Source organism: Protopterus annectens, chromosome 4.part0 (assembly GCF_019279795.1).
Source record: "Protopterus annectens isolate FY-2018-M chromosome 4.part0, PAN1.0, whole genome shotgun sequence".
In the NCBI taxonomy this organism is placed as follows: Eukaryota; Metazoa; Chordata; order Ceratodontiformes; family Protopteridae; genus Protopterus; species Protopterus annectens.
Genome location: NC_056733.1, coordinates 1,829,525,262 through 1,829,597,350, shown reverse-complemented (window position 1 = coordinate 1,829,597,350; position 72,089 = coordinate 1,829,525,262).

Below are 72,089 nucleotides of genomic sequence, written 5' to 3'. Positions count from 1 at the left end.
TTGCAAAACAAGATTCATAAAATTTTGCAATTAACTTGTGCCTAAGTTCTCTCTTACATGATTAAACACAAGGCGTGCACACACACACACACACACACACACACACACACACACACACACACACGCACGCACGCACGCACGCACGCATGCATGCATGTACACACACCATGTAACATCTTCTAGCAACGATTTTGTTGCTGCAAATGAAGAAGCTATGATTATCCTGGCAAAAGTTCTTAATAAAGTTATTTCACTATATATATATATATATATATATATATATATATATATATATATATATATATATATATACATGTTTTGCTAACTGACTTTATTACTGGGTTGAGAATTAATTCAGTGAACAGTCAGGAAGCAAAGCTCTAAAAATAATGTTACTTACAATGAGAGAACAGTGACAAAATGACTGACAGTAATATACAAATTTTAGCCACAAGACAGTAGAATGGCAGCAACTGCAGAGAAAAAATGTTGGAACATAGGTAAATGAAAGGTATGCACTTACCCTAATGGTAGATTAAGAGCACACTCCATCTATTGCAATCAACAATATTGATGTCGTAGGCATTAGGCTGCTTGGCAGAGCTAACCTTCCCCAGTCTCTCAGGAACCCTACCTTTTCCCATCATGCACCCTACATCCTACTTTTCTCAGTTAATCCTGTTACAATATTTAGCTAATGAAATAAGAAAATAGAAAAAGTACAAAGAAAAGAGACTTCAGACTATACATCAAAGCTTGACCATAAAGAATGGTATGGTAATAGAAGGACCTTCTTCTTATAGATTTACCATTGCAGTAAGTAAATAATGTTCATATATGATAAAAAAGAGGTCCCTCTTCCTTAACCGACAGGACAGAGTATCAGCTAATCCTATCTGGCTAACTGTATATTAATACAACACAGACAACAGTGACATGAAAAGTAGATAAGGGCTTGAAAATAATTACCAGCTTGTAGTGCCTAACAAAGTGCTGTGAAAAGACCAAACTACAACTGTATAAATGTTATCAATAGTGTAATATGGAAAAAGGCAATAGAAGTAGCCATAGCAACAATAGCAGAGTGGGCCCTTGGAGTTATGTTTAATAAGGCAACATTCAATGCAGCTGACTAATCACTTGGAATGGGTGAGCATGAATCATTGTTTTATTTACAGCTACTGCCCTATAAGTACCACAGTGCTATACCTTTACTATTTGACTGATTGCTAAACTGTTACTGTACATGAAACTATTCATTTACATTATCTGTAGCTATTACAGTTACAGCATCCTGATCCATTAAGTTAAACTACCCATTGTTCATTGTTTTTACTGGCTAGGTAGAAACCACATTACACTACTGGATGAAACTATTTAGCTGAATTAGCCACTCTTACTGATTACTTACCCTACACAGTCTGTCACTTTAACAATTCTTTTTTGCACATTGCGACTAAAACATCAGTCACAGCTCATTATTTTATTCTTTAGTCATATCCTAGTTTATTACCTTTTTCTAGACCAATCGGTTATCCTCTTCTTAACCTATCCTATACCCCTTCATCTGTACTGGACAGTATGGAATCTCAGTCAGCTATTTCCCCTTCCATAACCAGCCTGATAGGATTAGGTGTTTTGAAGCAGTGTAGTAACTGCCTCATGCTTACTGAAAATTCTTTACTGTTACTACATGTGATAAACCTAGATGCTGCCAGCCCAACTAACTGGAATTTTGTAAATAATTATATGTCACTTGAAAATGTTAATATGATTTATATAGAAATGTGACACTGCCAGATCAGTTAGATAGAATCTTTTAAATAATTATGTGTCATTTGTGAATAGTAATATGATTTGTATGCTTGCCTTGAAAATGTAAGAAAACCATATGTTCTGCACTGAGCTTCAAGACTGTAACCACAGTGCACCCTGCTGGAAAAGAGCAGAAATGTGTATAAATTATATGCCAATTCAAATGTATGGTTTCATAGTAAAAGTTGGAATATACAGAGTTAACTTCCTAACTCTGAGAAAATAAATACAAAATATTACTCATGTGTTTACCAGAACTAGAAGACAGAATGTCTGCAGCTCGGAATTCTTTCTACTGTTTGAGGTAATTACAGGTTTCCAAGGTAATTGTTTTACGACCTCCGGTGTCTTGCAAGCTTCTTACAGAGAATTGTCAGCTTCTAAGAGATAAGTACTTTTTATAGAGACATGTTAAATTCTGTTGGTATCTGTTTAGCCTGGGAACTAGATGCAAGTGTCAAATAGTGATGTCATCTAGCTAAACCAGCAGTAATGTGTATTATTAACTTAAGAAATATCTCAGAGAGAAAGAGTGCATTTTGTATCTTGTTCTGGACCTGTAAACAGCCTCTCACCAGCACTTGCTTTGCTCTGTAAATAAGATTTATATCTTAGTAGCTCGCTTAGAGATAGATAGGAAAATAGTCAGATCATTCTAGATGTTTTCTGTATTTATGTGAGACTGTCCTACAATGTTGTTTTAAATTTCCTGTGATTGGGAACTCTATTTTTACTGTGCTTAGTTAAAGAGTATTGTCTTGTGCTTTTATTATTTATTATTAAATATATTTAAACATATTAATGGTGTCCGATTTTGTGTACAGATATTTAAGCTCTTAGAGTACTTGCATGTATTTAGTGACACTGTATAGGCCACTCTAGCATAGCCTTAAAAGTTTGGTCACACTTACCATTTGGATAACAGTAACATTACACAGTGGACTTGGTCACCCTTTGGGAAGGGCCTTATAGTAGCTGATAAGTAGGGATTCTGGTGGCAGTACTAACTACCTTATGGTCTGGGTAGAAGGGGACATAGCTAGTAAACTTGTGCCAGACTTCCCCAGGTATGTATTTGTCTATAAATCAAATCTCAAAGTGTGTGTGTGTGTGTGTGTGTGTGTGTGTGTGTGTGTGTGTGTGTGTGTGTGTGTGTGTGTGTGTGTGTGTGTGTCAGCTACTTGGGCAAGGACATGAAGCACTGGTTGGATGGAGAGAGTGCCGGGAGGACTTGGTTTGGAACCCTGGCTAAGGACTCCACTCTACAGCTGTGCCAGTAGGGTGTCTTATTGGGGATCTGGAGAGAAACGGAGAAACTAGCCCCAGACTGACTGTGATCTCTGTGTACTCTTAAGGGAAATTGTACTTTACTGTCTGTGTACTGCTCATCCTCCCAATATGCACATCCCTCACTGCTGCTAGTGGTGAGGATTGAGGCTCCTTGATTACTGGGCCAGTGCACGGGTGTCACACTACACAATGGTTCAGTATGAGAAAGGTATAAGCATTTACTAACTTGGAGGTTACCTTCTCACCAATAACCAGGAGTGCATTTGAGGTTACCTTCTTACCTCAGAACACATTCGATAAGCACAACACATATACACATAAGGTCTGGTTAAGAAAGCATAAGGAAAGAAAAAGTGTACTGTTTCCCATGCTTGCATAGGAAATGACTGGGTTAAAACCATAGGCTTCATCCAGTAACACGTTTATTGCAAAGCAATCAAATGGAAAAGAATATTAAATATTACAAGGCTTTTTTTCTGGTAAACATGGTATCCTTAGCAGGTTTGTGTCTGGTTTGCATGTCACTAGAAGACAATCTGATCAAAGAGAATGGTTTGGAGAAAGTGCTTACTGAAGGCATTTAAGTGTTTTCTTAGCTGGGAGAGCTATTAAGATATGACAAATCCAGACAGCACTTACAAAAAGCATAGGCTGTACCATGCATCTTAGCATGACTAACCTTTATTTTTGGTTAACACTATCCTGTCTGTGTGGCTATTAGTTTAGAACTTTTAATCTTATTAGGAAGCAAAAAGTTAGTATTTGAAGATGTAAATAGTTTTGTGTGTTATTATTAAATTAATAGCTTTTAGGGGGATATTAGGGGAGTTTTCTATTTTTTTTTTATTTTTTTGAGGGCTTTCAATAAAACAAAACATTCTGTAAGTTGTGACATAGGCTCAAATGGACATGACAAGAAACATTGGTATAAAAGTTCAACCTGCCAAACAGTATATGCATGTAACATAAAAGCTGGAAGTAGATGTCTAACAAAAAGCAGTTATACATAAAAGGTGGTAATAATAACTATATAAGAAAATTATACTTTCTGTAATGTCTTTCAATCTGAATGGTCTTACAGATAAGTACAAAAAAGAACAAGTAGTGAATTATATTAAAAATGTACAGTGCAAATAGTTATGCTACAGAAGACACACCTGGAAAGAAATGAACATGTGAATTTGATAAAGAAAATTTTTCAGGGTGGTTATTCAGCGGAATATCTGGGACAAAGGAAAAGAAGAGTATTTATATTAATTGCAAGAGGAGCTCCAATAAAGGTAGAAGAGGAAAAACAGACAATAATCGAAGATATATAGTACTAAGAGGCTAATGGCAAGGGAGGAGGATTACATTGGCATGCATCTGTATTCCACTTAAACTGCTATAAATAGAAGTTATGTCCTTACCATAACGTTCCATGTGGAGTGTTCATCTCGCCTTTGTTCTTACACATGGGTTCGGAGCCGATCCTCGGCTCCGTGCCGGCCGCTTGCAAGCTCTGCATCGGGAAGAAGCTCGAGACAATCTAATACCCACAATCCCCCTCTGCCTTTACCTCAGATCTAGTTTGCAAGCAAACCAGTCTCTAGAGAGAGCACATTCATGCTTACATCACATATGCACAGAACTAAGAGTCTATATATAACTATATATAAAAAGACACATAGACATATATATATATATATATGCCAACTATGTACACAACATCTGCAAAGCAGAAGCAGAATGCTCCCGGCCAGGCATCAAAAGAACGTTCTTCTTAAGGGCAGGAGGGTGGGAATGTAAGAACAAAGGTGAGATGAACACTCCACATGGAACGTTATGGTAAGGACATAACTTCTATATGTGATAGTGTTCAATCTCGCCGTTTGTTCTTACACATGGGTAGCGTCCCTAGCTCCTTGTTCCTGAGGAACTCACGGAAGGACGTTCTTGAGCACAGTGGAACCAAAGGTTGCCCTGTCCCTAGAAGCCTTGTCTACCTTATAATGAGAAATGAATGTATGTGGCTTAGACCAAGTAGCAGCCGCACAAATAGCGTCTAGTGGTAGGCGGGCTGCATGAGCCAGAGATGTAGACACTGACCTTGTGGAATGTCCTTTGGGTTTGTGTAAGAGAGTTAGATTTGAGGAATCATAGACATAGATTATACAATCCGTTAGCCACTTAGAAAGAGTTCTTTTGGTAACCGCTAGTCCTTTCCTGCTATCAGCAAAGTCCACAAAAAGTTGATCAGTTTTTCTGTGATCTTTTGTTCTATCCAAGTAAAATCTTAGTTGTCTGTGAACATCTAATTTGTGCAACATATACTCCATTTTGTTGGAGTGATTTTTGAAGAAGGTGGGTAATTCAATGGACTGATTAATATTGTTAATAGAACACACTTTAGGGAGGAAGGATGAATTAGTTCGAAGAGAAACTCTATCAGAGTGAAAGATCAAATAAGGGTGCTTGATTGAGAGAGCCTGAAGTTCAGATACTCGCCTAGCGGAAGTAATGGCTACCAAAAGAGAGTCTTCCAGGACAAAAATTTTAATGGGCAAGAGGAGGCTGGTTCAAAGGGGGGGCAACATTAATTTAGATAACAACAAATTTAGACTCCAAGGTGACGTAGGAGATCTGACTGGTGGTCTAATATGAAAACCCTTTTAAAAGGCTTTGCAAAGTCTGTGGGCCATAACAGGAGCCCCACATTCTTCCACATGGAAATTTGAAATGGCAGCCAATTGAACTCTTAGTGTAGCAGGAGAAGCACCCGATGGAATAAGTCCGTTAAAACTCTAATATTTTATTCAAAGGAGCTATAAAAGGATCCACTTGCTGTGTATTCGCCCAGCATACAAATCGCTTCCATTTACTAGAATATGTTTTAGTAGTGGAAGCTTTATGAGAAGCCACCAATATATTCCGAACTGCTGGCGAAAGAAGATCAGACCTGGCTAAGTTGGGAATTGGAGCAACCAAGCTGCTAGATGGAGGGACAGGAGCGTGGGATGGGGAGCCCCTGACGAGTGAGTCAATAGATCTGGCTCTGGGTCCAGAATCCAGGGTCCCTGAATGCAGTGTGTCTTCAGGAAGGGAAACCAAATTTGATGAGGCCAGAATGGGGCAATGAGGATTATTGTCCTGTGCAGGTTTCTGGCTTTCTGGAGAAACTTTGATATCAGGGGAATGGAGGAAATGTGTACAGGAGTCCCGGGGCCAATCGTGAATCAGTGCGTCCCTGGGGACTTCCCTGGAGGGGTAATAGGGCAAAGTAGCTCCTGCATTTGGCGTTCATTGGAGACGCAAACAGATCGCAGGAAGGCTGGCCCCACGCGAAAAATCCTTTTCGCCACTGACTGTTTTAGGGACCACTCGTGCGGTAACAGAATTGCTCTGCTCAGCCTGTCGGCTATGACGTTGGATGACCCGGGATGTGCGTTGCTATTAGAAAGCGACCCGTGGACTCCGCCCACTGCCAGATTCTCATGGCCTCTCTGCATAGCTGATAGGACTTGGTTCCCCCTTGCTTGTTTATGTACCAGACTACTGACATGTTGTCCGTCTGAACTGCAATAGTTCCCAGAGGAAGAAGGGGAGCAAAGTGTTGCAACGCTAGAAACACTGCCCTCAACTCTAGAACATTGATGTGCAGATTGTACTCCAAACTGGTCCATTCGCCTTGGACTGTCTGTCCCTGAAAGATGCCCCCCCACCCTATCAGGGAAGCATCCGTGGTCACCGTAACTGTAGGCGTGGGTAGCACAAATGGTCTCCCTTGGAAAGGTTGCACGTTTGAAGCCACCAGTTTAGATGTGTTTTGCATGTTTTCGTTATAAGAATCTCGTGTGTTAGAGGTAGTTGTTGAAACGACCATTGTGCAAACAGTAGACATTGTAGGACTCTCATGTGCAGCCTTCCCAAGGGTATTGCAATAAGAGAGGCTGACATGAGTCCCAAAACCTTCAGTACCAGTTTTGCTGGAGATTTCCTTGACAAAAGTAGAAGACGATGTGAGTCTGAAGTGATAGTATCCTTTCTGGGGGAAGTCTTAGAATTAACTGACGTGTGTTTAATTCTGCTCCTATGAACAAGATACTTTGTGATGGCTGAAGCAAGGATTTTCCGAAGTTTACGGAAATTCCTAGGTGAACACACAGTTGAAGAGTAAAGTCTCTGGCCTGTAATAGTTGACGCTGGGTGGTGGCAGAAAGGAGCCAGTCGTCCAGATACGGAAACACCTGGAATCCTTGGCGTCTCAAGTGAGACGCTACCACTGCCATGCATTTGGTGAAGACCCTGGGGCTGAGGTCAGACCAAAGGGCAGGGCTCGAAATTGAAAGTGACTGGCCCCAGCCGAAGCGCAAATGATCTCTGGATGCCCTGGCCATTTTGATGTGGTAGTATGCATCTTCTAGATCTATTGAGCACATCCAGTCGTCCTTCTGTAAGAATGGAAGGATCGATTGAAGCGTGACCATTCGGAACTTTTCTTTCCTGACGAAGGTATTGAGGTAGCTTAGGTCCAGGATGGGCCTCCAGTCCCCTGTTTTCTTTGGAACTAAAAAGAACCTTGAGTAAGTCCCGAATCCTTGCTGGTCCGCTGGGACTGGTTGGATGACTCTTTTTTCTAGCAGCTTTGAAATTTCTATAGCTGCTGGCTCTCGCAGGTACATCTGGGAGTCTTTTCTTTGGGATGGGATGGGATAGAAAGGGTATGTTGTAACCTCTGGTAACCATGCTTTTTACCCACTTGTCTGTAGTTATATTTTGCCAGGCCTGAGGGTATAAAGCTAAGCGACCCCCGACTGCCTCCAGAGCAGGACAGTCGGGCCTCCTCTCAGGAGTGCTGGAAAGGTTTACCAGGGAGTGTATCCCTGTCACCTTGATGTTGCGGACCCCCTCTGCCGCCAGGGCGGCGTCTTCCACCTCTGCCCCCTCCTCTGCCTCTAGAGGGCATCTCCCTGTGTGCCTGGGAAAGATCCTTGGGGTTTTGAAACCACATTTTTCCACCACGTTGCCCTTTGGGGTACGGTCTGGTTGGGGTGGAAAAACGGACTCCGACAGCAGACAGAGTCTTTCCCTCCTGTTCGCACCGGGTAAGGGTCTCCTTTACTTTGGGGCCAAAGAGAGTGGCACCGTCAAATGGGGCGTTAGTAAAGGAAGACTTGAAGGCTTCCAAAGGAACATAAGCGCATCCAGGATTGTCTGCGAAGAGCAATCGCTGAAGCTGCTGCCCTACTCGAACCTTCGGCTGCGTAGGAAATCAGCCTCATGGACGAGTTCACAATGGATGTAAGGGTATTAAGTTGCGCTGTCACTTTCTCTGAGACAGCCGCATCTGTAGTACCCTGGAGGGTATCTCCCAACTCTTTGACTAGATCCCTCTGTAGACGTGTAAAATGGGTCAAATAGTTCAGGGATCTCATGGAAAAAGCCGCTGAACTAAAAATGCGCTTCCCGTACCTATCCATCGTCCTAGAATCTTTATTAGGGGGATGGACAGATGAGGAAGACTCCGACATCTCCTTTTTCGTGGCCGCTGCCACCACCATAGCGTCCACTGGAACTCCTTTTGTTAAGTAGGTCTTGTCCTGAGGTGCCGTGATGTATTTATTGGGTTTCCTTGGGACTGGTTCCACTGTGTCAGGAGCCTCCCACGCCCTTCGAGCAATTAGTTCCATTAATTCGTCGAAGGGCGGAGTGACCCAGGAGGAAGAAGGGCGAGCACCAAATGCCTTCAGCAAAACTGACTCATCCTCAGAAGGGGGAAGGGACTGCCAGTCACCTCTCTGTTTCAGGATCTCCAATATGTCCGAAAAAGAGACATCTTCTGAAGGTGACTTAGGGACCCTTCTGACTCATCTAAGTCAGTATCAGATGTCAAGGATTCTTGTGGAGAATCCAAGTGTCTCCTCTTACACAATCTTTTCCTAGGGACTTCTTCGTGGGGAGCATCCGAAGAAGCCTCCGAGGAAGAGGGGGCACCCTCCAGGGGTGGCTGAGACACTGGTGCCCGACGCTTGGATGTGACCGTGGGTGCAGAGGAGGATAACGGCCCTTTATGGGGAGGAGAGGTTGCTTCCACTGATGTGGTTGTCTGGGTAGACAACACCTTCCTCATTAGGTCGAACGCCCCCGGGTCCCGCATCGAAGAATCCCCCGGTTCCGAAGAAATGGGAAGAATCCCCGAAACAGGCACCGAAGGCATCGACCCCGAGGACGGAGCCGAATCGATCCGCCCCGAGGGGAAGAGTCGGAACCGAAACGTCGGTTCGACTCTCGGCCCCGGAACCAAGGACAGATCGTCGGCTCCGAGACTCCGGTATCGGGTCCGACGGAGTCGAGGTGAGAGGAACAGACCGAGAAAAAGACGGTTCTGGACCCGAGGGCTCCACAATCAGAAGATCAACCTCTTCCGGCTCCAAAGACTGAACAGGTCTCGGAGGAGGAATGGATGGAGACACTGGGAGGCCTTCAAGTTTCGACACCAACTGGGTGGAAACCGAAATAAGTTTGGACAGGGCCGAATGCTCCAATAACTTCTGCACCACACGATCCACATCGATATCGGAGAGTTTGGAAGAAGAACGGGTCGAAGGAACCGAAGACGGAGCCGACCTCAATAAGGTGGAAGGAGGGAGCTCCATCGCCGGTTCCAAGACTCGAGGCTCAGGAACCGATACCAGTTGAACACTCGGCCCCGAAGTCTGTGGAACCGGTGATCTAACTTTTGCTGAAGAGCTCGGAGCCGATGACTTGGGCTCCGACGTCTTCGATTCCTTAGAGGATTTCGATGCCTGGTCAGAAGCATCCAGAGCCTCCTGAAAAGAAGGTTTTAATAAACCTCTGTCCATGAGTTTCCTGCACCTATCTGTCATGACCCTCCCACTAAAAGAGTGACAGATAGAACAGTCCTCTTGCAAGTGGAGAGGGCCAAGGCAGTAGACGCAGGAACTATGGTTGTCAGTCACTGACATTTTCTGGCCACACTGACAACGCTTAAATCCTGATTTTACCTTATCAGACATTTTACAAGAAAAAGACAAGTCCAGTATTATAGTCAAATCCGAAAAATTAGTGTCAAATCCGATTTAAATGTCAAATCCGGTTTAAATCTAAGAAGGGTTGGTAGGCCCCGAAAAACTCTAACCGATTAATAAGATTAACGGTACCAAGAATCTAACCCACTCAACACACAAACACTCAGTATATCAAGTTATCCTTATCAAAGAACAAAAATATCCAATAAAATATAACAAATAAGTTATATCTTAACTTTAGATGCTCGAGCTAGCTCCCAGCGATGCGAACGCAGCAGCGGCAAACTAGATCTGAGGTAAAGGCAGAGGGGGATTGTGGGTATTAGATTGTCTCGAGCTTCTTCTCGATGCAGAGCTTGCAAGCGGCCGGCACGGAGCCGAGGATCGGCTCCGAACCCATGTGTAAGAACAAACGGCGAGATTGAACACTATCACATTGGAGCTTAAGAAAATATTTGGAGAAATAATGAGCTTTCAGAAAGGAACATTACTTATATGTGGGGACTGGAATTTGGTTTGCAACAGTAATGATGTGGCCGGGGGACCTAGAAGGGAAAATACTGAATTCAGTACTAAGAGTTTGGAGTGAATTTACATATTATTCTCCAAGATACAAAAACTGGGCTAGGCTAGACAGAATTTATATCTCACAGAAACATGTGCATTTAATTGATGGTCTTGAAATGCACCCAATAACTATTTCAGATCATGCGCCAATAATAACTAAAATAAAAATGCAAGATAATGAAATAAAAATGAGATACTGGTGCTTTCCCACCTATCTGCTGAACAGCGAGAAATTTTTAGTAATGGGTTTTAAAAATAATTCAGGAGCTATTACAGAAGATAGAACTTTCTTCTGAAAATATAACTTGGGATTGGGATAAAATTAAAATAGAGTTTAAAGCTAGGGTGGAAATAAACAGAAAGGAGATATGGTTAAGAAATAATAAGAATTATTTAGAGGGACTGACAACTGTTAAAGTTTCAATAATAAAATATATCAAAGGCGAGACCAAAATGAAGTCAAATAAATAAATCAATAGACACTTTATTGTAGTAAGTGCTTTCACAGTACCATAACACTGCTTCTTCAGACTATGAACAGCTCAGTAAGACCAACATTTATATAAGTACAGTTAAAAAGCATAGTCCAATAAAAACTTCAGTCATTAAAACAGGTAACAAACACTATTTTTGATTTGAAATGTTTCACTAGGAATGTAATATCGATACTAAGTTTTGATAACAGACAGATAATTTACTTTGTTTCAAGAAACCCAGCACCTGTATACCTGTCTTACATCCTATTTTGAGTATTTTTGAAAAAAATTGCGAGAATGAAATTCATAAGGTACTTGAAAAGCAAAAGGGCAACAGAGTTTATACTAATGTAACAAGTGGTCATAAGTAAGCACTGAGAAGCTTACAGATGGATACCTCCATAGTTATTAGACCTGCCAATAAGGGTGGTCCTGTAGTAGTAATGAACTGTGATCAATATATTGCAGCAATGAAACAAATGTTAAACGACAGTAATACATATAAAGTTATTACTCAAGATGAAGTGGATGTCATGATTACTGTGGTAAGAAATACATTATATGACTGTTGGTTGAGTAAAGTGATTGATTTTCAGCTGTATAATTAACTCAGAATTGATTATCCTCCTTTACTGGTTATACAGGGCCTACTGAAGATTCATAAACACCCTACTTGTCCTCCTCTCAGGCCTATAGTTTCTGGGAGGAACTGGTGCACTGAACCTTTATCTATTTTTTACAGAGAGACAGCTGAAACCAGTGTTGTATAATAATAAGTACATTTTAACAGATACACAGTAGTTTTTCCATGACTTGTTTGTAAGCATATCTCATTTTGAGAACAGGAATTGTTTATTAGTAACGTTTGATGTGCAATCACTTTTTGCTGTTATTCCCAACCATATAGATCTTAAAATGGTTGAGGAATTTTTGGTTTTACATAGTGACTATGGGAAAAGTTTTATAAGTTTACTATGTTTGCTTATGGAGGTTGTACTTGACAATAATATTTTTATATTTAACCAAACCATATACTTACAAAAGGATGGTGTAAATATGGGCACCTCTAATGCCAATAGCTATGCCAGTATAGTTATGGTGAGATGGGAGGAGACTAGTTTGTTTAAGTCCCATTTGACACAGTTCATTTCTTTTTACAGGCATTTTGTGGATGACCTATTCATGGTATGGACAGGCACAATCAATGACCTTGAAATTTTACTTGGTTATATGAACACTAGTACTACTTTTTAAGGTTTACCATGGTTTGTTCACTCACACAAGTACATTTTCTTGATTTTAGAGTTATTAGGGATGCCAAGGGGAATTTTGCTACAGAGACTTTTAGGAAGGATTGCCACAGGAACACAGAAAGAGCATGCACACCATGCATGTATTTAACAATATAGTGAAAGGCCAAGCATTAAGGGTATCTAAGTGAAATGTTGAAGACACTAGTGTTTTTAAATGAACTAGACCTCCTAAGTGAGAAATTTATTGAAAGGGGCTATGATGTTAGACATGTAAACAGTATTCTATCCCAGGTCCTTATGTAATGGCAGAATGCAGGGATACCTTATTTCTCAGACAGAGTGGTTGAAATGGCCAATGTAGTTAGTAGTAAGAGAACTCAGTCAAGAAGCAAGCTTTATATGCCCTTGTTTTACTCGCGTAATGTTAAACAAATAAAAAGAAGTTATGTTCTTACCATAATGTTCCATCTGTGTTGTTGATCTTCATTCATTCTTGACTGTTGGGTTTCGGTTCCGTCCTCGGAACTGATTAGGCCTTTGTAACAAGCTCACACCAGCCAGAAACTTTCGAGCTAAGGCTACCCATAGTGCCTCTCTTCCCATCCCCTCAGATCAAATTTTGCCTGTAGAAATAAAATGTAGAAGCTTTGTCTGAGCAACCGCCCTACTACAAAACCAGGACTAGATCCGAACCTCCAGGAGTCAGTGGAGGGGTTTGGAGGGTGGGATGTCAAGAATGAATAAAGACTGACAACACAGATTGAACGTTATGGTAAGAACATAACTTCTTTATCTGATGTTGTCAATCTTCATTCATTCTTGAATGTTGGGACAGAGTCCCTAACTACTTTATGTCCCGGGAGGCCCTATGGAAGGATATTCCTGGGCACCATATTGCCAAAGGATGCTCTTCCCCTGGAGACCATATTCAATTTGCAATGAGTGATAAAGGTATGTGGGGCTGCCCAAGTAGCCGCTGCACAAATGTCAACCACAGAGGCTCTAGAATGAAAGGCTACTGAAGTGGAAACTGATCTGGTAGAATGAGCCTTGACCTTAGTTGATAGGTTTAGTTTATTTTGGTCATAAACAAAGGTGATGAAATCTCTCAACCATTTGGATAAGGTAACTTTGGAAACTAGTTTTCCCAGTCAAGTGCCTGTAAAGGAAAAAAACAATTGGTTGGGTATTCTAACCGATTTTGTCCTATTCAAGGAAAAATGTAATTGTCTGTGTACATCCTACAAGTGTAAACAATATTCTCCTTTTTTTGAGAAGTTTGGGAAGAAGACTGGTAGGTCTATAGATTGATTAATACTTGAGTCCGATACAACCTTGGTGAGGAAAGAAGGGTTAGTCCTAGGTGATAGTCTCTCTTTGTGAATAATTATATATGGACGTTTCACACACAAAGCCTATAATTCTGATATTCTCCTGGCTGACTTGATGGCCACCAGGAAAAGGGTCTTCCAAGATAAGAATCTGATATCACAGCTGACTGCTGGCTCAAAGGGGCTGACGGGTTAAACTTTGCAAAATTAATGTTAAATTCCAAGGTTCAATGGGTTCTTTAAAGGGTGGTTTCAAATGCATAACACCTTTCAGGAAGGATTTGCAAAGGTGATGAAACATTAAGGAAAGATTACCAAAACCATTATGAAAATTTGAAATTTCAGCTAAATGAACTCTGATAGTAGAAGCTGAAGCTCCTGATTGGAATTTAGTTGATAAATATTCTAATACCTTAATAATCGAGGATGAAAAAGGGTCCACTTTTTCTGCAAGAGACCAAAGCACAAATCTATTCCATTTGCTAAGATAAAGTCTTCTGGTGGATGATCTATGGGAAGCCAGAAATATTTTCTATACTGGGGAAGATAGATTGTTCTGCCTGGCAATTACTGAAAGTGCAGGAACCAAGCCGTCAGCTTGAGACTGTGTAGGTTGGGATGGATCAGCCCCTGTGGACAAGACAACAGGTCTGGGGTTGTTTCCAGAGTCTACAGATGGTGAACTAGATGAGGCCAGGGAAAGGGGAACCAAACTTGGCGAGGCCAGTAAGGTGCAATGAGGATCCCTTTGCTTCTCAACCGTTGGGCTTTCTTCAAAAACTGGGGGGGGGGGGGGAGAAACTGTAAAATAAGTAAATGTATCTAAATCAATGTCCTTCATAAGCTGCAGGTCATAAATTATCATGTTTACTCGGCTTATCATTTGTTTAATATCTAACCCAGATATTTCAACAAAGGTATCCCCATCAGTCAACAGTGCATTCATACTAGACAAATAATCCAATCTGTTCATTAATACAATTGCACCACCCTTATCAGCCTCTTTTATGATTATTTCATCATTATTCTTCAGTGTTGTTAAGGCCATGCATTCATCACTAGTTAGATTATACAGTTTAGCAATTCGCTCTTTCTCATACAATTCTCTAATTTGTATTTCACAAACATTATTAAATGCACAAACAATTGGATTTATAGGGATAAATTTATTCTTATGTTTGCATCCAACTTGCTGTATATTCAAAGTATCACGAAAAGTTAATTTCAAGTCCAACTCTCTGCAAAATAATTTTAAGTCAGTTAGTGCATCAGTCACTGTGTCCAAGCCGGCCGGTATAAACTCAATCCCTTTTGTAATAATAATACAGCAGCTGGTGTAGTTTCATAATTTGAAAGGTTAACAATAGTTTTAAGTGCAGATGTACTCACTTCCGTATCTTGCAGTTGGAACAGGGCCTGCTCTGACTCCTCTCTCTTTTTCTGTGCTGGACACCCTCTCGATATGCTCCGCTGTCTTTCCTGCACTTGTTCCGGTAATTTCAAATGAACAGGTTGCTGGAGGGGCTGAAAAGCCAAAGGAGCATCTTTATTTTGTGAACCAGCCAATCACTGAGTAGAGGGTGAAACATCCAGGGTACTGTGCTCATTAATAGGCTTAGAGACCGGTTGTTCTTTGCTAGTTGGCAGGTCTGACTGGTTTGACAGACGTTTCTGTTACATTAATTATGTCCAATATGTCCATTGACTCCTGTGTTTGTCTACACAGACCACTAACATTGTTAGCAGTATTCCTCAATGGTTCATAGGAGCTTTGTTTAGGCCATGAGAAGATATGGCCAATATTAAAATCATTAATATCTCTCTCAAGCTTACGGCGCTTAACAGCCTCCATTTTCACATAACATTTATGCACTCTATCTAACATTTTATCATATTCAATAGTGTGTAAGGCAAAATTAGGCAATGAAGAGATCTCACTTTCTTGTGCAACTATCTCCTGTTGCATTTGTTTTTCGATATCAGAAAAAAAATCATTCATTAGGTTCATATATTCAAGGCCCAGCTTGATGTTCATTTCTTGCCATTTCTTAAGAAGTATGGGGTGTGTATTGCCATACGAGGGCATTTTCAGTATTCTCAAGCCCCAAGGTACAATACCAAGCTGTAAATATACATTAAAGCTGAAGTGCTACCACTGTAGTACCTTATATTTCTCAACTTTATGTTCCAACTTCTTTAGCAATACGGCAAAATCTGGGTCGACATCCCTTTCTGTTTGTTGTTGTATACCATCTTGTAGGACAGTCAGAGAAAGCAACGGATTATTCTGTCCCAACAGATCATTCAAAGTATGACTCGTATCTGGTTAGAAGTACAGCAAAAAGTTGTAAGATGGCTATGAGAAGAATCGGACTGTAGGTAGAAAAAAACGCCTTAAATCCTGATATGGTGACATAACAAACAAAGCAATCACGGATTGCTGTTGGGAAAGGAGGAAAGGCATAAAGCAGTTCTGGGGGCCAATCATATAGAACAGCATCTCTAGGAGTCTCTCCCTGAGGGGGGGAACAGGGCAAAGAAGCTGCTGCATTTGTCATTTATGGGAGATGCAAATAGGTTGCAGCAAGGCTGACCCCATCGACGAAAAATCTTCGTCGCTACATTGGGATTGAGAGACCACTTGTGAGGCAGGAGGATACATCTGCTTGGTTTCTCTGCAATTACATTGGAATTCCCTGCGATGTGCATTGCTATCAGAAAGGTGTTGAATTCTATCACTCATTGTCACACTCTTAGGGCTTCCTGACATAATGGGTAGGATCTGGTTCCTTCCCTGTTTGGTGATGTACCAGACCGTCAACATATTGTCTGATTGTATAGCAACTGTCCCTGAAGAGATGGCTGATTGAAATGCCTGCAATGTTAGATGCACAGCCCTCAGTTTTAGGATGTTGATATGCAAATTGGCCTCTAAGGGGGACCAAGTGCCTTGGACTGTCTTTCCCTGATAATGCCCCCCATCCCATCAGGGATGGATCCGTGGTCACTATGGCCTTGGGCTGAGCGGGGGTGAAAGGGCAAGTCCATAGTTCCTCTTCTGACTTCATCCACCAATTTAGATCCTGCTTGCATCAGTTGGTCATGCAGATTAGGTAAGACATCAGGTGTGTTAACAGAGACCACTGTGATGCCAGGAGCCATTGAAGGAGCCTCATATGGTACCTTGCCAGGGGAACTAGAGTGATTGTGGCAGCCATTGACCCTAGCAGATGTAAGACTAAGAGAGCCGGGATTTTGTCCTGAGAGAGTATCACTTGAAACTGTGATCTTACCCTCTGCAGCCTGTGATGAGGTAGAGCAGCCATACAGGAGTTTGTGCTGAATGTTGTTCTGATGAATTCTATCTCTTGTGTGGGTGACAGCTTTGACTTTTCCTTGTTCATTGAAATGCCTAAATACTCTGCAAGATTTGGGATGGAGTCCAAGGCATGAAGCAGTAAATGCCTGGTGGGGGTGGTGAGGATCCAGTTGTCAAAATACGGAAACACAAGGAATTCTTGTAGTCTTAGGTAAGCTGCTACCACTGTCATGCATTTGGTGAACACCCTGGGGGCTGTGTTGAGACCAAAGGGCAGTGCTCAAAATTTGTAGGGACTGCCTCCCAGCCAGAAGCAGAGGTAGCTTCTGGAGCACTTTTCCATCCTTATGTGGTAATACATGTCCTGAAGATCTGTAAGCACATCCAATCATCTTTCTCCAGAAATGAAAGGACTGTCTGTACCATAACCATCTGGAATTTTGTCTGCCGAACAAACTTGTTCAAGACACTGAGGTCTAGAATTGGCCTCCAGTCCCCTGTCTTTTTTGGCACTAAAAAGAATCTTGAGTAAAATTGGATCCTATTCGGCCTAGTGGGTCTGTTTGGATGACTCTTTTTTGAAGAAGCTTTTGAATTTCTTGTGCTGTTGTATCCCCCTGACTGGGTGGAATGTCAGGGATTCGCCTTTGCAGTCTTGGATAAAGATTGAAGGGGATATGGTAACCTCTGGTAATTATCGTCTGCACCCAGGAATCTGATGTTATTGGGTTTCAGGCTAGGTGGTGCAGAGAGAATCTTCCCCTGACTACCTGCAGAGGTAGGCAATCAGACTGCCACTCAGGAGTGCTGGTAGGGTTGTCCAGAGAAAGAATCCCTGGATAAGCGGGCCACCTCTGTCACGGGAGGGGCGTCTTCCTGATGAGTCCCCCCCTCTGCCCTGGGGGGGGGACTTGCCACATGTGTCACGAATAGGTCCTTGGGACTTCCTGAACCACATCTGAGGGCAGAAAATGCATGCCCACAGCCGAAAGGGTCTTTCCATCCTTCGCACACCTCACTAGTGTATATCTGACTTTTGGGCCAAAAAGTGAAGTAGCATGAATCGGAGCATTGACAAAGGAAGACTTGAAAGGGTTCCTGAAATCACACAAGCACATCCAGATGTGGCTCCTGATGGCAAAGACTGTACCCGCTACACTGGCGATCCATTCAGCTATGTGTACAGTAAGTCGTATGGACAAGTTTGATATCAATTCTAGGGTTGCAAGCTGGGAGGCACTTTATCGCGTACCTCATCTGACTCTACCCCTGCCAAGGTATCTGACAGCTCAGAGAACTGGTCCCTTTGAAGACGGGTAAAATGTGCCAAAAAGTTCAATGACCATATGGCAAAGGTCATTGAAGCGTAGACCAGCTTCCCAAATCTGTCTATTGTCTAAGACTCCTGGTTTGGAGACTAGACAGTTGGACTCTCCTCTGTGAGTTCCTTCTTTGTGGCAGCCACCACTACCATAGCATCTACTGCTAAGCCTTTAGACCAGTGGGGCTGATCCTCTGGTGCACTAATAATTTTTTCCGGTCTCTGGGGAATTGGCTGTATAGTGTCAGGGGCCTTCCAAGCACTCTGTTTGATGAGCTTGACCAAATCATCGACAGGTGGGGTCACCCAAGAAGTAGAAGGTCAGGCATGAAAAGCCTGCAAGAAAACAGATTCTTCAGAGGAAGGGTTGGTAGACTTCTAATCACCCCTCTGTTTCAAAATTTCCAGGATGTCTCCAAAGGAGACATCTTCAGGGGGTGACTGTGGGGACTCTTCCCCTTCATCGTAGTCTGCATCTTCAGTGAGAGATTCTTCTGGAGAATCTAAGCGCTTCCTCTTGCATGACCTCTTATGGGGTGGCTCCTCAGGGGGAAGACCTGAGGAGGACTCCGAAGAAAGGGTACCCTGCTTAAGGGTATCTTGCTGCTCACGTGCCCACTGCCCTAATGTAGGAGGTTGTGACAGCTGCAAGCCAGAGGGTAAGTACATGTGACACTCCAACAGAGTTTGTGCCAACTACAAGCCTGCTGAGGCAAGGGCTCTTTCCATAATCTGAAAGGCAGGCCTGCCTGAAGAGGGATGGGAGCCTAGAACCAATAAGAACAACCACAGAACTGGGGTCACACCCTGCTCTTATGAGCCCACCTCCAGAGCAGGAAACTCGAGAGGACCTGGAACTGTCAAAGCACCCGGAACCATAGATGGCGGCATAGAAAAAATCGGCACTGAACTAGGGGTCAAGGAGCTGGCAGCCAAGTCATGGCACAGGGGTGGATTGGCTCCAAATGAGCCTAGGACCACAGAGACAGTTCCGGAGCTGAGGTGAGATCCACCATCAGCACCAAAGTAGTTGGCACCAGTAGTGGCGTTGAAGTCAAGGGCTCCAAGACATGTGGAGAGGTTGAAGGAGGAAGATAGAATGGAGTCTGTGGAGAGTAGACCTTGGCTCTGGATGGGAGGGAGGTCCTGGAAGGGGCTGGAAGACCTCTGGCCACCAAGAGTTGATCCACTAACCTGACTACATCAAACTCTGAAAAGCTCCTGGTGGAATGAATAGACATCCCAGAGGGAGATTCTGGATGTTCTGCGAAAGGTCTTAACTGTTGACCATAAAAGGGGTCAATAGATGGGGAGTACCTAGTCCTGTGCAGGGATTCGACCTTCAGCACTGTGGTCTGCTGACCAATTGTTTGTAATGCAGGGGAGGTAACTGGTTTGGGTGAAACTATTGGTGTTGAGAGGGTCAGCGGTACCAATGAAGGGGTCAGTACCGTGGTAAGTTCTGTTAGTTCTGGTAAAGTCGTTGGCACCGTGGAAGGAGTTGTAGATTTTGGCACCAAAACAGTTGTAAAAGTCAATTTTGGTTGTTTAGGCTTTGGTTCCAAAGCAGAAAACTGGCCTTTGGATGATTTAAGGTTATGAGCTTGAGGAGACACTGGAACAGAGTGGCTCCTTTTCTTCACTTCTTTCTTAGGAGACTTAGATGTCTCCTCAGACAAAGCCTCTGATAAAGGGCATTTTAAAGGCTCCTTGAGGATTAATTTGTTTTAGTGCTCTGCAAGGGTTCAGACACTAAAACTCTTACAGAGCTCACAAGGTGGTTAGACTTCGAAATGTGGCACCCCCAAACAATATACGCAGGAAAGATGCCCGTTTGAGTTGGGCATCTTTCTGCTACAACCCTGACATTGCTTAAAACCATTGGTGCCTTTCTGTTTCTCTGCCATGTTAAAGTATTGCAAAATAGGGGGAATCTCTCAGAACAAGAAAAGAAGCAACTGCAGAATGCTAAACAGAAAATAAGGGATTACCTCGATAATATGCATGAGTTTAGAAAGACTGCTGTTAAGCAAATGTTTTTTGATAATAATTGTAGAGCACAAAAACGTTTAGCACAATGACTCAGGCAACAGAAAGTGGAAAAGGCTGTTACCAAGCTTAGGGACCCTATAACAAGGAAGATAACAAGACATCCTGTAGACGTATTAGAAATATTTCAGAAATTTTATGAAAGTTTGTATAAAGCAGAGAAATACGGAAATCAAGAAAAGGTACAAATGGAAATGTTTATGGAAGAATTAACTGTGCCAAATTTAGAGATAGATGAGGCTCAATTACTAACAGGATAGGAGGAGATGAATTAAAAATGGTTATGTATGACCAATCTATAGGAAAGTTCCCAGGAATAGATGATATTCTTGTGGACATTTGGAAGTAGGAGGGAAAAATTATTAAGTTGTGGAAAGTTTTGTTTAACAGTATTTTAAGAGGAGAAGTACCAGCATCTTGGAAAAAAGTGGTGGTAGCTCTAATACCTAAAGATCCATCGGATCCAGCTTCATACAGGCCTATTTCAATACTAAATCATGATTATAAAGTGTCTATGTCTATAATAGCTAAAAGAATGGCAAAAGTGATTAAAAAAATTGATACCTATGGATCGGTATGGTTTTGTGGTGGGGAAGCAAACATTTGACAACATTAACAGAACACTGATGATCCGGATAGAACCAGAATGTAAGAAAATACCACTGTTACTGGTGGGTCTTGATGCAGAGAAAGCATCTGAGAGAGTAGACTGGGGCTTGCGCAGGGCAGTGGAAGCATTTGCTTTGCCTGATACAATTATAAGGTTGATTAGGAGTATATAGATGAGGGATTGGAGGTGGAAATTAAAGTGGGTAGGGTCCTCTCTGATAATTTCTACTTGAGTAGAGGAACCAGCCACAGGGGTGTCCTCTTTCCCCTTTGTTATTTGCATTATATTTAGAACCACTGGCAAAGTAAATATGAGACTCAGAAATTCAAGGACATAATTGGTATGGCAGTTAAGAAAAGCTGGCTCTATTTGCAGATGATATTATTTTAAACATGATAAAACCAGAAAAGGATATTACAGTTTTGTGAAACATTTTAAGGCAGTCGCAAATCTTTTCAGGATACAAAATTAATGAAGCTAAAACAAAGGCGATAGTGGTAAATTGTGTATCGACACACGAATTGGTCCAACAATATCCATATTTTTTTTTCCAACAAACATCTTTATTAAATTTTCACACGACATAGGCAATTGTACATTTATACAAATGAAGAACAAACAACATGACACCACTTTAGTTGCAAACAGTATACATCACAGATACCACTGAAACAATTGTAGTTGCAAACATTATACACCTCTTATAATCTATCCAGTCATTGTCAGTTAAGCATTATATGGCTAATTCAAATCCTGTCTCTTAAACCTCGTTCCTGCTCTGCATATAGTGTTCCCACAATTCTCACTTTTTACTATGTAGTTTGCTCCCTCCCTTTTACTAAAGACCCCAGTTCAACAATATCCATATTTATGGGGACATGTTAAAATGAAGTATTTAGGAGTATGGATTAGGAATTACTCTGTTGTGGCAGCTAAAGATATGTCAGAAGAGACTAAACAGAAGATAATACAAAAATTGAGAAACCGGACCTTTTGTTATATGGATATGGACAGTAAGATACAAACAATTAAAATGGTTTTAGTCCATTTAATCTTATACTCAGGTCAGGCATATTTTTATCAACCAGAGGAGAAGTTGTGGATAGCAATTGAGAAAGAGCTGAAGGATTTTACCTGAAAGCGAAATATGTCAATGGTCAAGTGGCATAAGCTGATTCTTCCAATAGAACAAAGCGGACTAGGATTACAAAAATTTGAGGGGGGTATTTTAGAGGAGCACAGTTAAGGCTCCTATACAAGCAAAAAACTATAATTCAAAATGGAAAGGGGTGATGATGATATGGGGGGGCTCAAGAAATAAGGAGAGACTGGGATTTAGGATGCAGACTTTTAAGGAGAATGACAACAATCATACAGAATGGCAAACTTTTGAGATTCCCTGTGGACTGCTCTGTTGGGGATGCTGGGTGAGCAGACTGGAGTGACTAGGGAGATGATTTTTGTGATATTTTACTAAAGATGCTTTTTGTTAAAAAAACACATATACACTGGCATTCCCAACTTATACTGAGATTGTTAACAGAACACTGCCTAAGCCTCCCAGGCTAAAGACTGAGACACATCAGACATTTATATACACAGTAACACGCCTATCTTCAGCCTTCATACCCAGACCTAAGATGCATACATTAAGAGTCACAAGGGTGTAGATTCCAAGCCCTTTGGCCCACTGTGATTGCATCAAACCGTGGTAATGTTTTAGTAATAGGTAACTTTATTGTGAGGCATACAGACACCATGTTCAACAGACTGGATAAGATTAGGGTGACAGCTATCATTCTGGAACCAGGATTTGAGATGTAACAAGGGCTTTTAGATCCCTTCATTCTGACAAATATGATTATGACCTGATAGTGATCCAACTGGCAGTGAACAACCTTAGACACTCTACCCAGAGGTGGGACAGGAAGAAGGATACGATTGAGCTTGTTATGCATCTGTCTGAGGCAGGAAAGACACTGATCTTAAGTGGTGTTTTGTCATCACCCAGAATAAAGCCAATATTCAAAGACAAGATAATAGGCTTTAATAATTAACTATGCAGTTGGTGTTAGTCTAAGGGAATCCAGTAATTGTAATTTTGGGATGAGATAGCTGATAGGTCTTCTTGTTTTGGCAGGGGATGTCCTTCACCTCTATTACCAAGGCTTTTGCATTCTGGATAAAGCCTTTGCTGTCCCCATAGTGCCTTTTTTGGCAGGATCCATCAGATGGACATTCCAACCTAGTAAATTCTAATTTGCAACACATTCATATGGCTCTACTCAGTGCCGGGATTCTTAACAAAAACGTTCAAACTTGACACTTTCCTGCAACTTGAACACATTTAAATAAAAAAAAAAAAAAAAAAAATATATATATATATATATATATATATATATATATATATATATATATATATATATAGTTAGTTAGTTAAAAAAAAAACACAGTTTCAGATTCCTAGGTATAATACCTATCACATCTTCAGACCCACTGGCAGTACCTATCTGCAACAAATATAATAAGAAGTTTAAAAATAACCCTCTATGATGGAATGCCAATATAAACAAATTATATAACGACAAAGAAACTGCTTAATGTTTATAAGATGTCTCATTCTACCTATGTTAAAAACACAATTAAACAAACTAACAAAGAGCTTAAGGGAACCATTAGGAAGCTCAAAGTTAAGAATGAACTTAAAATAACCTCTAAAACCAGTGATAACTACATATATTTCTTTAACTATGTCAGGAAGATAAGAACTATCACCCAACAGTGTTCATTGCTAGTGCAGAATATTAATATACTCGCTTACTCAAAGGAAATAACTAATATAATAGCTAACAAATTTAGTGGGCAATATACTACACCCACAATTACATCTATCCCACAAGTTACACAGTCCCAGCCACCCCCTTTAATTACTATAGAACAAGTTCTCTCAGCCCTTTCAAAAGCTAAGAATACTTCATCCATGGGCCCTGACAACATATCAGGTTGCCTGATTATCAGTGCCAAATATGGCCTTTCTGAACCCCTGCTTAACCTCTTTAATATAAGCCTTTCCACTGGTTACATTCCTGAACCCTGGAAACAGCTGTTGTAATGCCATTACATAAGGGTGACCCATCACAGACCCTGGTAACTATAGACCCATTAGTATCAATAGCTTTATACGGAACATTATAGAGCGCATTATCTCAAACTTCATTAATCTGGACATTGAAAAATCTCTCAACCCTGGACCCTCATCAATTTTGCTTTATCAAAGGAAGGTCCTGCCTCTTTAACCTCATTAATTTCTTTGAAAAAAGTAAATGAAGCAGTGGATAATGGTCATGCAGTGCATACAGCATATCTAGATCTAGCTAAGGCCTTTGACACTATTCTTCATGCAAGAATTATTGATAGACTTGTAAATCTGAATATAAATCCTTATATTGTGCAATGGATTGATAACTCATTGTCTGACAGAACCCATGTGCTTAGAGAGGCAGATGCCACTTCTGAAACCAAAACATTTACCAGTGGTGTACTACAGTACTCAGTTTTGGGCCTTCTTCTGTTTGGCATATATTTCTCACACCTTCAGGCCAGCTCTTCTTGGCCTATGGTTAAATATGTTTGCAGATGACTGTAAATTTGGTGTTGTTATTTGATCTTCAGTTGACTAACAATTGCTCCAACATGGCTTAGACCATGTTAACAATTGCTGGAAAGACAATGGTCTGAAATTAAATGTATCATAGTTCATTTTGGTAAACAAAACAGTTTCACTTATCACATAGGAGCTACACCTCATTAATCAGACACTGCTGTAAGGAATCTGGGTACTTTTTGTTGATAATGCCTTATCATTTGAGTATCATGTCTCCATAGTAGTTCAGAAAACCTTTTATCTGACCCATTTAATTTCCAAAGGCATCTCCACTCGATCTAAACAAGTCTTAATTCCCATTTACCTGTATCTTATTAGACCTACTATTGAATATAATGTACCTCTGGAATGCATTTATCAAAACATATCACACACCTTGAAAGACTTCAGAGATTAATAACTCAAAAGATCAGTGGTCTCAAAATCTTAGTTATCAGGAGAGACTGGCAGCCCTTTCTATGTACTAAGTTTATTACGGATTCTTCTGTGGAGATCCATTTGTAGCCTTTTTGTGCCATGAAAAATTCAATCATATTTGATCTCCTATTCCTTCTCAGAACTAATGGTACAAATTTCCACTACACGTCAACACCCTTGCCATCTTCAAAGCAAACCTAGATAATTGGATGGGCATCCTCAAATTATCTTCCTGTCTATCTTGTCTTGCCCTCCTTGAGGCTAGAGGAAAATTTTGAATAGAGTTTTTTGCCTATGCTTGAAATGGTCCGCAGACTGATTGCTTAGTACTTATCTATGAACATAAATATAGAATTAATAAATAAGACAATAATTTTTCATCTTTGTGACAAGATATGGTTTTATCTCCATGAAATCTAAACTGTCTCTGGGCATCCATACAACAAAGAAAGTATTTATTTTGACTGGAGTTACTGTCAAAAAATAGTAACTTGACAGACTGGTTCCAGGTAGATTCTACAGCAACCTTTGACATAAAATAAGGGTTTGTTCCATGCTGTAGAAAAGGAAAAAGAGGTCTGATACAGAGAGAACTTGCAATTCAGAAATGCTTTTAGAAGAAGTAATGGCAACTAAAAATATGCTTCCCAGGACAGCTACTTTATTACTGCAGAGGAAGCTTGTTTTAAAGAGGAAAAGTGATTTTTTTCAGCATCAATAGGATCTCGAATACAAGGACCAGTGATAAAAACTATGATGTAAAAAGGATTTGTAGATGTTAACATGGTCAAGAAAATAAAATTTGATTCCTAACTTAAAATTAGACATTGCACTCAACTAAGGCCCATCTCTGTGGCACAGAGGGATAAAACCCTATGACTTAGACAGCCCAAGTCTGAATTGCAGCTAATGTACTTGAAGAACTGGCCTTGGGATGGCAGGAGTTAGTAGTAAATACTGTGTTGGCTATTCATGGGAGAGGAGTAGGAGGTCTGATGGCTGTTTTGACACGTGGAAGCAGAGGCTTGCAAGCAAAATAGTTGCAACTGGAGAAAGGGAAGTTCCATGGTACACTGGCCAAATTTTCCCTAGTCAGCATGAATACTACCTCAGGTATAGAAAGATGACACTGGAGTAGTGGGACTAACCCAGTCTACAAAGAATAAATAAATAAAAATAAATGTGGGTCTTAGATATTTTGACAGATAGGACAGTGGTCAAACTTATAGGATCACTGGAGTCAAACTACTGACTGAAGTACTTTCAAGTAAAGACTGGAATGGATACCTTGAAAACTGTAGCTGCCATAAGGCCTAAGGCTTTGAGACAAGTCCCTGCTAGAACAGGCTAAGATGAATGAAGGGATTCCACCATCTGCGGCAGAGAAAGAGGTGTCTGTCAAAAGACTGAGGACTGTAACGGCAATCCTCATAAAGAATTTAAGTGAAATGTGAAAAATATTCACTAATTACAACATTGTAGCATCTCAGACTGTCTTTCCAGCACTGAGATACAGAGATCTTGGAGTTAGTATATACAAGAAGCAGAAGTGTGGGGCAGAGTTCCCTTTTATTAGGGATACAGAGGGCAAAGCTCCCTGCAAAAACACTTTAAAAGTATAACAGCAGATTTTGAGATATGCTGTTTTTTTTAACTAAAATCACATTTACATTTTTGAAGTGTCACGACACTCACAACATTGAGTATCTCAATTCTGACAGGAAGCCCAGAGAAAGTAATCCATTTTGTGTCAAGAAAGCCTGACAAATGGTTATATTTAGAGAACAACCTATAAAGGTTAGAGTCTGAAATTGAAGCAGATGAGATTTTGTGAGGTTTGTCATGATTCCCAGGGGAAACAAACTGAGTGCAAACTCACTGTTGCTCAGCTCCATTGCTGACAGTACAGTGAGGAAGCAGTTGCTTAAGAAGGTGAAGACCTTAGTTCTCTACAGTCTCTAGTAAGGTGATTCTACAGACATGCACTTGAAAAACACATTGGGACTGAGTTGAGACCAAAGGATAGAGTACTGAACCGACAATGACTGGTTCAAATGCAGAAGTGCTGATATTTCCTGGAGTCCTTGGCAAACCATGTACAAATGGGTTTCTCAAAGGTTCAATCAGTATACTGACATTCCCAAAACACAAGAAACAGCTAAGTGCAACGGGACCATCTGAAAGATTTCTTCTGAGATAGTATTTAGGCCTCATTGGTAAAATACATACCTGAGGACTTGTTTCTTCTTTGGCACCAACAAAATCTGTAATAAGAAACAAAACATAACTGGTCTGGTGAGACCTCTTGGATGCCACTTTGTTTTTTTTTTTTTTGTAGAAGAAGACGTTTAACACATCTTCTATCACTTATTTCTGATGTGGTTTGATCACTGATAAGGGTAATGATAGAAGTTGAAGAGTAACAACAAATAGGATACAGTATTCTTGATATATGCTTTCCCTAACAACTTGTCCTTGCTCATGTTCTTCCAAGGCATCAGGTTTAGGGAGGAGTGACCCCTGACTGCTTCCATACTGGAAGAGTTTGTCAGGGTCTAATGGCTGTTGCAGTCTGCCTGTGGGCTGGACACAGCCTCAAGGCAACTTCCAAGAACTCTGACCATTAGTTATATGATCCTGCTGGAATTTAGACTGGAGGGACTACCTCTCTCTTTATTATTTTCCTGTTGTTGCTGTTGACTCTGCTGCAGGCAGGATCACAGGGAGTGACGTAGTGGAGCAGCAAATAACACCGTCACCTCACAGCAAGAGGCTCCCTGGTTCGATTCTTGGCTGGGGTGTCTTCTGTGTGGAATCTGCATACCTTCCCTGTGTTCACTTGGATTTCCTCTGGGTGCTCTAGTTTCCTCCCACATTCCACATTCCAAAGGCATGCAGTAGGTGGATTGGACACACTAAAATGGCCATAGGGGTGAGTGTATGTGTGAGTGTGTGGAGTTAAAGAACAACCATAGCAGGGCTAGCCATCCGGCAGTGTGAACCCTGGCTCTAGATGATTGTCACTGTTGAAGTGACAGCCTGACCCCATGTGCAAAAATGGAAAAAAAGGTTTGTGGATGTACAGATGTTGTTGTGTGCCTTGCCAAACCACAATTGGGAATGAATCTTCTGTACTCTTTTGAAAGAACACTGTGAGGTATAGAATTTAATACCCATAGCACTAATGGTCTTAGTAAATTTTTCCATATTTTCTAGATGCTGCTGCACCCCTTTGTCGAACAGCAGAGTAACTGAGAAGGGGAGTCAAAAAGCTGCTAATGCTGTGATACTATAATGCAAATATTTACATTGTATCTTCTGTATTAACCTAAGTATGCGATATTTGCACCTACACTGTTGTACATATCCTTTAAATTTTCTGGAGTTTTTCTAACAGGGATTCCACTGAAAGGAGATAACTGTGCTCAACTGAACTATTCTAGTAAACAACAGAAATAAATAAACTGGTCAGGCAGAGCCATGAGTGTCAGTACAAGGCAATGTCAGATACAACTGCCTCAGTATCTCCTCATATTATACCTTGTATCTTCTGTATTAACCTAACTAGGTATGCGATATTTGCACATACACTGTTGTACATATCCTTTTAATTTGGTCATTACTCATATTAGAAGAGGCCCAAGCCAGTTTCTCCTAAAAGCCTGCCCATTGCTTCATTATTACTTATACCAAAATTATTCTACTTGCTATCAGTGAATGAACAATCTTTTGCTTCATTTTCAGCACAGTAATGGGAGTCATTTTAGTTACGAAGGACAAACTCATCAAAAGTTGGACTCATGATGTTTGCCCCCTCCCAAAGTGGTACATTCTAGAATTTAGAGCAGTCCCTCAACACCACTGTTGGGGGTGGTCACCCCATTCCCTTACTAATATAAACATCCTTTGGAGCTGCACCACTTTTGGGAAACGGGGTCAACATGAAAAGGCAGAATTTCAAAGGCTTTGCATTTGATTAACAGGACTCCTTAGAAAGCCATGAGGCAATGTAATGGACAAAGAAATTATCCAAGATAGGAACCAGAGAAAATACTGCATTGATAAAATTCAGGTTTTCAGTAGATGTGGTTGTAAGCAAGACAAGAAACAGTGCCCTGTTCCTTACCAAGCTGGAGGAATCAGTACAGAAAATGACTTTTTAAATATGTATAAAAAGAAAACAAGTGTCTTCAAAAGAATTAGCATTCTGTTGAACATAAATATGAATGAACTGCTCATTTGTACTGCTGGAGGGAAAAAAAAAACCTTGATACTGTGAAATCCAAAAATGCACTGGAAGTGGAGAAAATGTGCAAAACTGACTGTTGGAAAAAATGTGAGAATAAATGGACACAATGTTGAATTTAGATTAGACAATGGTAAAGAGTGCAGTACCTTGCAAGTGAAAAATACTTTTAAGGTACTGGGTCTGGAAATTATTCAAGAAAAAACTGTGTATGGGCCAGCTCCATTTTGCAGAAGGATGAAGCTTCGACTGTGATGCAAGCAACTCAAGTTCAACTAGGAACTCCACTACCTGTAGCAGCTCACCAAGGAAGATTGCAGGCGGCTGCTGACAGTTCACCTATCATGGGTAGGGAGAGAGAGGTGGCTCTGACTCACCAAACAGATGACATTTAGTAGAAGAACTAGACATTTCTTTTATTTTAACACCTTTATTTAACTAAGTGGGGAGCTTACAACAGTCTATCTATCCCTGGAGGAGTGTTCCCAGCACAAGAATCTGGTAGTCTATTGGCCGTTTTAGGCCAATTTCTAGCTCGTTCAAGTCTCCCTGTATAAAACCCACTTTGGCTCGTTTTTTGCACTTGTTACTACTCAGCCAAGCTCCTCGTGGTCCTGCAGAGTGGTGCTAGCAGCAGAGAGGCTAAAAGAGCGACTGTTAACCTGATAAAAGTGTTTTTTTTCCTGCTACTACCTGGGCGACTGTCCGGTCTAGCTAAACTGCAAGTATTTCTGCTTCTTGAACTGTTTTAAACTGTTTAAAGTTATTTTTGCACCTGCACTTTTAAAGTTTGTCCTGTTTGTTGCATATACCTGTCGAGGCTACACACTCAAGTGCGCTAGCCTGTGTTACATATTTATTGAATTTTCCTGCTGTTTGTTGCAAAAAAGAAAAAAAAAAAAAAAAAAATTATCCTTATTTCCCGTCTTTCCTGACCTCGAATAGTCCAAATACAGGCTTTGCTGTATTCTGGACTTTTGGAAAGTTCCTGTGTTGCCCATTTCCTTTCTTGGATAAAGGGAGGCATCTTTGTTCACCAGTGGCAGTGGGGAGTTTAGAGCAGCCTATCTATCCCTGGAGGAGTGTTCCCAGCACAAGAATCTAGTAGTCTATTGGCAGTTTTAGGCCAATTTCTAGCTCTTTCAAGTCCCCCTGTATAAAACCCACTTTGGCGCATTTTTTGTGCTTGTTACTACTCAGCCAAGCTCCTCGTGGTCCTGCAGAGTGGTGCCAGCAGCAGAGAGACTAAAAGAGCGACTGATAACCTGAAAAAAGTGTTTTTTTTTCCTGCTACTACCTGGGCGACTGTCCGATCTACCTAAACTGCAAGTATTTCTGCTTCTTGAACTGTTTTAAACTGTTTAAAGTTGTTTTTGTACCTGCACTTTTAAAGTTTGTCCTGTTTGTTACATATACCTGTTGAGGCTACACACTCAAGTGTGCTAGCTTGTGTTACATATTTATTGCATTTTCCTGCTGTTTGTTGCAAAAAAAAAAAAAAAAAAAATTATCCTTGTTTCCCGTCTTTCCTGACCTTGAGTAGTCCAAATACAGGCTTTGCTGTATTCTGGACTTTTGGAAAGTTCCTGTGTTGCCCATTTCCTTTCTTGGATAAAGGGAGGTGTCTTTGTTCACCAGTGGCAGTGGGGAGCTTAGAGCAGCCTATCTATCCCTGGAGGAGTGTTCCCAGCACAAGAATCTGGTAGTCTATTGGCAGTTTTGGGCCAATTTCTAGCTCTTTCAAGTCCCCCTGTATAAAACCCGCTTTGGCGCGGCCTTACGCGATTTTGCGCATACGGGCAGCTCCGCTTAATTGGGTTTAAACCGTTCTCGGCTCCACAAAGTCTGCTCTTCACTTTTTCCCTTAGAACTGATCTAGTTCTCATAATAAACACCCTATTCCTACTCTAAAGCCTGGCACTTGCTCACTAAAGCAATTATATAAGCCAGCACTAAAAAATTAAAAGCACTACACCCTCACAAACTCACCTTGAGTACCTTGTTCCCCATTGGCCCTTTTTTCAATTATAAAGGAATTCCCAATACTATTCTAGCATGTCCAAAGGTCAGTTGTCAATCTCCTCTCCAGTTCAGCTGGTGAATCTGGGACTCTTGAGGCAATGTTACAACTGCCTCATGCACACAGACAACCCTCTCCTCCTCCCAACAAATTCCAACACATGTGAGAGATGCAACCATATAGCCAAACTGGAGGCTAGGCTCTCTCAACTCAGTACTTGTGTAACCAGTCAGGAGGAGAAGTAAACCACACTCACTACAATTCCAGTCTCACATAGACCTACCACGACAGCAAACCAAACACATAAACACACAAAAACATACTCACAGGCTCTAAATAAAAATCTGCCTAAGCAGCAGAGACGTCCAAAGCAGACACCCAAGCAACCGCTACCCCAAAACAAAACACATGCAACACATAGCTCACAAAGCCAGTGTGCCGAACAGTCACAGCCCTTAAGTCTAAACAACACACCTGATACACTTGTAATAGGTGACTTTATCGTCAGGCACACTGACATCGCGCTCACCAGGCTGAACAAGGAGAAGGTCACGGTGAGCTGCCTGTCGGGTGCTAGGATCTGCCACATAACACAAGCACTCAGGTCACTCCAAGGCAAGTACAAATATGACTCAGTCATTGTCCATGCTGCTGTGAATGATCTGAGACGTACCTCCCTGGACTACATGAAAAGAGACATAGACGAGCTCTCTGAGCATGTAGCCCAGGCCGGTATGACCCTGACCTTGAGTAGCATCTTGCCCTCACCAAGAATGATGCCACAATATGAAGACAAAATGATCAATTTCAACAACTGGCTTAAGTATTGGTGTCATTCAAAGGGGATCCAATGCCTGTCAGTCTGGGATGACATGCTCGACAAGCCACGATACTTCGCTAGGGACGGCTTGCACCTGTCACCCCTGGGCTTTCGGATATAGGCAAAGGCTCTTGCCACCCCCATAGTGCCTTTTTTAGGCAAGGCTCAAAAGACAAACCCACCTCCAGGTATCACAAGGGATAAGAAACTAAGAGTAATGCTACTCAACACCAGAAGTCTAAACCTCAAGATGCATGCACTCGAAATTCTCCTTAGCATGGAGAACATCAATATCTAAGCAGTAACAGAAACCTGGTTCAAGGCTCCCGAGAGCACCCCAGCACTACCAGGTTATACCTCATACCATGCTTTTTGGCCCCAAAACTTGGACCGAACCACAAAAGGAGGGGGAGTATCAATATTCGTCAAAGATACCCACACCTCCAGGTTGGTGGCACAGCACGAAGTATCAGAGACTATCCATGTGCAACTAACAGTGGGTAAAACTGCCTTCCAGTTTATAGCCTGCTACAGACCACCCTCCCAAACCCAGGAACCCCACTCGGCCTTCCTGAGAACACTGGAAAATATGAAGGTCTCTCCGAACACCATTATATTGGGCGACTTCATCTACCCAAACATAGACTGGGAGCATTACTCTAGTTCCAACACCCTAGTCCAAAGGTTCCTAGAATTTATAAACTCAAATGCTATGGAACAACTTGTTACCACTCCCACAAGAGGGGAAAACATACTGGACCTGATCATCACCAACATGAGGGCTCTATACTCCAGACCAGAAGTGTATCCCTCACTGGTAAGATCAGACCATAAACTAATCTCACTGGATATTCACATCCTGACCCCACCCCGCCCAGAAAACCAAAGTGAAAAACTTCTCTAAAGCAAATTTTACACTCCTCAAAACTGAGGTGGAATCCTTCAAAGCCCCCGAGCCTGTGGAAAATACGGCCCAGACCGCAGAATCCTTTATAAACGCATTCTATGAACACCTTCAGGAATGCATGGATCATGCAATCCCAAATAAAACCAAGACCCAATCCTCCAAAGGCAGGTGTCCTGTCTGGTGGACCCCAGTCATAAACAAACTATACAACAGAAGGAGGAAACTACTACATGATAGAGCAAAATCCCAAAAAGGGAAGGCATGTCTGATCAGTATTACCAAAAAACTACAGGCACTCATAAAATCGTCTAAGGCCAGCTTCGAGAGAAAAATTGCACAGGACACTAAGGATAATCACAAGGCTTTCTTTAGTTATGTTAGGAACCTGGGTGGGAATTCCCAGATATGCTCAGAATTAGTCCAAAATGACAAAAAATACACCGAACCCACAGACATTGCCAACATCCTAGCTGACAGGTTCAGCACAAACTTCTCCCCCCCATCCCCACCAAAAGGGCAAATATCTATCCCAGCAGAGTGCTGTCCCCCCTGACATCTCAGATGCTCAGGTAAGAGCTGCCCTCTCCAAAGCAAAAAACACAGCATCAATGGGACCAGACGGTGTCCCGGGCTGCGTCCTACATGAACTCCAAGAAGAGCTAAACCCAAACATAAAACTACTGTTCAATCTCAGCCTTACTACAGGATATGTACCCAAAGAGTGGCGTATAGCAACAGTGGTCCCTCTCCACAAATGTAGTGCCTCAACAGATCCTGGAAACTATTGCCCCATAAGCCTGACTAGCTTGGTCTGCAAAGCTATGGAAAGGATCATCATGGACCTCATAAATAAAGATATTGGGGACCTACAGACACTGTATCCTACCCAGTTCGGCTTTGTTAAGGGCAGATCCTGCCTCTTAAACCTGGTCAATTTCTTTGAAACAGTCACCAAGGCCATTGACGAGGGGAAGGTGGTCCGCACAGCCTACCTGGACCTTGCAAAAGCCTTCGATACAATATCCCACTCGGGCATTATAGATAAGCTCACCAGCTTAAATATAAACCCCTATGTCACTAGATGGGTTGCAAACTGGCTCAAGGACAGAACCCACATGGTTAGAATTGCTGGAGCCATGTCAGACTCCAAACCAGTTACAAGTGGCATCCCACAAGGCTCAGTCCTGGGACCTCTCTTGCTCGGTATATATTTCTCGGAGGTACAGGCCAACACGGAAGGACTGTGGCTGACCAAGTTCGCAGATGACTGCAAACTAGGTGCCATAATCGACTCTCCAGCCAACACAAGCATCCTACAAAAGGGCCTCATAGAAGCAGACAACTGGTGCCAGAGCCATGGCCTCAAGCTAAACGCCAAAAAGTGTATAGTCATCCCCTTTGGCAAAAACAAAGTGCCCACAAATTACCACATAGGTGGTAATCCATTAAGTATGGAAGAAGTAATTAGGGAGCTGGGGACCCAACTTGATAGCAATCTCTCATTTGAAAACCACGTGGCCAAAGTGGTTAGAAAAACATTTTATACAGCCCACCTAATCATGAAGGGATTCACATCTAGATCAGGGGAGGTCATTGTGCCTCTTTACTCATCCCTCATCAGGCCCATAATTGAATACAATGCCCCTTTTGGGATGTACCTTACCAGACACCTGCAGCAACTGGAAAGACCCCAAAAGTACCTCACCAAGAGGATCAAAGGGCTCAAACAGATGCCATATGCTGCCCGGTTAAAGAAACTCCAGCTCTACTCAGTGGCATACCGCCTGCTCAGAGGTGATCTGTGCCTGACGTATAAAGCCATGTCCAACCTGGAATTAATGGACATGCTGCACCTCAGAAAATCCAAATCCCATTGAGCTCCGCACTCGAGAGACTTGAACCTCAGCACTGAAATAAATAGGACATGCTGGAGGGACAGATTCATAACCCAGAGGCTCCCTTCACTCTGGAATAAAATCCCAGTCCGGGTTAGGCAGAGTCCCTCACTGACTCTTCAAGAGGAATCTTGATGAGTGGATGGGAGATCGTAGGTTTACCCCGGGTATCACTTCTGTGTCACTGTTAGACAGAGGCACAGTATACTAACCTCGAAAAAGGGCATAGCAAAATTCATTTAAAATGGGTGGTGAAAGCCAAACACACTCTGGCTAGGCTTATAAATGCCCTAGGGCAGATAGCCTAGTATGAACCTATGAACCTATGACATAGGCAAAATACATTTAAGTAAAACAAAACAGACCATATTAACATATTCCCAGTTGCAAACAAATATACAAATGAATACATGTGATGCATAATATCATCAGTTCAACACTACATACACTGATGGGATTGTGTTATAAAGATTTTAAATTCGCCAATAATGATAAAGTAATAAATACATTTGGAACCTTTCCCTGTTATAGCTGCAGTTGTTGCAAATATATAGTTTCTAATAATATGTCTATACAGCCAGTGACCAGCAAGACATATAACTTCTATTGCCATGCCACATGCAATACTACACATCTGGTTTATCTTGCAACCTGTGTGAAAATTCAAGTTTTTATGTAGGAAAATGCAGCCAGAGACTTGAGAATGTATTGTTGAACATAAATCAGATATATGCAGGAACATCCAAACAAATGTTCTGAGTAAACATATTTTAGACACTGACACTACTCATGAGTTTAGATTTAGAGTAATTGATGTGGTGCAAAAGCATATTAGAGGTGGTGACATTAATAATATTTTAGAAAATAATGAATATAGTTGGATTTTAAGATTGAAGGCTGACTCAAAACCCATTTTAAATAGTCCTGTCAGTATTAAACCTGTTTTAGTCAAAAAAGAAATGCAGTACCATTTATTTATAATAATTTTAAAGAAATTAGCATTGATTGTAGAATTATTTATTGGTTCTGAGACATATAGTTTTATAATTCTGTTTTGTTTATGAGCATGATTTATTGTTCATAGGTTCATAGGTTCATACTAGGCTATCTGCCCGAGGGCATTTACAAGCCTAGCCCATCGTTTTGTGGCTTACGCCACCCCTTTAGTATGGGGAACTATACCCATTATTTTGCTGTGCCTCTGTCGAGCAGTGACACTGAGGTAATCCCTGGGGTATATCTGCGATCTCCCATCCATTGGTCAAGATTTCTCTTGAACAAGGCCAGCGAGGTGCTCTGCCTCACATGTACCGGGATTTTGTTCCACAGCATAGGGAGTCTTTGGGTGATGAATCTATCCCTCCAGCACGTCCTATTAATAGCCGTGTCGAGGTTTAAGTCTCCGCCCTTGTGGCTCTGATGGATCTAGATTTTTGAGGTGAAGCATATTCATCAAATCTGGGTTTGACATGGCCTTGTATGTTAGGCAAAGGTCACCTCTGAGCAGCGTAGCGACTGAATAGAGCTGGAGTTCTTTCAGTCGGGCAGCATAGGACAGATTTTGAGACCCTTTATCCTTTTGGTGAGGAACTTTGTGGCCTCCAGCTGCTGCAAGTGTCGGGTCAGATACATTCCGAATGGGGCATTGTACTCAATCATTGGTCTGATGAGTGATGAGTAAAGGGAGACTATGACCTCCCTTGATCTAGATGAGAATCCCTTCATGATCAGGTGGGCAATGTAGAAGGTCTTCCTAACTACTTTAGCTACATGGGTGTCGAATGACAGACTACTATCAACCTGGGTCCCCAGGTCCCTGATAACTTCTTCTGTGCTCAGTGGATTGCCACCTATTTGGTAGCTAGGGGTAACCTTGTTTTTCCCGAAGGGTATGACTATATTGTTTGTATATAACTGGTGCAACATCTTTTATGTATTAACTGTTGTCTTAATTGTTAGAGATATCTTATTGGTTGGCTGTTGTAATGTGCTGTCTTTGAATTTCATATAAATTATGTTAGTTTCTTTGAGATGAAGAAGGGTCTTTACCCAAAAGCTTTGCATGCTGTATTTATTATTTTGTAGTAATAAATAGCTTGGCATTTCCAAAGTTGGAGCTTTTTGTTTCACAGTATTGCTTTATCTCTGACCTTGGTTTACCACTGCCCTTCCCTTTTTGTGTCTATTTTGAATATCAGTACAAATTTTATTATACTATTATGCCATTTATCCACAGAAAGTGCATCATAAAATTTATTATAAATATTGATTGCATTAAATATGATACCTTAGAGCTTTTCCTCCCCGGGCCTCCGCTGAAAAAGGGCACCTGTGCACCAATTGGACCTTCCTGGTCAACAAATATCAATAAATAAATAAATAAATACATAAATATTCCAGGTGACTTTCCTGTATATTTTTTTGTATATCACCGTTTTTGTTTCATCTCCTCCTCCTCCTACCTTAACTGCTAATTGTTGAGCATACCTAATTCTTCCACACATTTCCATTTGTGCTCTTTCTTGATTTCCACATTCCTCTGCTTTATACAACATTTTCATAACATTTCTATCTCTAATACCTCTACAGGATCTCTGGTTACTTTTCTTGTTATAGGCTCCATAAGTCAGACAACAACCCTTTCTGCTTTCTGTTGCCTAAGTCACCATGCTAAAAGTTTTTGAGCTCTGGAGTTATTATCAAAATACAGTTGCTTAAGAGCAATCCTTCTAAATACATGTGTATTATCCAGATACTCACCTATTTTCTCTTTAGCATTCTGCAACTGTACCTGTTCTTGTTCTGAGAGATTCCCCTTATTCTGTAACACTTTAACCATTGTCAGCCCTTCTAAATAATATCTATTACTCCTTAACCATGTCTCTTTTTCTTTTATTTCTACCCTATTATTTTACTCCACTTTCATTTTATACCACTCAATAGCTATAATTTCTGAATATGTTTCTATCTTCCATAATAACTCTCAAATAACTTCCACTACCCATTCCTTAAATTCCTTTCCTTTTAATAGGTAAGTGTGGAAGTGTCAGTGTCTCATTTTTACTGCATTACCCTACATTTATATCTTAGTTGTTATGGACCATGATCTGAAATAGTTATTGGATATATGTTAAAGCTTTCAATTAAATGCACATGTTCCTGTGAAATATAATTTCTGTTCAGTCTAGCCCAGTTACTGTACCTTGGGGAATAATATGTAAATTCTCTCTGAGTTACTACTACTGAATTCATGTCACCCATACCAAATATTTTTATAAATTTCTTCAGAAACATATCTTATTTTGCTATATATTCCCTTCTAGGTCCCCCAGATACATCCTCACTGTTGCAAATCAAATTCTAGTTCCACCCATAAATAATATTCTCTGATGAAAGATGATTATATCTCTCAGAACTTTCTTAACTCCATAATAGCTGTTCTATGTGGAAAATAAATACAAGCCAGTGTATTCCTCCTCCCTTGCCAATAGCCACTCACTACCTCAAATCTACCATTATTGTTTTTTCCCTCTTTTATCACTATTAGAGCTCCTCTAGGAATTAGTATAAGTACTCCCATTTCCTTTGTTCCTTTTACTCTGCTGAATGTCCCTCCTGAAATCCTTTCTTTATCAAATTCACATGCTTATTTCTTTCTAATTCCATCTCCTTTAGCATTGCTATTTGCGGTATGCAGTTCTTAATACAATCTAGTACTCTTTCCTTCTTGTCTACACCTGTAAGGCCATTCACATTCCAAAATAAAATGTTTAGTGCAGCCATTATGATAAGAAGTTATTAATCCCACCTATTATATATGACAGCTTTTTAAATGTCTACTTCCAGCTTTTGTGTTACATGCACCCACTAATGTTTGGCAGGTTGACCTTTTATGCAGTTGTTTCTTGTCATCTCCACTTTCTCTACTCTCACACTTTACCTGTACCAGCGACTCTTTCTCCTCCCTTTTCCTATTCTAACAGTTCCTTTCTCCTCCTTTCTTCTCTTCTCATTTTTACTCTGAGCCATTTCACCTTCTTCAGTAGTATTAACAAATGTCACTTCTACACAATGCCACTAACTCATCCTTACTATCCCCGTAAGCTCTATACAGATTGCACTGTACTTGTATAATCCTTCATGCTGTAATGTAACGCTGTAATTTATGTATAAATTCTGGCATACTGCTATACCTATTAAAGACTGTAATTTAATGTGTATTGTAAATGTTACCAGTACGTCTTTTCTCTCCAGGTCTCTGCTGAAAATGGCTATATTTTACCTAGTCGGACTTACCCAGTAAACAAATGTCAATCAGTTAATCAATCAATCAATCAATCAATCACTCAATCAATCAATAAATACATCTCCAAATGAACCCATGTCACATATTACAAGACTTTTTGTTTTAATGAAACTCTTCAAATAAAAAAACACACACCCACACACCCAGAACATCCCTATGACCTATTAACTTAAAACAGACACACACAACTATGTACATCTTCAAATAATGAAGTTTAACCCTCCTGATAGGAACAATTATTCCAAATCGACAGCTGCACACACAGGTAAAACCTAACCTAAAATGAAGGTTATCCATACTAAGACACATGTTATAGTCTGTGTTCCAATTTACACTAATTCCTGTCTATTTTTGCCTCATCTTTACTCCACTCCCACACATGAAAAACAGTTTGTATGTTTTCAGAAAATATTCACTCTTAGCCTTAAAAAGTCCTCTGAGTTTTTATTGCATACCAGTCAGCTATTTGTCAAAGGAAAACGTTTCATTACATTCAGTGCCATCTTATTTTCTTGATTACACACACAAAACTTGTTATTAAATTAAGCCAAGGACCATAATCCAGACATCTAACTAGGTAAAAGTAAAAGAAAACATATCAACTCTACATATATTATAATTTGTACACTTCTACACTCCACTCCACAGCTCGACAACCCAAGATTACAGCATATTAACTTAAACATGCTTTTGCCAGCCTTGCTTCTATTTATATATTTCAATGCCTATATTTCTTAAAACTAAAAAAGAAGGAAAAAGGCACTTACTTTACTAACTTTATCACATACAGTAATAACTGTAACTGCATTACTATACAACATGCAACTTATACCATATACATCACTTTTTTTCCCATTCCTTTTAGTGTCCTTCCAAACATTAATGACTTGAAGTGAGATATATGTTTTTCAGTCCCCCCACAAGTTTAACAAAGTCAACAAAAGTCCAATCTTTCTACTTTTCCTTATAAAGCCATATTTCACAAATGTGACTGATGCTTTATAATTTCACATTTAGTCATTAATTTCTGTGATGCTGGTCTTCTTCCTGTTCATCTTCATCTCCCAACTCCAGACACTGGTTCACGTCCATGGAACTACCAATTCTTCTAGCCCACTCCTATGCTTTTTTCGGTCTCTCAAGCACCTTCCTTTGGAACACTGAAAAATGTTTTACTGGCAAAGTCTCTCTCAGCTTTATTGTCACAGAATGAGAAACAGACCCCCTTCTGTGTTTTGGCTCACTTTTTGTTGAGCAAGCTTTTGTATTTCCCCTTTAGTCTGTTCTGCACCAAAAATGAGTTTGATCCTCCAGGGGAAAAAATATTCTGAAGACAGCTGGATATAAAAGCTTGAATCTCATTCCTGCCTCTTAACATACCCTGAGTGCTGGGATACATTTGCTTGTCTTCTGCCTGTTGTACAGTGAATAATCATTTCCACAACACTCTACTGTCTCCAATTTTTATAATGTTACCCTTCTGCCACAATTTTGTCAGGATCAACTATTTCTGCTGGTGTGATTCCATCTTTACTAATTTTAGATCTTGGCTGCTTTCCATACCTCTCAACCTGGATACATCAAAAATCTGGAAAAGGCCCATGAAAAATAGGTACAAATCTGTACGCTGATTAACATATAATTTGAAAATATAATTACGTAACCCCACCCACTCCAATGGAATTGTGGGATAAACTTTCAAATGCAAACTGAAGAACAGACAACCAAAATATGGCACCAGAGTCCCCCTGCAGCCATTCCAATGTCCCATTACCTGGCTATTTTGCCCCATTTACCATATGTTCTTATCTTCTAATAGCTCTCATGGATAAAGACATTGTAACATCCAGCAAACAGTAGTGCTGAAAATAGTTACAAGTCTTAGTACAGAGTGTGAGAAAAGAGACATGTAACTGATTTATAACACGTCAGAATGAGTTCCTAACCAACAGAGAAATATATATATATACTTAAAAAATACTTTAAAATAATACAGAGTACTCTTTGCTGGCTCACAGACAGCTACAACCATGCATCACACATACACACACTTAAAATTATGCCTTATTGTACCGCCATAGAAATAAGGATACAGTGGCTAGAAACATAATACTACTGATGAATTTCAATTGCGACACAACCAGCAGATTTTACTAAAAGTGAAAAGCAACAGACTAGACTGTACATTAAACTGTAATGCACAACTGTATTAAATACTAGCTGTTAAAAGTTACAGCACAGATAGTGTCCTTCAGTCAAGTAGGCTTATAGGACCATGATGTTTAGAAAAAGAATATGTACATATATATTCAAACCATTCCTCTCAACCTTTTAGCACAAGAAATCTTAACAAAGCATAAACTAATAGAAGAACAAGGGCCCCAAAATAGGGACAGAGTTTAAATATAGCTCTTATAAACTTAGAGAGTAGCTAGAATAACAGGATTTGTGTTAGCCTGAATTTTTTGATGGATCTGAAGTCTGAAACTCAAGTGTATGTCCTTATTTAGTGACTTCATTCCTCACTGACTTGCCAGAAAACCACAAATTTTATGAGGAACAGATCAAAAATATATGGTAAAAATCTGGACATTCTGCAAAAATCTGGAAAGTTGAGAGGTATGATTCGTACATCAATATTTTATGAAGTGCTAATCAGGGCTGGAAATAAGTGAACTGGAGCCCCAGATAAAGTGTTCAGTTTGTCCTCTCCCATTTAACAGAACCCATAAATATAACTATATACAAACAACATATGTGCACACAGAGACACACACACACACACACACACACACACACACACACACACACACACACACACACACACACACACACACACACACACACACACACACACACATTATATATAAATACATTATATATAAATACATATGTTTCATCTTCTTACTGTGCAATTGTATATATCTGCCTGCTCAGTCATCACTGACATTCACCCTGTCTGCTTCCACATTATTGTTTGTCCTCAGTTTCTTCATTGGCTATCAAAGAAAATCTCACCACAGTGGTGATACTCATTGGAAAATACAGCAGCAGCAGCAGCCACTATGACACTGCTTACCACAACTAACCGTTCATTAACCAGATAAGTGAATAGGTCCGAAGTCCCTTTTCAGTCATAACCCAGGCTGACAGGTAAGTTAGTCTGATCTGCCAGGTCTGCATGTACATTTGGAGAAGAAAATCTGACAGGAGTTCAGCATGTAAGACATCTGTTACCTAATAACTAAGATATAGTATACGCACACAACAGTGTGTTATAAAGTTAGACAACCAAGCATCAGGAAGGCTGAAGAGCTGTAGTAATGAAACACATAAAGAAAAAACACAAATGACAAAGACAAGTACTCAGCAGTAAAGCCATAAAAGGTGAACCTGGAGACCTGTTACAAAAAGAGAACATTTAATACTGCCAGAAAGAAACAGACTTTTCAGATCCCCTACTAAAACAAACACAATTTAATTAAAGTGATTGCTTCTTTGAGCAGTTGTTGTATCATGCAAACTGCACTGCCTAAAGAGAAAAAGAAGGGAATATTAAATGTTGTTGTCCTTAGAAAAGTATTCAGCTAACCTGATCACACTCACATTCACACACACGCATCCGATACCTGGGAGTCAAATCAACTGCCATCCTGCCTCAAACTGTGTCGCGTCAGTATGGAGCATACCAAGTTAGTGCCATCCATTGCACCGGCTGGTGCAAGGAGATGTACTTTTTTTCCTCAGGAGAGTTACCCCTCCCCCAAGTAATTGTCCTGTTAACTTTACCAAAGAATAAGTATTCAAAATAGCTACAACATTCACATTTAGGAAGTCGGCAAACCACTATACTTTATGCAGCAGAGGTTAGTGTTTTTTTTCTCCCCGTCATGTCCCTAAATGATCTGTTGACTGCAGAGATAGGAAGGGGGGCTGCAAACAACCCTATGAACAGTAGGGTCAGGAGGGGGAGGGGGGTGTTTCTTGCCACTATTACCTTTTCCACTTCCGAAACTTAAATTTTAATACAGCCCAGAGATTTCTATTTTCCTGCACCCCACGACCCATGCAATAACACAGCACAGCAGGTAAGGAATTAGACTAGCTTGCTTTGTGAACAGAACACTTGTCATTCTATTATTCGTAATGCACTGGGCTTTAGTAGCATACATGCATGTAACAAGCTTTTCCACAAATGCAAAAAGTTTGTTTCCAATGTAAACAAGAAATGGTGTAGTAATTCTCCCATATAGAGCACTAGTGAAGGAGTGGGCCAGCCTAAAGTACCACAGAGGTGAGTGAACTTGTGAACCTTCTGCTTCTGTAACAGATACTACTAAGGGCATTATATGTCTGTCCTGTCGTGATAGCCAGGAAAAAAGTTCTGGAGTGTATATATGACTCAGTATTGCAACTGTGCTCCAGACAGCCAAACATTTAGTAACCAACATGTGAATACAAAAGGTGTATTTCTATTCAAGAAATGGACGCTCCTTTCTAAGGTACTATCAGTAAGTGTGTGACTGGCACTCCATGTACATTCACAGACACACACACACACACACACACACACACAGACACACACACACACACACACACACACACACACACACACACACACACACACACACACACACACACACACACACACACACACACAAACACACACACACTGTTTCTTGACAGTTTCCTACCTGAAGCAGCCCATATGCAAGTCCTTCCCACTTCAATCTGCACACACAAGCTCTGCAGAAGTAGTATCCATTCCCGCTCCTCTTGCACAAGCTCTGCAGCAGTAGTATGATATCCAGAACAAAACGCAAGTCCCTTCCTAAGCCTTTCTGCTCGCACAGATACCAGACACTTCCCACTCGCTGATCCATTCAAGCAGCCAGCCAGAGATGACGTTGGCTCAAAAATGTGGGGAAAAATTAAAAAAAAATATAAGCTGGGAAAAATCTGAAATGAAGGGGTGCCACTCGGGAATCATGGCACCCCATTATTTGACCCCCAAACTCAGTATAAAACGAGTAATTCAGTATGGATGGGAGGTATGCTGCTTTCTCATGCCAAGGTTTGCAGTATACACATTATGTGCCTTTTCAATTAACAAATCCTGAAGTGGAATACCAGTCCAGTTGTTTATTTGTGTTTTCATAACATTAATACAGTTTATCCCTTCCAGCTTCTCATGTGCAGCAGAAAATCCCAGGTTTTTTCTGCATGTTCTGTCCTCTAACACTACCATTGTTTGAAACAGCACTTCTTGAGCAGTCTCACACTCAGTAAGCTTTTTCTTTATTTTGACCACTGATTTTTTGGAGTTTTATCAACTTAAATGGCTGTTTAAAGCTTCTTCTATTTTCCATCATTTTATTTGTGTTGATATACTCCTTCATTGTTTAGTTTATTTTAATCAGCTCTGACTACATTTGATTTATTTTTCTGTAGATTACTGGACACTATTTCATATCATTGCATCAAAACTAGAGCGTGACTTTTTTTTTGTTTTGTTTTGTTTTTTTTTTTTTTCTTGCTGAGCAACTGCAGGATTCTTCCTAGTCTATGTTTTCACTTCACCTTTTCTAGTTGGTTTTCTTTCAGGTTCTCTAAGTTTCTGGCATCCAGCTAGTGCACTCAGTTGCCAGCAAATGAATTTACTAAATGTGGCAGAGTTACTGGCATCTATCTCTTAGTTCCTTTTTCAAAGTGGAAGACTTGAAATTAAGCTGATCAGAGTGCAGCCATCTTGGAAATCCCAGGAGCACTAGGTATTAAGCCAGTGGAGTTCTGACCCAGTCAAACTCATGCTACCATATTGCATTCACAATAAATAGCAGAGGGAAAACTAATAGGAGGATTCATGCATATTCTAGGAAGGTATTGACTGCAGGCATAGAGGAGCCATTAAGGGAGGCAGGGGTACTCCTAAGGGGAGAAGAGAGGCTGCTTCCACTTACCAGCAAGATAGCATGTACCCTACTGCCTGACTCATGAGAAACAGACAGCTGATGGAAATTTTCTGGTCGAAACAAAAGGGTCCATATAGCTCTTGCTTAGCCTAGGAATGTATTTGTATTGATCCATAGACCTAAATAAAGCCATTAAAAAAGAACACTGCCCATTATCTACATATGAAAAAATCAGTGTCAAGAATGCTAAATGCTAAGTTTTTCTCCTTGTCAGATGCAAACCAGAGTGTCTGACAGACATAGCTAGATCAAGAACCCTCCAAACTGTGTACATGAAATACACCATTAGGAAAGCAGAGGTTCCTTAGATTTCAATATGGTATTCTGTTGGCATCAGGGGTGTCATCCATGTAACAGAAGTCTTGGAGAGTGCAGTAAACATAGCTGATGATCTGTTAGTGTAAGGGTACACATAAACAAACCATGACAAGATACTGATCAAGCTGGTGAACAGAATAAGACACTGTAATTTAAAAGTAAATAGGAATACATAAAAACAGTGTCAAGTCAGAACTATATGGGTGATATTCTAAAACTGGAGGGTCTAAAACCTGATCCTGAAAAAAAAAATCAGAGAAGCTGTACACATGGCAAAGCCAGAAGACAAATAGACATTACAGACATTTCTAGGAGTGAAGCAGCATCTTGCAAGTTTGTACCTAATATGTCTGAGACAGCTGTGCCTCAAAGAATATTGTTGAGCAAGATGCACTCTCATAATGGAGCTATAAACAAAATGAGAGTCTTGAAATACTCAGGAAGCTAGTTACAGATACTCCAGCATTAAAATACCAAGACACGAATAAGTAAGTTATAGTCTAGAACCACAATGAAGGCAAGGAGCAAGCAACACCAGGAGCAGAGAACCAGAATTTATTGAAAACCTTAGCACATTTGTCAGATTATATCCACAGACTTCTTCAGAGGTATTAAAACCAACAAACATCACGTCACCTTTTAAATATCCCTCCAAAAACAGTCATGTGACATAATTAATTAACAATTAAAGGAAAATCCACCTAAAATTATATTTTCCTTTAATTGTTAATTAATTATGTCACATGACTGACTTTGGAGGGATATTTAAAAGGTGAAGTGATGTTTGTTGGTTTTAATACCTCTGAAGAAGTCTTGTGTATATAATCTGGCAAAAGCACTGAGGTTATCAATAAATTCTGTTTCTCTGTTCCTGGTGTTGCTTGCTTCTTGCCTTATTTGTGGTTCTTGGTTTGTGGAGATGTCCAATGGTAAGTTGTAGTCTAAGCAGAAGCAAGTCAGAATGGTACAATAGCTGGAATTATATAGGAGAAAAGATGATCTAGCTATGAGTCAAAAGCATTTGTAGATGTAAAAAAGAGGTATGCTAAAAAAAAAAACTTCTGGCAATAGCAAATATACAACAGAAATTCCATAAATATTTCTACAGTGAGGATATCCAAGTAGAAATATCATAAACACCTGTAAATAATATTCAGAACTGTCTTGTTCAAGGCATGTCTAAAATTTCAAAGTATGCTACTTAATGTACAGAAGTATGAACTGAAAGTAAAATACATACCAGGCAAAGAATTGTCCATAGCAGGAAGAACGACTAGAAAAAGAACTACAGGTTATTTGGGTAAAGGTGTAGTTACAAATTACAAAAGAAAAAGTGAAATAATTTCATAAGAGTACTGATACTGACTTAGACATTTAACTAATAAAATATTAAAATGCAAAAAGATGGCCTTATAAAAAAGTTATCAGTGAGAAAAGAAATTCAGTCATATTTTATCTTCAAGGAAGAAATGCATTTTGCCCAAGGCTTAATGTAAAAGCTGGCAAATAATAGTTCCTACTCAGCTGAGAAATCAATTGCTTGAGAGGATACATGAATTATGCCTGGGAATAGAACAGTGCAAATAATGCAACAGATATAATGTTTTGGCCAGGAATATCAACTCAGTTACAAGAAGTACAGAGTTATCCTACATGAGGTCCATCCATCCATCCATCCATCCATCCATCCATCCATCCATCTATCCATCCATCCATCCATCCATCCATCCATCCATCCATCCATCCATCCATCCATCCATCCACAACAGTGACAATCATCTAGAGCCAATGATTACATCACCACATGGCTAGGCCTGCATGAATCATAATAAAAATCCTGATGTTGTATCCCCAGAGGAAGCTACTGTACAAAAAGAACTATCGGGGAAGCAGATTAATATATTCAGTGTAATAGTCCACTAAATTTTCCATATATGGAAGACTGCTAAAGAAAGCAAATGGATATACTATACACTATTCCAGAGTCAAGAATAATTCTAAGGACTGAAAGCTGCATTATTATTTTTTTAGTGTGCACAGCAAGTTTTACATTTGCTATAAACAGCTCATATCATTCTTACCATTGTGTTAGTTTTGAAACTATCAATGTAATGTAATGCATGTTGTTAAGCAATATATTTTCTAATAGGGGTGCAAGTTAGCTAGATTGTGTGATTAGCATGTCATGTAGTGTAATCAGAAGTTTCAGAGAATTCAATCCTAAATACAGACCTCATGGAGTTTAGACCACAAGTACTGTCTGTGTGTGCAGTTTATTAAGCCTCCTAATATGACACAAAGTGCATGATGAGAAGGATAAGACTCTGTGGCAGCCTGGGAAAATCTGACATATGGAGAATAAAAAACTTGGCATTTTAACAGGGGTATGTACACTTTTTATATCCACTGTATATTTTCATTTAAGCCCAGTGGTCTGTTGGCTTCTAACCAGTGTTGTGCTAGTTACTTATAAAAGTAATAAATTCCTATTACTAGTTACTTTTAAGTGAAAGTAATATGTTACTATTGTTTATTACCTTTTTTAAAAAGTAATATATTACTATTACTAGTTACTAACTAAAGTAACTAGTTACTGTTGAGTTACTTTTACATAAGTATAGTTTATCAATTCTCATGTTCAGATTTACTCACATAGTACTTGTGTGTGAGGAATACATGCTTACTGCACATGAATACGAGTGCATTAAAGTTGTATACAGTGTTATAATAATGATGAATAGCATTTTACAGTTTACAACATCCAACAGGCTAGTCTTTATAGTCAGAGAGCCACAGTTTAATACTTAAACCAAAGTACGCACAGCCAGCAACACAAGACCCATAACAAGTTGCAACCCATCAAATTTTCAACAATGTACATTAGGCTAATCTGCTAGAACAAATGTTGAGGATGCAAAAATGCTTACAGAAAATGTCATATAAGTTTAACAAGACTATTAACAAAACAATGTCAACCAAAATATCACTTTATATAACTATTCACAATGACTACACATTTCTGTTGGCTCGAAGAAGGAGCAACTTTTTAAAGTGTTTGTCAGTGAGTCTATTTCTTCTTGCAGTCAGCACTTGTCCACCAAGACTGAACAGGCATTCAACAGATGCACTAGATGGCAGAGGTGTATTAGTGTTCAGAAATATCTTCTTGACTATAGGGTAATTGTTGAGAGAAGATACTTCTCTGGAAGGGTCAGCCAGATACATGTCCATCTGAGAAGATATGCTGACATTGGCTGGTGTTGACTCTTTGAAGCTGAAGATGCTATCTTTGTCAGTTAATGCAGAAGCGTCAAATGACCCATGTACAGATTCATCCAGTTTCTGCATGGCATCAAGGAGCAGAGCCTTGCCTCTGAGTTTCTGCTCTTCAGTGTCCATCCATCACAAACGGAATTGTGGATGCACTATGCTAGCCAGAATGAGCTCTTTGTGCTCCAGACGATGATTGAACTGAGCCTCAATACCTTTAAGAAGAACATCAACTAGCAGCACAACAAGCTTCACAGACTGGCTGACTTCGGACAACTTGATTTTCAGGCACATAATGGTGGGGATTAGGATTCCCATGAAGCTTTTCAGCTCTGACTGCAGGATGTTTAGAGCCATTGCCAGGGGCTGCACTGCTTGCACAGACGCCACAACAAAGGTAATTTCTGAAGGCCTGAAGATAACAATTCCAATCTGTTCACATATCTCATTCAGCAAGCCTTCACCCAGAGTTGCAATGAGGTGAATTTTCTCTGTCGCGTAGAAAATGGGATCCCATCGTGTTGCATTGGGAATAATCAATGCTAGATCACACTTATTTCGAGCCACCTCAGCAGCTTGGGTGCCGTGATTAGCCTTGTTCCAAGCAGCATAGCATTTTGCCATGGTGCTTCACATGATCTTTTTATACTGTGCATCATTACAAGCAGATTCAGCATCTTGCATGGCAACTAGATTCATGTGTGTGCTGCACATCTCAGATGGGGAGGCAATGAATAGGTGTTCTTGCTTTGCCCTGACTGAGTCAGCACGGCTGTCACTCTGTTGTAAATCACTTCACCATCGTCATCCTCATCTTGGGACAGAATGCTTGTAGTCTCAGATCTTTCACATTCTGAGAAGACAGTGAAAGCCTTTACAAAATTGCTGCCATTGTCAGTGATTGTTGCACACACCTTTTGATGTATCTTGGACTTGATGGGTATGCTCTCAAGAGTTGATGCTATGAGATCATATGTATGCCTTCCATGTAATATGCAGCATGACAAAGGAGCTGACTTTCTTTGAAGTGTGTCACAGTCGATTCATTGTGTGATGACACCAAAGAAACTATGATTCTGATGGGTCCAAATGTCAGCCATAGTGTGTTGCATACTATCAGCATTCATGTTGGAAGAAGCTACAAGCATGTTCTTATCATTCATAAGCATATTCATGGACTTTTCTATAAGATCATATATCTGCCAAATCTCTGTGTTTTTGCTTAAAGTTAAATCACTGCCTCAAAGCAAAATCTTTCTCACTGCATCATTATTAACACCAGACACAAGCTTGTCTTTTATCAACTCATCTCTCAGATCACCAAATCTGCACGTTTTTGACTTGTTTCTCGGGTAAGTTATATATCCTGCAAAATGTTTCACCAGGCTTTTCATCTCTTATGTAAAATAGTGCCTTTTCACTGTAATATTCGTTTGAGGGTTGCACATTTCTCTAAATTTATGTTTTAAGCACTCAGAGTCTTCCCGCGTTTCAGCCTGTATCACAATATGGCAGTCTTCCCCCTTCTCTGCATAAACAACAGATGCATACACAAATGAATGTTTTCTCTCAATGGCATCTGAACCAGCTAAACCGAGCAGAATAAATACTTTTGTATGTGCATCTTTATCAGAAAAAGCAGCCTGTATGAAAATATCATATTCTTGCTCAAACACTCTCCAGTTTTCAGCAGTATTATTATCAAACACAAGCAGATCAGGTCTGTGAAATCCCTCTGCCATGCCAAATAAGTGTCAAACACACATCAAGTACCTGTAATTATATTCAGCTGTACAGCAGACTCTTTGAAATTACTGTACTCTTTGAAAAGACTGTGCTGTAATACTGCACACACTGCCAACAATTTGCACACTTTAGATACTTTGAATATTAGTTAATGTGAGAAAGTAGTACAGTGTGAAAAAATACAGCTATTTTCTCTTTTTTGAACATTTTATATGATTCTGATATTGTTTCAAATGTTTTTATAATTATTTCAAGTACTTTTTTCAGTATGTCGCAATTTTGAACATTTTGTTTATTCGGTAATTTGTCTGGAATGCTTTGGTTTATATTCATTGAGAGAAAAATCATTTAAATGAGTTTAAGAACCTGGAAATATTTTCTGACCTGTTTACAAGTCGTTTGCGGTTGTTTGAGCCACACTTGTATATTACTCCATTTCTGACTGTGCACCTCATGGTTTTAAAAAGTTTTGACTTCGGATCCCATTCTGAGAACGTCACTCGTTTGTGTATTCAAATAAGATGATGAGGCTTGGCTGTTCATTTAAGATATTTATTACACACGAACACATCAGGATGGATGACTGGAACATAAAATTTAAGAGAACTAGCTTACTGACTGACTGCTATACACATACATGCTTTCACTCCAGCTGCTTACACAAAATGGCACTCTGCTTGCACGTGCTCAGTACTTTCTGTGCATGTGCCCATGAACTACAGTGGCTTTAAAAGTACAACACACACACTATGATCTACACTCCCTGTGTTCGAGTAGGTTTCCTCAGGGTGTTCTGGTTTCCTCCCACATTCCCAAGACATGCTGCAGGTGGATTAGATATTCTAAACTGGCTTTAGGTGTGAGTGTGTGCATGCGTGTGCCTTCTGAAGGTTGAATGTTGGGCTGGCAACTCAACAATGTAAAACTCCACTGCCACTTGTTCTGCAGACTGATGATCCACCGTGGTGATCTCTAACAGGTACAGCTGAAAGGAGAAGAAGAAGAAGTCTAGTCTTTATAGCTAGAGAGTCACAGATAATAATTAAACCAAACCAGCCAACAGCACAATACCTATAAAAAACTATCACATTTTGTCTATTTTCAGGAACTAAGAATCAAAACCTGAAAAGAATTTTAAATAGAACTTAACAAAATATTGTCAGGACAAAAGCTGTTTGATCATAGATCCACTTGAAGCGTCCTGCTTGGTGTAGTGGATTGAGGTATCAGTTCTCAACTGATGAGTGATGAGTTTGATTCCAACTGATGGTGGTATGAAGAACCAATCCCATTTATTATACTGCAAGGTAAGGATATGATCTCTGACAGGCTAGAACTGTCCAGTGTTAGGGGATGTTTTAGTGGGTGAGAGTCCCACAGTACCAGGGCAGGGCTGGAGTCAGGTAATCATTAGCTTTCACCTCCTTGCAGTGCTAAAAAAATGAAGTACATTTTGCTCCAGACTAATTCTAATGATCTGTTATGAATGCTACGTGTTATGAGTTGTGCCAACATTATGTTGTAATTTTTTATCCAAACTGACACTTCAAAGTGTCTATTACCTCCTAACATGTGATTACTATTCATACTATATAGGGACCCCAGAAGTTTTACATCCATCTTTAGGAGGCTATATCACCCACATTGAGAACCACTGGTTTATGCAAAAGTAACTCACATTTAAGTTACTAGTTACTAAAAAAGTAACATATTACTATTACTAGTTACTATTTTGAAAAAGTAACTAGTTATATTACTAATTACTAGAAATTGTAATATATTACAGTAATATATTACTTACTGTAATAGATTACTCCCATCACTGCTTCTGACACCAACTGCCAATAGACCTCCCTATACTCTATTCTAGGTTCCCATGGTTCCCCCTCTTGGATCTTGAGATATTTCTTCTAGGACAAAAAAAAATCTAAAACCAGACTGTATGCATTCTAAAGTGTGCTTATATAGTGCATTTTTTGTATTTTTCTTCTCTACATCACATAAGTGCTCATATACTCTATTTTTAAGTTTACATGTAGTTTTTCCAACATAAAAAGCATCAGCCTTTACATTCTACTAAATATACTAACCCTATACTGTTACAGTTTGAGTAGGTGGTTGCTTCTATCCACCTATCCCTTGCCTTTACATGAATAAATTCCGTGTTTGATATGTAGGGGCACTGTCCACGTACCCCATACTTAAATGTACCAGGTGTTTTCTGCTCTCTTCTCATCTTTGAATTGTGTTGTAACATTTCCTTAATGCTTTTGCCTTTTTTCAGTACAAATCTAAGAGGTTCATTAAAAATAGGCTCTAAATCTGAGAAGCTAGCAAACTTCCTCCAATTATTACTAATCAATTTGTGGATATTTCTTGCATCACTATTAATGTACACAGTATATGCTCCTTTGTAGTTCATGTCATTGTTTACAGCACTTTTCTCCAAAGTCTTGTTCTTATTCTCGTTATTCTCAACCCCTAAAATAAATTTATATTTACCTGTTCTTTCATTCATCACTTCTTTCATCACCAACATCATCCATCATATTCCCAGGTTATTTTCTCTCCTTAAACATATTGTACAGGATTGTATATTCATTTAAAAAAAAATCATCCTCTGTGAAGTCATCGTAGATGCACTAATGTATTGTCCCTTAACAATTCTCCTTTTTTCTTTGTAAAGGTGGGCACTAATGAGGTGTAAATAAGAGTATGAGAATGTGTCTTTGTGGTGAATCTTGGATTTGAAACCCTGAACTTCATCCATCTTGTGTATAACTACATGTAAATAGTCCATCCTGTCCCTATTAATATTATAGGTAAATGTAAGGAAGTTTGTGGTCTGATTAATGTGATTAAGAAATTCATACATCATGTCTTCAGATCCTATCCAGAAAATACAAACACTATCCAGGTATCTTTTGTAGTAATTCCAATATTTAGCATAAGTAGACTTAAATAAAAACGTATTTTCCCAAATGGGACAACACTATATTTGCGTAGGTTGGGGCACAACAGGCCCTCATTGCCACTCTGCTTTCCTGTTTAAAAAACTCCCCTTCAAAATATAAAAAGTTATTATGTAGCATGAGTTCCATTAATTTCAAACAAACCTTAAAGTCATCATTAGAAAACCCTTTCTTGTTCACTAAGGCTTCTTCAAACCATGGCACTTCTATGGGCTAGGCTTGTAAAGGCTCCAGGGCCATTACCCTAGTACACACATATGAAGTTATGAACCTATGAAAGGCTGGTGGAGTGAATGTCTAGCATTAAAAAAATCCACTCTTTCTTGTACAAATTCAGTTTAATACCCCTTAAAAAGTCCAAGGGGTCTTTCAGTATACTGTTTTGCTCATTACAGAGTTTTTTTAGTTTGAAGTTTAAAAAAAATTAGCTATAGGGTAAGTCTTGGAACCATTTGCAACCACTGTGAGCCTGAAAGGAGGATCACTTAGGGATATGTGTACTTTTGGGATACCAAATATGGACAGTATCAGGGGTTTATCAATCCATAAATATTTGAATGTCTCCAGGTCTATCATCTTTTCTTCTAATAATTCTTTTAGCACAAAGTCTTCCTTGTATTGTGTTACATTAATCTCATTAATAGACAGCCTGGAATACATAGTGTCATCATTCAGAATCTCCATAATTTTTGCCACATAAATCATGGTATCTATAAGCACTATCCCACACCCTTTATCAGGTTTCATGATTCTTTATGTATTTATTATTTCTTAACTCATCCAATAAACTTTTTTCCTGAAAAGAGAGATTGGGGTAGGTTTTATTAGTTTTAATATCTCCCTTTAGTTCTTTTTCTACCACGCTCGCAAAGTTCTTTAACTGTGGATGAAGGGGGAGATTAAATGCACTTTTCTTTCTAAATTCTTGTTCTTGTCCAACCCCTGCACCAGTGTCCATAAACATCAACACCAGGTTCTTTTTTCTCAAAAATAACTTTAAATCTATTAAAGCTCTACTAATGTCACTCTTTTGTTAGGGATAAAATTCAATCTTTTAATAAATAAGTTAAAATATACTTCATTTATATCTAAATTACTGTAATTAAATATATAAAAATGTTTATATGTATATTTGCACCCTACTTGCATGATGTGAGCCTCTGAATTCTCTATAGGGGTCTCAGCTGGGGTATTCCCACTGTTCCTCAATATCTCCTCCCTCTCATGGTCAGGCCTCTCTCCCTATTGAAATAGTGTATCAGTGTTTTGTTCCTCAACCTTTCAGATCTCCTTGGGGGAGGGAGGCTCTAAAGGGTCCTCTAGATCGTAATCACCCATGGTTTGGGGTCCATCTTGTGCATAACCCTGTTTCCTAGGTGTACTGTATGAGTTACAATCCTTCTCCTTCTAGGTGTACTGTATGAGTTACAATCCTTCACCTTATCTACACCATTCATGTACCTGTTGTTACCATTCACACCTTTGGGTTTAGGGTAGCTACGATTCTCTAGGTATTCCATCCTGTCTCTTTCTAGTTTTTTATTCTTTCTCTTAAGAAATGAAGGCAAGTTTATCATCCACATTTTGTCTAATGTCTACATATTTCTTCTTTTCCTCCTCAATAGTGAACATGAGGTCAGAGGTAACGATACTATTAGTAGATTCAATTTGTTTACACAAGACCTCCATATCCCTCTTGTTCTGTTTAATTATGGCCCTCAGAATTTCAGATCCAGAGTTATCAAAAATTTTTAACAAATTCCTGTGAAAATCACTATTTTCAATTACATTATTAGGATACTTAAACACTCGGAGTCCCTTGGATACAATATTTCTTTAAATGCATTCTTTAAGATAACTTCCTAAGTAGTGTCTCCTTTCATCTGGTGCCTCCAAGTGCCCTTTTTTGACAGTTTTAGTGGCTGCTGCTGGTTGCAGTCCTTGGGCACTTTGTTCCTTTTGTTTCTTCTTGTCTCTTATTTATGACTTACAGAAAGTACAGTTTTGTACCTACCATAAATGTAGATGTTCGAGGATTCCATTGCTGCAGTCCTTACTATTGGGTATAGTCCGCATCCAGTCGGCCCGAATACCAGAGTATAAGGCTGACGTCGGTCAGGGCGCATTAGACTGACGTCAGTACGTCAGGGTACTAATGCGCATGACCGGCGCCATATCCTCAGTCTTTTCTTGCCCCAGATGTCAGAAGACCCTAAAAAGACAAGGCCAAAAATACCTGCACCAAAAGCATGTACAAAAATATAAGCATGTAAACTCACCTACACAACCACCCCTAAACACAGAGGGGAAGGAGGGAGGGTAAATAGGACTGCAGCAATGGAATCCTCGAACATCTACATTTATGGTAGGTACAAAACTGTACTATGTTCTTCGTCTCCCATTGCTGCAGTCCTTACTATTGGGTAGAATCCCAAAGCAGAGGTAAGGGAGGCTGGCAAATCATAAAGAAGTAGGAGCTGACAACATGCCTTGCAAAACAGCTGTGGCAAAACCAGCCCTAGACTTAGAGTAGATAGGAAGGTGATAATGCTTAGAGAAAGTATGCACTGAACTCCAAGTAGCTGCTTCCAAAATATCCTTAGTTGCCACCCCCCTTAGAAATGCTGTTGAAGTGGCAGTAGCCCTAGTGGAATGAGGCCTAATCCCAGCTGGAATCTCCTTGCCATGATGGGAATAACAAAATGCAATGCAAAAGCCAATCCACCTAGAAATAGTTTGTTTTGACACAGGCTTGCCCTGTGAACTCAAAGCAAAAGAAACAAACAACTGCTGAGACTGCCTAAAATCCTTAGTCCTGCTTAAATAATAACGCAATTGCCTGTGTACATCTAAAGTGTGCAAAATCATTTCCCCTTTATTTTGGGGGTCTGCATAAAACGTAGGCAAATGAATAGTTTGGTTTAAAGCCACATTAGAAACCACCTTAGGCATAAAGGAAGGATTAGTACGTAATGATACCCTATCCTTATGGAAAATCAAGAATGGCTCTACTGCCATAAGGGCCTGCAACTCAGACACCCTTCTTGCAGAAGTAATAGCCAACAGAAAAGCAGTCTTCCATGACAAGTATTTCAATTCAGCAGTAGCCGCAGGCTCAAAAGGTTGTAGAGTAAGTTTTTCCAACACAAAATTGAGATCCCAAGCAGGAGTAGGAGCTCTACGTGGGGGCCTTATATTTTTTGCCCCTCGAAGAAACTGCTTGAACAAAGGATGCGAAAACAATGGTGGGTCACAATCATAGTGAGCCGAAATTGCTGCAGCATGAATCTTAATAGAAGAGAAGGACAAACCTTTGTCCAATAACTCAGTAAGGTATTGAAGAGCCACACTCAAATTAGGCTCAGAAACCTGCAAATTCTTTGCTGTACTCCAAAATAAAAATCTCTTCCATTTTTCTGCGTACACTTTCCTTGTACTAGGTCTTCTAGCTTCCATAATCACATTTAAAACTTGTTGAGGAAGTTGAGACCTGCTGTGCTTCAATACAGAATATGCCAGGCTGTTAGATGAAGAGAGTGAAGCTTGACATTGAGCAGATGACCATCCTGCTGAGATAACAGATGAGGAATCAGAGGCAAAGGCCATGGAGGCTTCCTTACCAGACTCCGGAGTGGGTACCAGTGTTGCCGAGGCCAATCTGGAGCTATCAAAATCATCCTTGGCCTGTCTTGTCTGACCTTTAATAGTACCTTTGGAAGAAGAGGTAGAGGAGGAAAGGCATACACATGAAGGTTCTTCCAACTGAAAGACAGAGCATCCACTTTCCAAGCTGTGTGATGAAACCCCTTTGTGCAATACTGTGGCAGCTGGTGGTTTAGTGGAGAAGCGAACAGATCTATGTCTGGAGTTCCCCAAGACACTGTCAATTTTTGAAATACATGAAGATCCAGTTTCCACTCGTGGGGATCCATGATTTGTCTGCTTAACACATCTGCTAAGGAGTTCTGTGCTCCTGGCAGAAACCTTGCCTGAAGAGTTAGTTGCAAGCTTAGCGCAGTCTCCCATAAAATCATTGCTTGCCTGCATAGAGGATAAGAATGTGTTCCCCCTTGCTTGTTGATGTACCACATGACAGTTGTGTTGCCTGTTAGAATCAACACCTGCCCTGGAAGAAGTAACTCCTTGAAAGCCATTAATGCAAATTGGACTGCTAACATCTCCTTCATGTTGATATGTAGATGCAGTAGTCTGGCAGGCCACTTGTCTTGTATCCACTTTCCATTTAGATGAGCTCCCCAAGCAATGTCCGAGGCATCTGTCGTTAAAATCTGACTCGCCTCTGGCCGGGTCACAGAGAGTCCCTTGTTTAGGTGACATTCCTGAGCCCACCACAAAAATTCTTTTTGAAGGCAAGGTATTATTTGAATGACAGTGTCCAAATCCTGGCAGTGCTGTGTCCATACATTTTGAGATACCATTGTAGCTTCCTCATATGCAGTTTGGCATTGGGAAGCACCAGAATACAAGATGCCATGAACCCTAATGCTTGAAGGACTGTCCTTGCAGTCAGCACGGACTGATGAGATAGTTGATGGAAGTAAAGTGATAGACTCTGTTGTTTGTCCGGGGTTAAAAGGCCATCTGGGCTGCTGTATTCAGTCTCACACCCAGAAAGCACATGTCTTGAGAGGGTACTAGACTGGACTTTATTTCGTTCACAGAATACCCTAGGCATCTTAGCACTGCTATAACATGTTCCAGATGCTGTACAAGGTCTCCCTTTTCTTGAGCCAGAAGCAGGCAGTCGTCCAAGTAAGGATAGATTTGAATTCCTTGAAGCCTGAAGTAAGCAATCACTGGAGCCAGAACCTTTGTGAATATTCTGGGCGCAGTAGATAAGCCAAAGGGCAATGCAGAGAACTGATAATGAGAATTTCCAGCTCGAAACCGCAGATACTTCCTGCAACTTAGCCTTATAGGCACATGAAGGTAAGCTTCCTTGAGATCTAGAGTTACCATCCAGTGATCTTTGCCCAGCAGAGGTAAAAGCTGTTGTAACGTCAACATCTTGAACTTGGGAATGTCCAGATAAGTGTTGAGGAGAGATAAATCCAAAATTGGTCTCCACGTGTTCCCTTTCTTTGGTACTAGGAACAGGCGAGAATAAAATCCTAGGCCCTTTTCTGATACAGGGACTGGCTGAATGGCCCCTATCTGGAGTAATTGAGAAACTTGCTTGTGAGCCTCTTTTCTTTGTGGAGGAGGAACGTCTGGCATGCCTTTGAAAGGGGGCATTGTATGGAAATAAAATCTGTAACAGTTTGCATAGACTTAGCTTTGTCCTCCATTTTCTTTAAAACTGCTTCCACAGGCGATCCAAACAACACATCAGACTGTAAAGGAGCATTCAAAATCCTTGTCTTAACATGCTCAGCTAAATTCTGATCCTTCAACCAGGCATGCCTGCGAAGAACAGAACTAGTAGCGGCCACCCTCGAGGAGGCCTGTACAGCATCAAAACCACATTGCAAAGAATGCTTACCCACTTGTTCAGACACATGAACCAAATCCAGCAACTCTTTACACTCAATACCTCCTGCCAAAGCATCCACCTTAGATTTCAATTGTGAAAGGAGGTAATTCTGATATTTTAGCATGTGAAACTGACAATTCAATGCCCTCATGGCTAGAGTGGAAGAAGTATACACTTTCTTTCCCCACCTATCCAAAGCCCTTGCCTCTTTATCAGTGGGAACAGGATTTTTAACCACAGAAGCTTTAACACCTTTAGGGCCTTGAGAAATAGTTTCTGGGTCCGCCCTAGGACTCTTAAACAAATACTTATGAGCTTCGGGCACCCTATAATACCTATCAGGCTTAACAGGAGCAGGAGGCAAAGAGTCAGGGTTCAGGGAAGCCTCTGCAAAAACATCTTCCACCACATTCAACACAGGAGGAATAGCCAAGGGCCTATGCTGGGGTAAAAACAAGAATTCCCTAAGCCTTTTCCTGGAATCAGAGTAATCCTGGCCTTCCCATTTAAAGTGCTCCCTCATGGAATGCAGAGTTTCTGAAAATGAGAAATCCTCAGGAGGAGTAGCTGTAGGAGTGGAATCATCCACATCAGAATCAGAATAAGTAGGATACTCCTGCAAGTCTTCCGCAGAAGACCCTGAAGCCTCTGAACACTGTTCAAAACTATCAAAGTCTGGTTCCACCCTAGGCCTCTTATCAGGCGGGGGCATAGAACCTCTAATCATAGTAATCAAATCTTCTGCCATTTTAAGCATATGTTTCTTAGGTACAGAACCTGAAATGCTAGGAGAAGCCCCCACTGAAGCTAAACTAGGCCTACCTCTCAAAGAAGTTTTGGCAACAGAAGGAGAGGCTCTAACTACCTTGGGAAGAGAGGGAAGAACAGTCACCTGAGAAGCCCCTCAGCCTGGCCTACCTCCTGAGAGGGCACATCCTGTAACAGTAAAGTTTCTGCCTGGGACTCTATGGAAACTCCTGGCAAAACCTCTGGCTCCACTGAGCCACCTAAAGAACCGACGTCCGGGACTGCCGGTTCATCAACCCTAGGCTTCGCTGTTTTGTCCTTGCGCTTCTTGGACGAAGCGGGCGTCGGAGCATCCGACGGCATTTTATAATTGCAACGCTTCCCAAACACTAACCTGGCACAGTCTAACCTCCTTTTAATAGTGCGTTTGTTAAACCTAGCACAAGAGCGGCAACCAACAACGTCGTGCTCAGGCCCTAAACAAGGTATACACAAGGTATGGTAATCCCTATGAGGTATCTGTTTCCCACAAGAAATACAGTTATTCACTTTTTCTGACATCCGGTAAAATGCTGAGGCAAGAAAAAACAAAAATGTTCCCCAACGGGGTACTTAGCCAACTCTGTTTCGGTCTGAAACTCCGGTTTCGGAAAGATTTCAGAACGCCAACCTGCACTCGCAAAACTGCTTCTGCATCGGACCACGCGGCAAAAAAGACTGAGGATATGGCGCCGGTCATGCGCATTAGTACCCTGACGTACTGACGTCAGTCTAATGCGCCCTGACCGACGTCAGCCTTATACTCTGGTATTCGGGCCGACTGGATGCGGACTATACCCAATAGTAAGGACTGCAGCAATGGGAGACGAAGAACATCAACATTTGTGAAAGCTACAGCTTCTCAGCTAGTTATGAAAATCTAAGATTTCTCTTCTCAAAATGCTACCTCAGCCTTCTCCATACCAGCAGCTCATTTAAACCTTGCATTTCTTAAAAACAATCACAGTTTACTGAGACATTTTATTAAATGACCATATAACTAAACTCCTCATCTGGAAGTTACTTATCAGCATTATAAGCTGCAGTTTGTAAGCATCAAAGAACAAAAGGACCAAGAGCATATGCCTGAGCAATCAGCTGACAAAGTATTAGAGCTTTTGTAGGTTCATAGGTGCATACTACATTAACAACCTCCAGGGCCTTTATAAGCCTAGCTGTGCAATCCAACCCCATTGTGTCCATATGTATCATGGGCATTTATTAGGAGGCAATATGTAAGTTAAGGAGTTTCTAGAGGTTATGTTTGGGAGGGCGGGGGTTATGTTAGCTTGTGCATTTCTGTCTGCCTCTGTCTATCTGAGACATGGGGGCCAGATCCAGGGTGAATTTCTGATTTCCCATCCATTGGTCAAGGTTACACTTAAATAAGGTTAGAGATGGACTCTGCTTCACATGGATGGGAGCCTGTTCCAGAGCACAATGATCCTCTGGACACATGTCTGTCTCATTAACATCTTATTTATGTCAGAAGCAAAATTTAAATCCTTTGATCTAGTGGTTCTGATGTCGTTCATTTTGCAGATGTGCAAAAAGGTTAATCAGACTGGATCCAAGTATGGCTTGTATGCCATACATTAACCCTCAGTAATCTATAGCAAACCAGAGTATAGAGATAAGGTGATCTGTATAGGATAATGTGTTTATCCCCTAGATTCTCCTGCTAAGGAACCTTTGTTGGCATTCCAGCTTTTGCATATGTCTGGTCAGGTACACGTTGAAGGGTGCATTACTTAATGATGTGTCTGATAAGGGAAGACTAAAATGGCACTATGACTTCCTTGGACCTGAATGCCAAGCCCTTACTTATAAGCTAGGTGTCATAAAATGATTTTCTTACTACCTTGGCTACATGTTGATCAAGGGCCAGATTACTGTCTAAATATGTTTCCAGATCCCTGACAACTGGGTCAACTCTTAGAGGTGTTTTATCAATGGAGCAATCAGCCTGGGTGGCAATTTTCTCAAAAGGTGCTATAATACATTTCTTGGCATCAAGTTTTAGTCAGTGACTTTGGCACCAGTCATTTGTCTGTGTTAGTCCCTCTTGTAAGACATTTGTCTCATGTGGGGAATCTATGATAGCTCCCAATTTGCAGTCATCTGCTAACTTGGACAGCCAAAGGTCCTTGACATTAATGTTTACCTCCAAGAAGTGGATGCCAAACAGAAGCAGTCCCAGCACTGAGCTGTGAGGTAACCAGTTAATGACCAGTCTCTCTTAGTGGAGGTGATATCACCAATCATGACTTTCTGAGTCCTGCCACCAGTGGGCAATCCAGTGACTTATGTAGGGGTTTGTTTCTAGCTTGGTGAGTTTGTCACCTATACCTGAGAGGGGGTACTGTATTGAATGCCTTAGCTAGGTCCAGGTAGGGGGATATGCATCATTTCCCCTCATCCACTGTTTTGGTGACCTTCTCAAAGAAGTCCACCAGGTTTACAGGCATGACCTTTCCTTGATAAAGACAAACTGGGTTGCCTATGTCTTTGATGAGCATTTCAATGATACTTAATTCCATGGCTTTGCATATTATATTAGTCAGAGTAATAGGTCTGTAATTTCTGGGGTCGGTTGATGGTCCACCCTTGTGAAGTGAGGTAACCATTGCAGTCCTCCATTCCTAAAGTACAAAGCCTGTTTTAAGGCTATAGTTGAAAAGTGACTCAACTGGTCCTGACAGGTCATGTTTCAAGCTATTTAGGAGGTATCTTGGGACAGCTGGGGCCCAGTGAGTCTGTGTTTTTGGCCTTAATAGGTATTTCATGGATGGAGACGGGAGAAGTGGGTGGTGAAGTATGAGCTGAATTTGTCAGCCAGCAAATTCGGTATGTTACTCTGCACAGTGAAGGTGGTGCCATTGACCACCAGTTTGGTACACTGATGTGTGCTAGCTTTAAAGTTTTGGACGTAGCTGCAGAAGGTCTTGTGGTTGTGTTTGGCCTCTGTGACTGTCTTGACCTCATAACTGGCCTTGTTGGACTTAATTAGTCCTCTCAGTTTCCTGTTTAGTTTAAACAGAGAGCTACTATCATTATGCAAGTTGCTCTTCCTGAATTTAGCCATTACTTTTTTCTGTTATATACCCTATTAACATTAGGATTCCACCAGTGTGGTTTGCTTTTAGAGTTGTTTTAGGCTTACTTCTAGCAGGCACAGCAGCCTCTATACAGCCATTTACATGGGTATATGGGGTCTCTGTGAACAATTCTGTATAGGTTGCCATGAACTCGGGGTTGGAATGGGCATTACATTTTGACAAACTATCACTTAATAATAGTTTGCTTTAGAATAGTCCCTTTGCTGGGATTATTGAGTTGATTTTTATTTCGAAGGCAATGGCTTTTTGGTCTGACCTCACCAGCAAGGAAGTTACACTGGGGAAGTGTAGACCTTTCTCTTATTGGTGAGTATCAGGTCCAGTATGTTTGTACCTCTGGTGGATGTGTGCACTACATTTTTTGCTTTGATGTCCAAACCAATATACCAAACATATAAACCAGTGTGTTCCCATCACTCAGATCCAAGAAAAAAGGGTACTAAGGCAGTAACAAGGTTTTGCTAACAAGCATTACCTTAACAAGCAGCTATTAAAGATCATGTGCAAATGTACTTTCTGAAATTCCAATTTTCAACACAACAGCATTTGACTGCATCTTTGCAAGTTTAGAACATTCTTCTGCTTAAATCATCATCCCCTTTTTCTCATTTTCTACATGGTCAATGCTACATTTCTGCATTATTCGACACTCGTGTCTGACTATCTCAGAACTTCTCACACACAATCTATCCACCTTTTTGCTTGATGTCCTTGTTTCCTCTTACCTTCTTTCTGTCTGTTTCCAAATCTTCTTCACCAGATTATCTTCTGCTTTTCTGCATGTGTCCAAACCACCGTAATCTGTTCTCTTTCATCTTTTCTGCAATTGTAGCTACTTTGACTTTTGCCCTTATGTCCTCATTTCTTCATCTGTCCTACAGTGTGCATCCTACCACACTTCTCATGCACTTTATTTCCATCACCTCTAGCATCCTCATCTGCTCTGCCTTTACTGCCCAGGTTCCTGTACCATACAACAGTACTGGTTGCACCATTGTCTTGTACACCTTACTTTTCAGCGTCTTTGGCATTCTTCTGTCATAGACTACACCTGAGACTCTATACCAGTTGCCTGCAGCCCCTCTGATTCTAGCTTTGATTGCTTATCTGTGCTTAGTTTCATCCCATATGCCTTCAGATTTACATTCTCAGAGTCTGCCTGTAATGCCACATCATCTACATACAGCAACTTTATTGATCTGTCCCCAATGACCTCTTTGCTAATATAGTCCATCCCAAGTATGAACAGCAGTGGTGCACACGCATTCCTACTAGGAAGCTTTCTGTGAGACTGACACTGTTCATACTTGAGTCCTTTGTTCCTTGTACACAGCCTGCACTAATTCTACCAATGTTTCTAGGACTTCAAACCATTGCAGGACTGCTCAAATCAGCTTTCTTGGGACCTTGTCATATGCTTTCTCCAAGTCTAGGAATGCACAGTTGGGCTATTTCTTCATCTCTAACTTCATCTCAACTATCTGTCTCATTGCAAACACTGGGTCACTTGTGCTGCATCCTGATCTGAATTCGAACTGCTCATCTCCCATCTTACATTCTACTAGTCTGTGTATCCATTTATTAATCACCCTCTCCAGAACTTTCATCCAATGTGACAGGAGTTTGATACCTCTATACTGCCCACAGTTGTGGATGCCCCCTTTGTTCTTGTACACTGGCACAAGTATGCTTATTTTCCAGTCATCTGGGATGTGCCTTTTTCTCTACACTGCTATGAGTACCCTCAGGAGCCAGTTCTCCCCTATCTCACAGAGCATCTTTATCATATCTGCTGTGTCCTCATCTGAGCCTGCTGCTTTCACTGACTTCATTTTCCTTAGTGCTATTTTTACTGTGTCTGGGGCAGTACATCGTCTGTGGGATTTTCTTCATTCAGAAGCTGCTGGAAATACTCCTTCCATCTGTCTTTGATGTCCCGTGGACTGGTGAGCAGGTTGTTGCTGGTATCCCTTATGAAGGGTGTCTGAATATGTTCTTTATCTTTCTGTTTTTGTCTTGCAATCTGATATAGATTCTTTGTGCCTTCTAATGAATCACTTTCCAGAAGCTGGGAGAGTGCTTCCAATGCCCTGTTCTTTGCTATTGAAACTCCTTTCTTAGCTTCGTTGTTAGCCAGCCAGTAGTCCTTCCTATCCTGGTTGGTCTTTTCTATCTCCATCATTACACTAGAGTCTGACTGCCATAAGTCTGTCACTAATTCTAATGATATCCCTCACTGCCTTCTGAAGTATCTCTCACCACAACTCCCACACCATTTCTAACCTGTCCTTCTCCAGAATTGTAGACTCTTCCATCTTGTCTCTTGGATACATAGGATACATGTCCAGCCTCCTCCATAGCATCATGTCATCCACTTCCAAGCTGCATCCTGTCAGTGAACCTACATTAAGTGCAACAATTCTCATTTCATGTTTGGCAGGTTGATTGGTTTTACGTCTAGCTTTCACTCAACAGAGTTATCCCAGGTAACCCAGGCTTGACAACTATACACCAGATGGCCAGTAGCTTATTGACCCATATTTACGGCTGGCACACACTGGCCAAAAGGGGCACATACACCCCTCTCACCATTAACATGGGTTTCTGGGATAGGTCAGAGTGGACTGGGTCTTCAACCCACTTATCACCAGTAACTACTCATGCCCACTTTTGGCAACATTAGTCAACATGACCAAATCATTTAGAGCAACATTTTACACCCTCACATGGCTAGCCCTGCCACGGCATGCAGTCTGTGATCTGTGTTCTCCTATCTTAAAAATGCTGCACACCACAGTAAATGCTCAAAGCAGCTCTTCCCCCTATAGGGCACCATTTATGAGTTTGAAATGGAAACACTCAGCATGTTTTTTTTGAAGGTGGGAGGAACCTCACAGAAACGGCATGCAAACTCCAATCAGACATTAGCCAGAGGTCAGGATTGAACCTTGTACATGGGAGGCAAAGACCCTAACCATTATACCAACTGATCTCTCTTAAAAACATTTTTCTTAATGATAAGGTTAAAAAAGTCACTTTAAAAACTATCCCAAAATAGAGACATACCTCTCACTGTCTTGCATTAACTATAATATACAGGCAACATACAATTACATCACTAAGAGGGTAGGTGCTAATTAGTGATAATTGTAATACTTACACAGCTGTAAAGTAATAAGGTAACTGCCAACCTACAATCAGTACTAATTAGCAGCTACCTGTTCAATGATATATCATTGCAGGACAGCAACATTTGTGTTAACCAAAGATCTGCTTTCAGGGATTTTAAAGATTTGTTTTCTAAATTTTAATTGTAAAAGAAAACTTTTTTCAACAAAATAGTATTCTTATGCATAAAAATCCATGTTAACACTTCTCCAGTAAAAAAGAAAAAGTTTGGAAAAAAAAAAACACTTGACCGTGAACTTTAAAGCAAAGAGGATCAGCTTTACCCAAGCCTCCATTTCAATATTACAAGATTTACTGACAGAAACTGTCAACAAAAGAAAACCCTTTTGGGAGCTTCCAGCTGAGGCAAAATCCATGCAGGATATGGATCACTGCAGATATGTACATAAGCATAGCAATCAATTGGATGAAAGCCTAGCATAAAGTTAAAAGACATTAAAATTAAATAAAAAAATAACCAGACTGCTGACAGGTGACGTGTGCCTGGCCTAAAGAGCAGTCTCTGACCCTGCCCTAATGAAAATTCTGCATGTCCACATGTGATGACATGGGCAAGTGCCAGTATAGCCAGCTGGAGTTCTGGAACACCTGCTCACATGCTGGGATCCACACTACCTTATCTGGCCTGTTTTTCCTTGTCAGGTCTGTGAGGGAAGCAGCTATAGTACTATAGTTGGGGACAATCTTTCTATAGTATTCCATTGTCTCTGAGAATACCCTTACCTGCTTTTGGTAACAGGGGCAAGCCATGCCTGAATGGCTTCCATTTTGGCAGGTTCTGGCCTGATCTTACCACTTCCCCCTCTGTGTCCCACGTAGGAGACCTCTGCCATACCCACCTGACACTTACTGGGCTTAATAGTCAACCCTGCCTTCTGCAGTCTGCCTAACACCTCCCTGGCATGCTGAAGGTGCTCTTGCCAGGAATAGCTGTAGATGACAATATCATCCAGGTAGGCAAGGGCATAATCTCCTGCTCCTTCTAGGATACGATCAAGCAGCCTCTGGAAAGTTGCTGGGGCATTTTTCATTCCAAAGGGCATCTTTGTGAACTCATACAAGCTGAAAGGAGTCACAAAGGCTGACCTCTCTGTAGCACTGGGAGTCAAGGCACCTGCCAGTAGCCCTTGGTAAGATCAATAGTGATCAGATACCTAGCCCCACCCAGCTGCTCTAGGGCTTCATCTGTCCTAGGCATGAGGTAAGCATCTGACTCTCCGTGACTTTTAGTTTCCTGTAGTCCACAAAGAACGTGGTGCTGCCATCCTTGTTTGGTACCAGCATCACTGGTGAGGCCCAGGGACTTCTGGACTCCTGAATTATTCCCAGTTCCACATCTCCTGCATCTCCTCCCTCAGAGTCTATCTGGCTCACTCAGGCACCCTGTAAGGGGCCAGCTTGATAAGTCTTTGGAGCCCTGTATCTACATGGTGCTGTACCATGTGGGTGCACCCTGGTTTTTCACTGAACATGTCCCCAAACTCCTGTAACACTGCTCAAGTTTCTCAAACCTGGGTAGGAGATAGCCACTGGGACATTGCTGTCCCTTCCACTGAGGTGTCAGTCTGAGCCTCACTGAGGAGATCAATCCCAGATCCACCTCAGACTCCTCCTGCCACCCACTGCAAATACTCAGCACAAAGGCCTCTGTACCATGGTAAGACTTCATCATGTTAGTGTGGTACAATATGTGCCCCTGCCTCCTGCTAAACAGTTCTACCATGTAGTTAATATCAATGATTTTCCTTTCCACCTTGAAGGGTCCCTCCCAAGCTGCCTGCAGCTTATTGTGTCTGAAAGGAATGAACACCATTGCCTGCTGTCCCACAGCATGCTCTCTGGCTCAAGCATTCCTGTCATACCAGACCTTTTCTGCTGTTGGGCTCTTGCCAGGTTCTCCTAGGCCAAGCTCATGAGCTCCCTAAGCTTTGTCCTGAGGTTTAGGACATATGCCATAACAAACTCCTTGTGAGATTCACACTCACTGCCCCACTCATCACAAATTAAATCTAGAGGTCCCCTCACCCTATGCCCAGACAGCAACTCAAATGGTGAAAAACCTCTGGACTCCTGGGGTACCTCCCTATATGCAAACAATAGATGGGACAAACATTTGCCCCATTCTCTCTTAAACTGGTCTGCAAATGCCCATAGCATGGTCTTTAGTGTAGAGTTTAACCTCTCCACAAAACCATTAGTCTGGGGATGGTAGGGGGTCATCTTTAGGTGCCTCACCCACAGTGCTCCTACAGACAGGCCAGTAGGTCTGACATGAAACTGGCACCTCAGTCAGTATGTCTCTTGGGAAACCTACCCTGCTGAAAATTTGTAGCAAAGCATTTTCAACCTTCTCTGCCTCAATGGAGGACAGAGCCACCGCCTCAGGGTATGTAGTAGCATAATCTACTACCACTAGGATATACTTCTTCCCTTTGGAACTTGGGGTACTCAGAGGCCCCACAATATTTATAGCTACCCTCTGAAATGGCTCCTCAATCACAGGTAAAGGCATTGAAGGAGCTTTGACCTTGTCTCCTGCCTTGCCTACTTTTTGACACTGCTCACAGGTCCTGCAGTACCCTGTTACATCCCTATTCCTTTTTCCCCAGCTCATCTGCAGAGTTGCATTCCCTGTCTGCCAACCAGATTCTCGTGTCCTCAGGCAAAGTGCTAAGGGCTTGTTCTCTCACCAAAAGGTCTGCTAGCCCTTGAAAAATGGTGACCTAACACCCACTCACCCACCTATGAAAATAAGTGCTTAGTTCAGCAATATAATCACATACACTTTCACCTGCCTTGCACCTATGCTTACAAAACTTTTTTTCTATAAGCATCAGGTGTTAAAACATTCCAATAAACATTTTTTAATTGTATTATAATTTAAGCAATCAGTATCAGACAATTTAGAAAAAGCATTTACAGATTTATCATGGAGTAAGGGGGTCAGGAACCGTACCCAGAGCTCCTGGTCAACATTATACTGTTTACATACCCTTTCAAATATATGAATAAAACTATCAAAATTATCACCCTCTGTAAATTGAGGAAGAAATATACTGACCTTTATTGCTTCTGGGATTCAGTTTTTTCCTTCTCCATTAACTCCATGACCCTGGCAAAGAGTCAGTATTTGCTTTTCATGTTACCTCTGCCTGTCATTTTCTTCAGCTTCCAGAAATCTCAGCCTTTTTCTTCAGCCTCCAAATGCTGCATTTCCTCTGCTGATTCTAATTCCAGCTGTTTGGCCTCCAGTTCAAGTCTCTTTAACTCCAGATGCGTTTTTAAGTCCACTGAGGAAAAGCTGAACTGTCCGGTTTCTGAGAACTGCAAGTCTCCATTAACAGACTAGTTATCCTCCTGGTTGCTGGTCTGTGCTGCAACTGTGATTAAGGCTGCAATAATTTCCCCTATAGTCAGGTTGGCATGCCCCAGTCCTTTGGCTTGGCACATCTCAGCCAACTGGTTCCTTGTCAGCTTGCCATAATCCTCTGCTGACATCCTTGCCTGCTCTCCCTGACTAACTAAGCTAACAAAAAGTAAATAAATAAAATGATTGTGATATGAAACTCTGAATGTCTACTTTGTGGCTACTTGAGAATACAAACACTTTCTTTAGAGACTACTGCTTATACGCTACATGATTTCAATTAATATCCACACCATTGCTCAACAATATGTGAGCATGTGATGCTCTCACCACTGCCAAACAATATGTGATGCCCACCACTGCTACCAATATGTGACATCTCCACGTTGAGTCAGTAACCAAAGAGCCTGAATCCTCACCATTGACATTGGAGAGGGACATGCACTTGGAATGCAAATGGATACACTCAGTATTTCCAGATGCAGACCTCTCTGCATCAAATATAATTTCCATTAAGACTACACAGGGAACACAGTCAGACTGGGCTCTGGATGTCTCTATATCTGTCTCCCTGCAGATCCTCAATAAGACTCTCCACTGGTACAGCTGTAGGGTTAGGTCCTCAGCCGAGTGTCCAAACCAAATCCTCCAGCACACTCTCCATGAAACCAGTGCTTCATCCCCCTGCCCCAAGTAGCTAACACACACTTTGAGATTTGATTTGCACACACACACACACACACACACACACACACACACACACACACACACACACACACACACACACGTGCGTACACCTGGGAAAAGCTGGCACAGGTTTGCTAGCTATGCCCCCTTCTGCCCAGACTATAAGGTAGTTATCACCACCACCAGACACTCCACAATCAGGTACTCTAAGGCTCTTACAAGGGTATCCAATTATACAGTGCAATATTAATACTAATACAAAGTATAGTAGTTGATCAAGACAGTTATGCCTTCTGGAGTGGCCCGCATAGTGTCACCAAATAAACAGAAGTACTCTCAAAGGTTAGATATGTTCTACAAGGACCAGCCACAAATAGAAGTTATGTACCTACCATAACGTTCCATGTTAGTTGTCTTCTTCTCGCCTTCTTTCTTGCTGGATGGGTTCGGAGCCGAACCTCGGCTCCGACTCGGCCACTCTAAAAGCTCGAGAGCTAGTTCCACCGGCTCGAGGCTCCCCTTTTATCCCACAATGCTAGGCGGTGATACCTCAGATCTCGTTTGTAGGCTAAGCCCAGCTAGGAAAAATCCAGAAATTGGAAGAAAGAGGTAACCCACCTCTATAGAGTGACAGAAAGAAGGTGACCTAAAACCTGACGAGGGAATATATATATATATATATATTACAGTATATATATATATATATATATATATATATATATATATACATATAGAGGTGGTAGGAAAATAAAGGTCACAATCAAACTCCTCTAGGTCTGTCCAGGCTAGGGGGAAGGAGGGTGGGACGCAAGAAAGAAGGCGAGAAGAAGACAACTAACATGGAACGTTATGGTAGGTACATAACTTCTATATGTTAAGTTGTCTATCTTGCCTTCATTCTTGCTGGATGGGACCGCGTCCCTAGCACCTTGTCCCGGGTGGCCTATCGGAACAGACTCTTGAGTACAGTAGAACCAAAGTTGGCTCTGTGTCTAGAAGCTAAGTCCAACTTATAGTGAGAAATGAAAGTATGGGGAGAAGCCCAAGTAGCTGCAGCACAAATTGAGTCAATAGGCAGCCTGTCTTGGAAAGCTATGGATGTAGCCAAAGCTCTAGTTGAATGAGCCCTAGGTTTGTTTGGTAACTGTTTATGCCTGATCTCATATACAAAAGAAATCAAAGAAGTTAGCCATCTGGAGAGAGATACTTTAGAAACTGGAAGGCCCTTTCTGCCTTCTGCATAAGAAACAAATAGCTGATCAGACTTTCTAATTTGTTTGGTCCTGTCTAAGTAATACCTTAATTGTCGATGAACATCTAACCAATGTAATTTTTGTTCTGACCTGTTGGAATAGTTAGGAAAGAACACAGGAAGGTCAATGGTTTGATTTAGGTTTGCCGGAGAGGCTACTTTAGGTAAGAAGGATGGATTGGTACGTAAGGACACCCTATCCTTATGAAACAAAAGGTAAGGGGATCGACTACACAGTGCATGAAGTTCAGAGACTCTTCTAGCCGAAGTAATGGCTACCAAAAAGAGTGTTTTCCAGGATAGCAATTTTATTGAACATGAAGCCGCAGGTTCAAAGGGGGGTAGAATCAAAGATGTCAGAACCAAGTTAAGATCCCAAGAAGGAGGAGGATTTATAATAGGAGGCTTGAGGAGAAAAACTCCCTTTAAAAAGGCTTTGCAAAGTTTGTGAGACATGATGGCAGACTCTGATATTCCAACATGAAAGTTAGATATGGCTGCCAGTTGGACCTTAATTGTAGAAGGAGATGAACTTGAGTGGAAAAGTTTGGCTAAAAAATCTAGGACTGATTGAATAGAAGTA